The 72,089-nt window shown below is 43.2% G+C and overlaps 2 protein-coding genes across 2 annotated transcripts; both read right to left on the bottom strand.

Annotated features, from left to right (window-relative positions):
* Positions 1 to 16,348: 16,348 nt before the first annotated feature.
* Positions 16,349 to 20,039, bottom strand: MAGEB17 (MAGE family member B17). The gene is made up of 2 exons (XM_007092264.3): positions 19,869 to 20,039; positions 16,349 to 17,798 (listed from the first exon to the last, which is right to left on the bottom strand). The coding sequence occupies exon 2, from the start codon at positions 17,740 to 17,742 to the stop codon at positions 16,735 to 16,737; it is 1,008 nt and encodes a 335-aa protein (XP_007092326.2). The 5' UTR covers positions 17,743 to 17,798; positions 19,869 to 20,039; the 3' UTR covers positions 16,349 to 16,734.
* A 10,467-nt stretch (positions 20,040 to 30,506) lies between these two features.
* On the bottom strand, positions 30,507 to 65,115 carry GRPR (gastrin releasing peptide receptor). The gene is made up of 3 exons (XM_007092263.2): positions 64,331 to 65,115; positions 37,091 to 37,442; positions 30,507 to 35,486 (listed from the first exon to the last, which is right to left on the bottom strand). The coding sequence occupies exons 1-3, from the start codon at positions 64,741 to 64,743 to the stop codon at positions 35,097 to 35,099; spliced, it is 1,155 nt and encodes a 384-aa protein (XP_007092325.1). The 5' UTR covers positions 64,744 to 65,115; the 3' UTR covers positions 30,507 to 35,096.
* Positions 65,116 to 72,089: the final 6,974 nt, after the last annotated feature.

Here is a 72,089-nt window from a genome sequence, read left to right as displayed (position 1 = left end):
CTTAGGATTTTCTATATACAAGGTCATGTCATTTGCTAATAGAAATAGTTTTATTTCTTCCTTTGCAATGTGGATGCCTTTAATTTATTTTTCTTGCCTAACTTCCTTGGTGAGGACTTCTAGTACAAGGTTGACATTCCTTGTATTGACTCACTGATCTTAAGGAGAAACTGTTCAGTCTTTCACTATTAGGAATGATTTAACTTTCATTTTTTTGGTAAATGCCCTTCCTTAGCATGAAGAAATTTTCTTCTGCTCCTAATTTGTTGTTTTTATTATGAAAGTGTTGGATTTTGTCAAATGCTTTGTCTTCATCTATTGAGACGTTCATGTGGTGATTGTCTTTCATTCTATTAATATAATGCATTATATTGATTTTCACATGTTAAACCAAGTTTTAATTCCTATGATATATTACACTTTTTATGTTAGTGTTCTCTTTTATCTTGATCGTGAAGGGAAGGAAAAATTCTTCCTCTACCCTCTAGCTGGACTAGGAATTAAATTTACAGGGGCATCTGGGTAGCTCACTCAAGTCCCACTCTTGATTTCAGCTCAGGTCCTGATCTCAAGGTTGTGAGATGGGGCCCCCGCACTGGGCTCTGCACTGACAACATGGAGCCTGCTTGGGAGTCTGTCTCCCTCTCTCTCTGCCTGTGAGAGAGAAGTGAGATGATTCATTTTCAGAAATACCAAATAAAAGCTGTGCTGTCTAGTTACAACCAATAGGTTGCAAACCTATTGGAAATATGTATGAACCCCCCCAACCCCCCCCCCCCCCCACCACCATACACACACAGTGGAGTCCCAAGCCCTTAGACACTTCACTTCCCGGTTCTTCTTCCCCTCTCCATTTCTCGGGCTTATTTTTCATGGGCTTTGCAATGAGCATGTGCCAAAGAACAGAAGTCTCTGTGTCACCTCAAGGAATGTACATTTGTTCCAGTCAGACTACTTTTTTACTTTGCCTGGGTATAGGCGACTTCCAGGTAGGGTAATTTTAGACTTGAGAGAAAGAGACAATAAATCTGTGAGGAATTGACAGAACAAAGAAAACTTCACTTTGGGAGTTTCAGTTAGTAAGGAATTCTTTTTTCTTTTTAATGGCTATTTATTTTTGAGAGAGAGAGAGAACGAGTGGGGGGGGGCAGGGAAAGAAGGGAACAGTGGATTCAAAGTGGGCTCTGTGCTGACAGCCCTATGCAGGTCTCGAACTCACGAACCACCATGAGATCATGACCTGAGCCGGAGTTGGACGGTTAACTGACAGAGCACCCAGGCACCCCTAAGGAATTCTAAACAGAATTTGAGCTGTCAGAGTAAATTGGTAAAAAGTAACAAAGGTTATTTATATAGCCTTCTTGGCCTTGAATTTCCTATCTCTGGTGATAAGGAAATCTCTTTACCTCCTGGTACAAAGAGGGCAACTTTCACATGGGAGATTCATTTCCTGCTTTAACAGGGATGGAGGAAGGTCTGAGTGTCTTTCCTGCACAGGCTGTCTTTTAAGTAACTTTTATTTAAAATAACCAATATACCAAAGTGGAGTACTTTGGGACAGCCTGCCCTTAGCCTCTACCATCAGTATAGCTAAAGGCTTGTCAATTTTGTTGATATTTTAAAGATTCCACATTTGGTTTCATGAATTTTATTGTTTTTCTATTCCACGTTTTATTTATTCCTGCTCTAATCTTCCTTATTTCCTTCTTTCTGCTTGCTTTGTATTTAGTTTGTTCTTCTTTTGCTAGTTTCTTAAGATGGAAGATTAGGTTATTAATTTGAGATCTTTCTTCTTTCCCACCCTCTGAGTACTGCTTTAGCTGCATCTCACAAGTTTTGGTATGTTGTATTTTCATTTATTTTCTAATTTCCATTATGATTAGTTCTTTGACCTATTGGCTATTTAGAAATGTGTTCTTTAATGTCCACATATTTGTGAATTTCCTAAATTTCCTTGTTTTTTATTTCTAAGTTTTTCCATTGTAATTTGAGAATACACTTTGCATTATGTCAATTTAAAAAAAGTTTTTTTAATGTTTATTTTATTTTTGAGAGAGAGAGCTAGAGCATGAGTGGGGCAGGGGCAGAGAGAGAGGGAGACAGAGGATCTGAAGCAGGCTGCAGGCTCTGAGCTGCCAGCACAGAGCCTGACGCGGGGCTTGAACTCACAAATCTCAAGGTTATGACCTGAGCTGAAGTCGGACACTTAACTGACTGAGCCACCCAGGTGCCCCTGTATTACTTCTGTTTTTAAAAATTTATTGAGATATGTTTTTGTGACCCAATGTATGGTCTATCCTAGAGAATGCTCTATGTGCACTTGATATGACTATGTCTGCTCTTGTTGGGTAGAGTGTTAGATGGATGTATGTTAGGTCTAGTTGGTTTATAGCATTGTTTATGTTTTTTAAGAGTGAATTTTCAGAGGTCCTTATGCTACTACTCTGGAAGTGATTTTCCACTACAGTTAATTGAACAGAAAATAGCTTTAGGATGATGCTTCCAAAGTACAAGGATTTTCCTTAGGCTGACAACATCAGTATTGATAAGATAACTTACTTGTACTTGTCAGTTCACTGCCTGGTGAAGCTGTAACCTTGTCTGTCGTTCTGTGAAGTGGTGTGGTTTTACGATACCAGTGAAAAGTTTTTCTTGGGCAGGCTCTCAAACTGTACTTAGTAGTTGAAGATGTAAAATAGCTTTCCTAGAAGTATCTAATGTGAAAGGTTATGGTCGAATCTTTGCAAAAACCATACAGATAAAAAAAAATAATAGGAAGACCTAAGAGACCGAATTTAATTGAGATTTTGCCATCTAGAGGACATTTGACACTGTATTGAGACATTTTTGGTTTTCTTCACTGGAGATTGTTACACGTGTCTAGTTGGCAGAGGCCAGGAATGCTGCTAAACTTTCTAAAATGCATAAGACAGTCCCCATGACAAAGAAGAACATCTGGTCCAGAATGTCCAAGTGCAAGATGGAAAACCCTTGCTCATAGTTGAAATCTAATCTGTTGAGATCAGAAGAAGAAATATTTAAGTTTTACTAGTATAAACATCATGCATATTTTAAATGCCTTGATTTTTTTTTTTTTATTATTGACTGTATTCCCATGACTTACTTAATAAGTGCCCTAATTTTGTTTCATTGAGGAAAGGAACTCAGAAGTACAAGGTAGAAGTGCATTTTTAAAGTTAATGGATGACAAACTTGAAATTCAGGATGTATTGCTGACATCAAAATAAGAGATTAGCATAAGATAAATAGTACTAATGGAAAGAGGCCTTTGATAGGAAGTAATTAATGATTTCACACAGAGATTAATCATGAAGAGGTGGTATTTTCTTGAGGACTGATAGGAATTTGAAAATTCCTGATCTGATTTGAAAATCAGATACCTTTTTTTCTACCAAAAAAAGCATTTTATCCATGAATAATGATAACTTTATCTCCTCTTTTCCAAGTTGTATGCCTTTTTATTTCTCTAGTCTAATTGTTTTGGATAATTTTTTTTAATTAAATAATAATGGTAATAAAAACTATCCTTGTACTGTCCACTTTTAATGGAAGTGCTTCTAGCATTTTCCCATAAATCATAATACTGACTTTGGTTATATTCTATCATGAAAAGGGAGTAAATTAATCAATTTGTTTTATCAACAGTTTATTTAAAATCATGAATAGGGTGCCTGGGTGGCTTAGTCAGTTAAGCGTCCAACTCTTGATTTTGGCTCAGGTCATGATCTCAGTTCATGAGATCGAGCCCCGTGTTGGGCTCTGCACTACCTGCTGTCTCTCCTTTCTGTCTGCCCCTCCTCCTGCCCCCCACAGGTGCCCTCTCTCTCTCTCAAAATAAATAAATAAATAGTAAAAAACTAAAAAATAAAATTACGAGTAGATATTGAATATATCAAATGCCTTCTCTGATTCTATAGAAAGTATCATAAGTCCTTTTCTTTTGATTTGTTAACCTTCCAATCTTCGGCTTACTTAATCTTTCAAACAAGTTTTTTATAGTCCCACGTTTATCAGGTAGAATCATAGTGTCTAAGAAATTAACTTTCAGTCCTCACCGTTGCCCGGTTCTAATTGTAATTTTAGCTGTCAGCTTAAACATGATGCCCATGGTCTGTTCCACAGTTCACATCCTCTTGGATAGAGGGTTACCTGAGAAAGATTCCCTGTGTCATTTTAATTTTTCATTCTCTGGAATTCTGTTCTCTGACATCCACATTCCCAACGCTACTGCCAATCTCTCATATTATCATCCACTAATTTCATGGTGGGAAATGCTTATCCATGAGTATTAGCTCTTCCTTTGGAAAGCAGGGTATTTGTGATGCCTTTTTTATTGTGTTTCCTTCCCGTGGTTTCTTTCCCTGTATGCTTCCAGTTTGGGGGTGGCCAAAAGGAAAATTTGCATGAGATTTAGAAGTTTAGAAGTTAAGCAGCATCGGGGCGCATGGGTGGCTCAGTCGATTAAGTGTCTGTCTTCGGCTCAGGTCATGATCTCACAGTTTGTGGGTTCGAGTCCAGCATTGGGCTCTGTGCTGACAGCTCAGAGCCTGGAGCCCGCTTCAGATTCTGTATCTCCCTCTCTCTTCCCCTCCCCCACTCGCACTCTGTCTCTGTCTCAAAAATAAATAAACATTAAAAAAATTAAAAAAAGAAAGGAGTTAAGCAGCAGCTATGTTTAGCAGCTACGTGTAACAATCCACTGTGTAGTGCCAGGCAAGTTGTCACTGATGAGCCGGCTGACCTTGTCAGCAGGGGGCAGTACCTGGACACATAGCTCATCCAGCTTCTTGTAGATTCCCTCTTTAGAGTTCTCTGGGACAGGTGCACGTGCAGTGCTAGGGCAAAAGTGGCTCCTCCTGAAGGTTACCGTGGCATTGAGCTGGAGGTAGCAAGAGACGGATGAAGGTTCCGGTTTGTCTTTGCTTTCATCTAGACCCAGCTCAACTCCAATTGCTGGCCTGGCTGCACTATAGTGCCTTCTGGCTCAACACTAGGCGCAGAGAAAACACTCTTACACAAAATATTCCCTACAATAAACCCTATGATAAATCCCTTACTCTGCATGAATTACTCTACATACATTGTGTTTCTGCTTCTCCGTTGAACCCTGATTGATTCAGATTTTCTCCTAGAAATTATTTCACCCCCCCTTCTCATTAGTGACTTTAGGAAGTCTTTGGGTACAAGATTATTTCATACAGAATCATTGAAATTTTATATATTTTGCATCATCAGTTAAACATCAATATTAAAATGTCATTGAATCATCTTGAGGAAAATGTCCTGATTTCTCAAGTGCTAGTGAATTATTTTTTTCTAAGGGGAGGTGGTCTCCTGAATGGAAGCCACTGAAATTGTTGGTAATGTATGTTGATTCTCCAACTCTAATAGTCATATTTCAGTTAAAATATTACGTGGCTATCCTGGGAGACCATTGGTCAGATTCCCTCTTGTGGAAGTTGAAATTGTTCTGAATTGCCCCGATTCATCATAACACTCAATATACAATTAGTGAGTCCACTCTTGTTGGAAACAAATGGGACTAGAAATTGGAACTTTTTCCCCTTGTACTTAACTAAGTCACTCTGTGTGCGTGTCCCCAAAGACAGCTTATATGTACTGCAATGAATGAAACATGGGCTGCTTAAATATTTCTGTGAAAGTTTTCACTCAGCGCAGAGATGGCGCCAGCTTACTATAATGATGCCATTTTTACATTAGAGAGGAGCCTAATAATTAGACCTTCCTTTTGTGAGGCCATAGAATTGCATTTGGCTGATAATGTAGTTTACATTTTTTGCCATTGGCACTTTCTGAGGAATTGATCCTCTCATGGGCAAGCCCTTCTGGGTTCATCATTTCCCAGCATATCTCAGCCATAGCACTATAGCATTTGGGGCCAGATAATTCTTTGTTTTGGAGGACTGTGTAGTGGCATCCTAAGCCTCTACCTGCTACGTCCCAGTAGCACCCCCACAAGGAGTTGTGACAACCAAAACGGTTTCCTGACATTGCCAAGTATGTCCTGGGGGACAAAATCACCCTAGGTTGAGAATCACGGAGCATTTTGATTCAGACACACTTGGACACGGGTTGGAGGGCAAAGAAATCTCACAAAGCGAGGGCTTAAGTCATGGTGAGCACAGTCTGAATACGGCTTAATATTGTTTGGGGATGAGAATAAAGAGGCAGTAGGAATATGCCAAGTCAATGCTGTGATCTTCATTACTGCTATATGAGATGAGCCAGTATGGAACATGATGCCGTCTTTTCTTAACTACTAGAATGCATCTGATTCTCTCCATTTCTCTGCATCAGCTTGCCCAGGGACATAAATACGTTTGCACCTGAGGGTTGCTAATTATATTCATTGACTACATGATAGGTGTTATAATAGAAAAGTAACCAGTAACAAAGTAATTATATAAAAAATATTGCCTTTGGACTTCAGTTTCCAGTAATAGGACGGGCAGTTTCCGGATTGACCCTCCTGCTGAAAACATCTAAAATACTAGATGTTAAAAATCAGTTAAAAAGCTGATATTTGGGAAGAAAGAAAGGAACATGTAGTTAATAGATGGAATCAAGATGGAAACCCAGAGAGGTAAATAGTGAACTGAAGGAGTCTTTGACACTGAAAGTACCGGCCAAACTGATGTGAACTTGCACTTCAGTGTCACATTGTTGTGTGGCATGGATTCAGAGAAAACAACCAAGGGCTTGCCTAAGAGGAAGAGTCTACAAAGGCTCCAGCCAGAACACTTTGAGTCCAAAGGGCTATAGTGTCAGGGGGCTGCAATGAACATTGCTCTCTGAATCTCTGTAGTGAGAAGACAGGGAAGAGATGCCCTCGGGAAGATGTAATCATAAACTGCCTCTTAAGAGCCCAGGCAGCCCAAATTCATATTTCTTGAGTGTTCAACAAAGCTGCAACCAATAATCTAATGGTTTTAGACAGATTTGCTAAGTGCCCACAGCTGGCAGACAAAAACAAAAGCCAGTTCTCTCTATACTAGGAACTTCATTCCAATCTCCAAGGATTCCAGCAAATAAAATTTTTAAGGAATACAAGCAAGAAGCAAAAGAAATTTTAAACAATGCAAGAAAATATGGCACCATGAGGGAGAATTAGCAGACAAAAACAAGAGCAAGGAGAAACAGACTTACAAAGATTTCACATATTAGTCACAGAATGTAAAATAGCTAATGATTACTAACTATACTTAAGGAAAAAAAAACGGATAATTTTTACAATACATGCAGGGGACAAGAAATTGTGGGAAACGGCCACATAGATTTGGAATAGAGCCTTTAGAACTTAAAAATTAACTAACTAGGGGTGCCTGGGTGGCTCAGTCGGTTGAGTGTCCGACTTCGGCTCAGGTCCTGATCACGTTCGTGAATTCGAGCCCCACGTCGGGCTCTGTGCTGACAGCTCAGAGCCTAGAGCCTGCTTCGGATTCTGTGTCTCCCTCTTTCTCTGCCCCTTGCCCGCTCACACTCTGTCTCTCTCTCTCTCTCTCTCTCTCTCTCAAAAATAAACATTTAAAAAAAATAGGTAACGGGGCACCTGAGTGGCTCAGTCGGTTGAGTGCCCAACTTTGGCTCAGGTCATGATCTCACAGCTTGTGAGTTCGAGCCCCACGTCAGGCTCTGTGCTGACAGCCCAGAGCCTGGAGCCTGCTTCAGATTCTGTCTCCCTCTCTCTCTGCCCCTCCCCCACTCATGCTCTGTCTCTGTCTCAGAAATAAACATTAAAAAAAAAAAAGAATTCAGCATAAAAATTATGAAAAATAAGTACAGGGGCGCCTGGGTGGCTTGGTGGGTTAAGCATCTGACTTCGGCTCAGGTCATGATCTCATGGTTTGTGGGCTCAAGCCCCACATCGGGTTCTGTGCTGACAGCTCAGAGCCTGGAGCCTGCTTCAGATTCTGTCTCCCTCTCTCTCTGCCCCTCCCCTGCTCATGTTCTGGCTCTCTCTCTCTCTCTCAAAAATAAACATTAAAAAAATTAAAAAAAAAAAAAAGAAAAATAAGTACAGAATTTAAATAGACATCTCAGAAGATGCCCGAACATATGGAGAGGCCATCAACCTCATTAGTAACAGGGAAATGTAAAGTAAACACCCAGTGAGACGTTGCTATACATCAAATGGACAAAAATTTAAAAGTGGAAAAATACAGATACTGGTGAAAGATATAGATCAACATATTCTCTTCTGCGGTGGTGAAAATTAGTATCACCACTTTGGAAAGAGTTAGGCAGTCACCTAGTAAACTTGAACATGTGCATGCCCTATGACCCAGTAATTCCAGTACTAGATATGAAACTTAGAAAGCCTTTTGCACAAGTGAACCAGGAGAAGCTATAAAAGTTTTCATGGTAGCATTAAACAACTCAAATATTAGCCAAAGAAAAGTGTATAAATATATTGTGGTATATTTATGCCTTGGAATGTATAGTGTAAGTCCTGACAGTTGGCTTTTCTTTTTGTAATGCAAGTGCCTGATTGAAGTTTTGATTGCCCAGGATCTACTTCAAAGAGGGCTATCTTGAATAAACACATTGCCCGGCCACACTAGACTAGATAAAAAGCCAAGCCACTCCCTAACCCCTAGGCTTCTTTGTTTTAAAAATTTTGGTTGATATCCATAAATGACCATTTGGGCAGCTATTTTTTTTCTCTTCCTGTGTTTTGAATTCCTGCCCTTATGTTTTCAATTTACAGATAAAGAGTGAACTTGCGGAAATCCTAGGCCCCATCCTTGACCCCAATAAAAGCAGAACACCAGGCCCTTAAGCTGGTATTCTCTCTCTCTCTCTCTCTACCTGCAACCTCATTGTGTAGCCCCAGGTGTGCTGTGTAATTTCCAGGTCCCGTAAGTAATAAACCTTCATTTTTTCCCAAGTTCCCTGGTGGTTATTGGTTATTGCTGAAGAGCACCTTACAATCATAGTAAGAACCACAAGGCCCATCCAGCCGTAACACTACTTATCGATAGGCTGGGACTGGCACAAAACAAATCTTACAGCAGCAATGAATACGAGCGAACGAGGACTGTGTGCTTCAACGTGGGTGAATACCGCACATAATAGCAAAGAAAGCAAGTCTCAGGTGATTGCCTACAGTGTAGGTCCATTTATATAAAGTTCAAAGGCAGGTAAAACTGGACAAAGGATTAGATTGTTTAAAGATGTATTCAAAGTCGGGGGAAAAGAAAACAAATAACAAAATTCAGAATAGCGATTACCTCTGGGGTAGTGTCTTAGCTCCAGCTGCTACAACAAATTACCATAGACTGGGTCACTTAAACAGCAGACATTTGTTTCTCACAGTTCTGGAGGCTGAGAGGTCCAAGATCAAGGTGCCACAGCTTCAGGTCTTGGTGAGGGCCCTCTTCCTGGCTTGTTGAGGGATGTTTTCTTGTTATGTCCTCTCAAGGGGTGGGTGAAAGGCTAGCTCTCCTCTTCTAAGGACACTAATGCCATCATGGGGTTTCTATGCTCATGACCTAATTCCCTTTCCAAAGGCCCCACTTCCAAATAGCATGCCCTTGGGGTTTCAGCATATGGAAGGGGAGGACCCAATCATTCAGTCCATAGCAGGTAGGAAGTTGTATATCACTAAGGAAGGACACTGGGGATTACTGAGTTACCGACAGTGTTCTATGTCTTAATTTTCACGTGAGCACATAAGTGTTCACGTAATTATTCTTTGAACTCTACACACATATTTTACAGGCTTTTCTGTGTGCAATATAGATTTCAGAGTTACAAAATAAAAGGGAGGAGTTGTATCACAATCCCTCTGGATGACTAGACTAGATAAAAAGCCAAGGCCGAATGCATTGATGTCCTGAAATTTCTGACTCATTGTAAAAGAATGAATATTAACTTTAACCCAGAAAAGAAAGGCACTCCTGATTTTGTCAAGCTCTTGTTTTTTCCTGCTAGCTTGTGACTGAGGGTTCTCACACTTCGGAGAATCTAAACGTCAAAGCATACTAAGAGCTTTTATCCCTAGTCTGTTGGCCCACGAGAAAGGGGGACTGTCTTGTTCACCTGTCCATTGTCTGTGCACAAAGCCAAGGCTAGCTCTCCTCTTGGGCAGCCTGGAACCCCCTGGCTCCCCAATAATTGCACCGAGAATTGAATAAAGGGTTCGGTGGGGATGTGTGGCGAGAGACTCCTTGTACCCTAGAGGTCCTTCTCAGTCCTCCCCACCTCCAGACTGCACATCTGCCCATCCTTCAAGTGCTTGCTCAGAGCCTCACCGTTCTATGAGTTCTTCTCAGAGCTTAGTTTGAGGCCAACACTTCCTGCCCTGTTCTCCTCACATTCTTGTTTCTCAGTTTTCATTTTGCCCATTCTTGACTATTTGCGGGGATGTTGACCAAGCCCACTTACCTTTGCCACTTTTTTGTGGGCATATTTGATTGATTTAAGGAGTGGTACGATGGGTATCTCATTGGAAAAGAAAAGCCATTTCATACTGTGTTTGGTTTTCCTGGTCCCATATAGCTGACTTAGGGGACTCCTCTCTAGTGAACAATGATACAAATATATTGGGGTGCCTGGGTGGCCCGGTCGGTTAAGCGTCCGACTTTGGCTCAGGTCATGATCTCACAGCTTGTGAGTTCAAGCCCCGCATTGGGCTCTGTGCTGACAGCACAGAGCCTGGAGCCTGCTTTGAGTTCTGTGTTTCCCTCTTTCTCTGCCCCTCCCCTGCTCAAGCTCTGTCTGTCTCTCAAAAATAAATTATATATATATATATTTTTTTTTTCAATTCACATTAGGGGCACCTGGGTGGCTCAGTCGGTTAAGCATCCGACTCTTGATTTCGGCTCAGGTCATGATCTCACAGTCGTGAGATGGAGCCCTGTGTTGGGCTCTGCACTGACAGCAGGAGCCTGCTTGGGATTCTCTCTCTCTTCCTCTCCCTCTGCCCCTCCCCCATGTAAACATTAAAAAAAATTTACATTTTCCTGGCAGGAACTCGTGCTTTCCTCAGTTTTGCTCTTAGCACCTTCATAAGATTCTGTGCGTAAAACAGCCACAGAAATCAGTGGTGGGTTGGAGCTCTGTGAGGCTCATGGAGAATGTTATCTGACCTGACGTTGCCCTTCTCCCCGGGGAATGTGCCCACAAGAGGGAGAGGACACGGACTGTCCTTCCACTGTCGTAGTAGCGTGAGCACCCCTGAGACTCTGGGACTCATCTCAGGCCTGGTGGCTTTTCCCATGGGCATAGCACTTATTCTTGTGACCTCGAGATATGGTGACTGTGGCTAAGAACAGCAGAAAGGAGTGTGTCGGGAGGGCGCATTGCGTGGCTCCTGGAGAAGGGCGAGAGGCTGTGAGCCCCTTCACCAGGGCACTGCCGTCAGACCTGACAGTCTTCCTGGTTCTCCTGCTCAGCCTGTCCCTCGAGGTTCCCTGGGGAAATTAGAACTTGTTGCAGCCACACGACTCCTGAAACAGAATGCTACGGGCACCAGTGACAGTCGCAACAAAGTTTATTACAATGAGAGGCAAGGCCGACCGATCTGGACCAACACTCCTGATAAGAGTGTGGCTCCGAACAGCCGGGGTACAGAGTTTTAAAAGCCGATCACATCGTTTTATCATTATCTGGGAACAGACCAGAGAAACAGTTCCCAGAGGAGTTAGAAACAGTTGCCAGATGAGTCAGAAACAGTTATCGAATGAGGTGATTATTTTAGACTTTCTGCCGCTAAGTTGCAACCAGTGGATCTCCTTGACCTTGTCTCTGATGTTCTTTTTTTGAGCTTTTGTTTCCTTCATTGGTAAAGCCTGATTCACAAGAGTATGAAGTATGATTTACAAGAGTAAAAGCAAGGCTGTTATCTTTTGACCTTCAGTGTCAAAACAAAGTTGTTATTTTTCAAGCTAAGCGTTAGCCCTACACTACAATATAACCCTTACAAACTCACCTTAGGCCACAGCCTGCCGGCCTTGCCTGGGGTGACAGCAGGGGCTGGTAGTGAGGATCCTCTCAGTGTACAGTCAGCACCATCATATCAACTGTTGGCAGGGCCTGAGCCCCTCCCTTCTGCTCTGCTGAAGTTGACGCCTAAAACCTGGGCCTCCCCTCCCTGGGATCCCTAGGAGGAGGTGAAGGGACACCTCAGCCACCATCCCTGCCAGGGGGCAGCTGGGGCTGACAGCTCAGCGAGAGCCTTCTCTGGCCTGGGCTCACTGGAAGTCTCTCTGCTGACATGAGCCCACCAGCCTCTGAACAAAGCCCTTACCCCTTGCCACCCTAGAGGGAGAGTTCAGGGCGGCCACTGAACCACCCCTGCCTGGGGCTCCCAGGACTCCCAGGGGAGCTCTGGGTGGCCTCCCTGTTGTGAGAGAGGTCCTCTGGTTGGTAGCTGGGTTCCTCACCTGGATTCCAGTTAGGACCCAGTCTCAGTCTCCTGTCTCAGCAGAATTGGGACCATCTCATTAGACCAGGGCCCTTCCTTTCCTGAGACCTTCCAGGCAGAAGTCAGCCCACAGCTCTGTCCACCCTCCCAGTACGGAGAGAGCGCTGGGGGGGGAGGGGAGGGACGGGCAGCGTGGATCACTGGCTAGCCCCCTTGGTTATGGACAGAATGTGTTTTCAGGGACCCTGCCTGGAAACCTGACAAGGTCCTGGAAGTTCATCCTCTGCTTTTCTGAGTCTGTGCCCCTCAGACCAATACCCTCACCTTCTGGATTCCCTGAGGAGAAAGTCAGGGTGAGCTGCATCTGGCCAGAGCTGTACGGCACCTCTGAGGGCTGACAGCAGCTAAAGGGCTGTTTGGGACCCCAGTGACATTCATCACAGCCTGGGACTCCTGCACCTACTGATCTGGGTCTATCGGCCTCACACGCAAGTCCTCACCTCCTTGAGTGCCTAGGACATGGGGCTAAAGTCTGCTTACCCCTGCGTCCGGCCTCCCAATGCCAAGAGCAGGGCTGGGGCTCTGGGAAGCCCCATGGTTTGGGGAGGGTTCTTCTCATTACTACTCAGGGTTCTCACCTGGACACCAATTAGAGCCAAAACTCCTACCTCTGTGACACTGGAGCCACCCGTTACACCGAGGTCCTCCCGTCCCTGTGACTCCCAGGCAAAACTGAAGGGCTCTGCACTGTGCACCCCAAGATAAGAACATGTGGGAACCTCTGTGCTGAGGAGAGTCCCCTCATATCACTGAGTCCTAACCTTGATTCATTAGTTCTTGAGTCTCCCATCTCTGCAGAACTGGGGCCACCCCCACTAGACTCTTCTCTTCCTGCTACCATGCAGGCAGAAAAGGCGGCGGGGGGTGCTGTTCCCCAATCTAACAAGTCTCCTCTAGGCCTCCCAGGGTTACCAGCTCGGGCAGGAGCAGGGGAGATTTGGGGGGCCTCTTATGTTCTCAGGTGGGTGTTGCCCTCACCCCTCCACTGCCCTCACCTTGACACCAAGCACTGTGGTGTCTGGCCCGTTCTTGGGATGCCACCGTCAGCTGACCTGGGCTGCTCCCCTCAGATCTCACCTTCCTGGCACTACTGAGTTGGAAGTCAGGGTGAGCCAAATCCAGCCACAACTGTTCTGGGCCCCCAAGAGCTGACAGCTGGGGCACACTTCACGTGATCCCACTGTTCTGGTTGAGTCCTTTCCTCATTCTTCCTTCTAGGTCCCCACCCTCCACCCTTGATGTCTATTAGCGGTTCACACTACTCCCTCTACTGACCTGAGGTCACCCTCCGTAGACCAAGTCTCTAATGTTTCTGACAAGCCTATAGGTCTGAGGGCAGCCACAGGTTAGTCTGTGTGAGACCACCTATATCCTGGGGTGTTGATCTCCCATTCTCCTACAGAGCGTTCCACATCTTGGCTCCTGTCCCTGGATTAAAGGCTTCCTAGGGACGCCTGGGTGGCTCAGTAGGTTAGGCATCTGACTTCAGCTCAGGGCATGATCTCTCGGTTCGTGAGCTCACAGCTCAGAGCCTGGAGCCCGCTTCGGATTCCGTGTCTCCCTCACTCTCTGCTCCTCCCCCGCTTACGCTCTGTCTCTCTCTCTCAAAAACAAATAAACTTAAAAAAAAAATTTAAAGCCTTCCTAGGAAATGCTACGCCCCTGCAAACTCGAGATGAAGCTTGTAGATGAAATCGGTGTGGCAGGGGCGGCGGGACACGGGGCAGCTGTAGGGCTGTCAGAAAAAAAGCCGGCTGATTTATTCCTTCTCTTCATCAACTGGACTTAGCCTCTTCTGTGACTTTGGTTCTAACACACTGACTTTCTATGAGGCAGGGATGGAGATGATTTTGTGAGCCCCTATCTTTTGAGGTCATCTGGCGTTGCCTATGTAGATGATCATATTGTCGCCAAATGTCTTTTTCTTTATTCGCACCACTTGATAGTTTATTGTTCTAGCTGTGTATTCCACACCAGTAGCTTGTGCACAGAGCCCTCTTTTTCTCGCCTGAGACATATCTCAGGGTAGTGAAAGGAAACGTGAATCATGACACACAATATCCGAGTCTGGCTGAGAGGCGCAGCATAGCATGGGCTCTAGATGAATTCAGGCCATGGATCCACACTGGCCCTGCAACCTAGCAGCAGCGTGACCTCACTCACGTTAGCGTACTCTCTGAACCCCGGGTTCTTTATCTGCGGAGCAAGTTTGAGAAGCCCCGCCTCCCAAGACTGATGGATGTACAGAACATATGTGGCAAATCCAGCTCAGAGCCTGACAAGTACTGAGAGTTTTTTGAAGAGCAATTGTTCCCATGATTATTTTGACCCAGACAATATCACATACCACGCTGGGATTTTATTTTTTTAATTGAGGAGGAAGTCAAAGAATATGCAATATTCTAGAAAAAAACTCAAAAAACCCAAATCAGCCAAATTCTACTTCCTAAGTAAAACTAATATTTCTCCATAAAATGCTTAGTCATTTGATGTGGGCACGTAGTGGACTTCCCAGTTGGATATGCCATGAAGCTACTACAGGTGTGCAAACGGCAGGGACTTGCTACCCTCTCAACTGTGCTTGCGTTTAATCCATCTCTATTTTTTTTATTTAGAGAGACAGAGAGGGAGGGTGAGCAGGGGAAGGACAGAGGGAGAGAAAGAGAATCCTAAGTAGGTGCCACGGAGGGACTCAATCCCACAACCCTGGAATCATGACCTGAGTCGAAATCAAGGTTCGGGCCCTTGAGCGACTGAGCTGCCCAAGTGCCCTGATCCATCTCTGTTTTTACTCATTTCACCACCACCAAAAATCTAGACCTCATTTGGAATATTCCATATTACACAGAAGAATGCCTAATTTAGGTTTCTTTTTAATGGAGTGATTGACGCCCACCCCCTCCCCCCACCCCAGCCAGGGCAAAGTGGCTGACAATCACCCTTATTCTTTTTTTTTTTTTTTAATTTTTAAGAAATGTTTATTCATTTTTGAGAGAGAGAGCTGGGGAGGGGCAGAGAGAGAGGGAAACACAGAAACTGAAGCAGGCTCCAGGCTCTGAGCCATCAGCACAGATCCCAATGTGGGCCTCGAACCCACGAACTGTGAGATCACGACCTGAGCCGAACTTGGATGCTTAACTGACTGAGCCACCCAGATGCCCCCCACAATCACCCTTATTCTAAGAAACTCTCTGGACACTGAGTGCACAAAACACCTGGTTAGTGCACCTGCTCAGGAACAGCACAGCAGTCCTTCCACCCGTCCCAGGTGGGCGGGCACTTGTCTCTAGTTCCCCACATCCCTCAGGAACTGTTAGGAGCCATTTTCCATGGCCGACCTAGTCTGCCCGTTGAGAGACCCACCATCTGGGGTTCTGGTCCCCGCTCACCATTTCAACAGCTTCAGCTAACCCTCCATGCAGCCAAACTTAACATTCCCTCCCACAAAGGGACCGGCAGCTTCCCAGGCTCCCAACCTGCCTTGGCTCAGGGTATGTATCCCGGACTGCTTCCACGTAGAATCTCCTCCCTTGTTCTCCCTTCTGTTCACTGCCCTTCAGGATTAGGGATGTATCTCACCATGTTCCTTATGTGATAGCTTCTCTTCGACTCTGAAATGTCATTGGCAGGGTTTGGTCCTGGCGCACACATCCTAGAACTCACAGGAAGCCTTCCAAAGAGCAGGTGCTCCATTCATGCTTGGTGAACAAAAGGGATAGTGAGCAAGAATTCTAATTTACGACAGTTTGATTTCTCCCACATTCTTGAAAAGCTAAGCAAATCCAGGTATATACCTTTTAATTTTACCAAAAGAGTGAAAGAAATAAGAAAAACCAAGAATTAACCACTTTTTATTTATTTCACTATCTTGTTGCCTCAACTGTTTCACTGTGGGGTTCTCTTCCATTTTACTGAAACTCCCTATTCCAGTGCTATGTGTTTCTTGTACTGGATCAAAATAGAAGATGCAAGGGTTTTCAATTTGTCTTACAAAATACAAAACCGTTACTCTCAAACGTGGTGACCAGCAATACATATGCGAGCCACGTCATTCATAAACACACATTCTGAACTTACATCAACTTTTTAAAAAACAACACACTGGAAAGCTAAGAAACAAGGAGGTAAATCTGTATGCTATTTCTAAACAACAGGAACACAAAGAAGAACTATACTCTGCTGTCTCCAGCTCCACCTGACTCCCCATTGCTTTAAGGTTGACAGCACTTCCCGACTACAAAGTGAAGGCCCTGTCTTGGACTTCACTAGGGCTGAGAAGTGCTGCTGGACGAGGCCCCGGCGGCAGCTGTGGCCGCAGCTCTGGCCTGGGCTCTCTCTTCCTCATCTCGCAGAGCCTCCTCATAATGGGCCTGGAAGGCACTGGGGACAGTATCGCTGGCTTTGGCCAAAAACTCTAGGACCTTCATCTTGCTGGTTTCAGCGTGGGCCCTCGGACCCCACAGGAACTCATAGCGAGGAGGATCACTGTCGGGCACCTGGCGGTACTCTAGGTACTTTTCCTGCACCAGATCTCTGGTGATGAGCTTCCTGGGCTCCCCAAAGAGCGGGTGCCTCCTCCCAGCATAGACCCCCAACGCATTCAGGAATTCCCACATCTCCTCCTCGGTGGCACGGTTGTCATTCATGAAGATCACACTCAGGAGGGGCATCAGGAGCCCATTCTTGGGAAAGCCCACGCCATCGCTCAGACGCCCTTCGACGGGAAGATCCCCTTTCCTAACAAAGGCATAAGACTGACCGCTGGGGTCAGCCTCCTTCAGGTCAAGGCCAAAGACCAGCTCCATGCGCTCAGTGGTCTTCCGGAGGATCTCGGGGAATTGCTCCTGGTGCTCTTCGCTGATTATCTGCAGCATTTCTGCCTTTGTAATGGGTTCTCTCACTTTATACTTGTGCAGCAGAAATTGCACCAACAGGCCTGCCTCTTTGCTCAGATGATCTCTGAGAGCGCTTTCAGAGGAAGGCGGGGCGTGGGACAAACCTGGGCTTTCCTCCCCTTGGCTCTTGGCACCTTCATCAGAACTGGAGCCCGAAATGGCTGCAGCAGGGCCGCTGGCGGACCGGGTCCTGGGAGACTTCTGGGGAGAACCTGCTGCAGGGGGGCGCGGGGGAGCACCCTCAGAAACAGGCAAGGGGGAGGAGGGAGACTCTACCACTGCTGCAGTGGCCTGAGCTCCCGCGAGACCCTGGCTCTCACTTTGGGCCTTTTGGCGTTTCTCACGGGCACGGAGCTTACTCTTCTGACCTCGAGGCATGACCGTGCCTAGGAATGGCGGGCCGAGTGTCACTGGAAGGCCCGTGCTGTGGGCACCTGGAGGACGAGGATAAAAGGGTGTGAGTCCCTTCAGCAGGGAGGTGTCATTGTGGCTTTAAGAATGCCCCCCCCCCCCCACCATTGGTGTCCTTGACGGCGCTGCTGTAGGACTCCGCAGGGCTTCTGTTCTCTCAGTCTGTCCCCTGAGGACCTGCTGGAGGAAGTCAGAACTGCCGTAGGCCACAGCCTGCTAGTCCTGCCTGCATCCAAGACCCTCGCTTCTCTGCTCCTGTCTGATACAGCTCCCTGCCACCTAAGAAATGAGTCATCCCCCCCGACAGCGCTGCACACAGCCGTCCAGGCTGACACCACAGGGAAGACTTCACGCAGCCTCCTCTGTTCTGAAGTGGTTTTCCCCCAGTGCTCACACGGGATTTTTACCTTCACTCCCTGTAGGGCTTGGGACTCCTCTCTCTGCTGGACTGGGGCAGCCAGTCCTTAAACCAAGGCCCTCATTTACTGAAATCCTGCAAGCTGAAGTCAGGGGCCATCTGAATCTGTCAGCTCTGCCCTGGGCCTCCTAGGGGTTAGGCTTGGTGCAACCGTCACCACTGGGAGTTAACTGCTCCCCATTTCCTCACTCAGTATCCTCACCTTGCCACCTGACCGGTCCTGGGCCTCCACCTTCAGTGGGCCTGAGTCCACACCTTTTACACCAAGGTCTTTGCTTAAATGGGACCCCAGCGTTAGAAGCCAGGGTGAGCCACATCCTACCGAGGCTGCTGGGGGCCTACAAAGCCTGAGAACAAGGAGGGGACCCTATGGGATCCCACAGTTCTCCACTGGGTCATTAGCTCAGTCCTCACCCAGGGTTCTGATTTTGGCTCAGAGTAGGACTTCTGACTCCTCATTCTAATGAACTGAGTCAACCAGACCCAGATCAAGGTCCTCACTTCTCTTGTAGTAGGGTCCCCTCCCTAAGGAGAGAAAAACAAACCAAAACAAAACAAACCAAAACAAAAACCTCAAGGCAACTTGGCTATACGGGTACGGGTACGTGACAACATCCCTCACGACCTTGTAACATGAGACCACTTAATCACTGCATGTTTGTGTGCTCCCATATATGGGAGACAAAGAAGTAGAAAATATATAAAAAAACTATGCCATGTGGCGTTCGGGGCTCATTTCTTTGGGACGAACCCAACTGAGCGGTGCCTGCACGAATAAAGTTGCTTCCTGGAAAGAAAAGCCTCGGTGTCACGACTCTGTGCGAGAATCCTGCTACACTCTGAGTTGCTGGAGGGGAAGCCGGGACAAACCACATGGGGGGCACCTACCTAGAGCCTCCTGGAACCGAGAGCATGGGTATAGTTTTGGTCTGCCCCCTCTTTTGGGCTGAAGTCGTCTCCTTAGCACTCAGGGTTCTCACTCTGGACTCCCGTTAGGGCTTTGGTCTCCTCTTGCTGCAGAATTGGGGCCACTCCCCTAGACAACACCCTCCTCTCCCTGGAACATTTCAAGCAGGTCTGCTGGAACCTCCCAGAACTGATAGTTGTGTCAGTCCATATTCAGGATCTCCATCCTCCACTTAAATTCACGCCCTTTGGGCCAAGGTCCTCACTTTCCAAGTTCCACAAGGCTGAAGTCAGGGGACCCTCGGTACATCTGAGGCTGTATGGGGCCTTCGGGAGCTAAGAGTGGGGGAAGGGCTGTTTGGGACCCCACTGACATGCAACAAAACCTGGGACTCCTCCCTCTACTGATCGGGGTCCATCAGCCTCACGGCCAAGTCCTCACCTCCTTCGGTCGCTAGACAGGAAACTCAGGCCCACGGCATTTGGCCATCCCTGCCTGCTTCTCCTAGATCCGGTCGGACCCTCACCCCCTTTCAGGGGAAGGTCCCCTCATAAGCACTCAAGGTCTCACCGGGACTCCAGTTAGGGCCCAGGCTTCTTCCTGTGGCAAAACCGTGGCTTCCCCACTTAGGCCTAGGCCCTCCGCTCCATGGTGCCGACCACACCCAAGTGTGCCGGGGCTCCCGGTGCCGACGCTAGGGCAGCACTCTGTGGGGCTTCCTTGGTGCTGGGTGTGGTGGTGGCCTCAGTCCACATTCAGAGTCCTTACCTTGAAACCTGAGCAGGCCTGGAATTTCGCCCTCCACTAATCCGAGGCCCTGTCCCTCCGACGAACTCCCTCGCTTCCCAAACTTCCAAGGCGGAAGTCAGAGTGAGCCACAAACGGCCAACGCTGTTAGGGGGTTCTGAGGGCTGTCAGCAGGGGAGGATCTACGGCAACCCAAAGATCTCAATCCGAGCCGGTGACTCCTCCCTCTATCCACTTGAGTCCGCCAATCTCAGATGCTCCCTGAGTCCCTAGGAGGGGGGAGTCGGAGTGCTCCACGTCGAACTACCCCTGCCACGGGCTGCCAGGCCGGGCAGCAGGGGCGGGGGCTCTGGGCACCTCCTCTTTTGGGGAGGGGTCCTCGCTAGGATTCCGGGTCCTCACCTGAGCTCCAGTTAGGACCCGAACCCCTTCCTCTGTAATTGGCACTGCTCCCTTTCTCCCAGGGCCTCCCGAAAGAGAGACCCGGACAGAAGTGAGGAGCTCCTGAGCTGAGCGGTTGGCTTCCCACGATTAAGAACAGGGCGCTGGGAATGTGTGACCCTCTCTGCTGGCCGGGATTCTCTCTTATCCTAGGTCCTCACCTTGGCTCCTGCTAGTTCCCGGGTCTCCTCGCTCTGTAGGATTGGGACCCAATCCCGCTAGATCAAGGTCTTCCTCTTTCCAGGACCCTGCAGGCAGGAATGAGGGGGCTCCTCAGCCTGACAACTCTGCCTCAGTCTGGGCCTCCCAGGTTGCGGGAGTCGGGGGGTGGGGTGGGGTGGGGAAGGGGGGTCTGTGGTGTCTCCTCCGTTAGAGTGTGGGTAATTCCCTGATTCCTCCCTAAATGTCATCACTTTGACCCCTGGCTAATCCTGGGACTGCCCCCCTCAGATCGAGGCCCTTTTCTCCTGGGACTACAGAATCAGAAGTCAAGGGGAGCCAGCTCCCCACCTCCAACGACTGACAGGTCAGGACTCGACGGGACCCCACTGTTCTGACTGGGTCCTCCCCTTGAAGCCTGTTAGAGGCTCACATTCCTCCCTCTATTACCTGAGGTCGCCCTTCTTAGACTAAGGCTCTCATGTTCCTGACAGCCCTGAAGGGTAACTGGGATACTTCACCTCACAGGCCTGCCTCCAACCCTATAGGTGTTTGAGGAGCCATAAGCCAGTCTCTGGGGGTTGTCTATATTCTGGAATGTTGATCTCCCCAGTCCTCCTATATAGGGATCCTCGTTTCAGCTCCTGTCTCCTTGATTACAGGCTTCCTGGGAAATGCCACATCCCTTCAAACTCTTGAGCAGTTTCCCGACTATAAGTTTTACAGAAAACGGTTCTTTGCCCCATAGTTATGGAGACAAGGAAGCTGTAACTCGAGATGAAAGGCGTAGGACAGGTGGTGTGCAGTCACCAGACTTAGTCTCTTAGGTGACTTCAGTTCTGTTAACTTTCTACAGGGAAGGGGCAGAGACTCAGGATTTTGAGCCCCTGTTCTTCGGAGGTGATGTGACACTGCATTTGTAAATGAGCATGGGATTGCCAAATATTATCTCTTTGCTTTCTTTATTCATACTCTTCATTTATTTTATTATTCTTATTGCTCTGGCAGTGTATTCCAATCCGGGAGTTTGTACACAGCCTTTCTTCTTACTGCCGGAGATACAGTTTGGAGTAGGGAGAAGACCGTGAATTAGGAGATAACAGGCTGGGATGAGTGGGAGACCGTGGGGATGGTTTTCTTTTTAACGAGCCAGACTTGGGGACTGTGCATGAGAAAGTTGTTTTGTCTCTATGTGCCTTTAACCCACATATTTCGTAATGAAAATGAGCCCCTATGCCGTGGACTGAATGTTTGCGTCTCGCCCGCCCCCAATGCATATGCTGTAATCTTAGCCCTCCAGGGTGATGGTATTAAGGAGGAGGGGCCTTGGGGAGGTGATTAGGTCATGAGGGTGGAGTCCTCCTGAGTAGGATTAGTCCTCTCGGAAAAGCACCCCAGGAAAGCTCTCTTGCCTATTCCACCGTGTGAGACACAGCAAGAAGGCACCATCTCTGAAGCAGGAAGTGCGCTCTCAACAAACACCGAATCTGCTGGCACCTGGATCTTGGACTTCTGAGCTTTTAGAACTGGGAGGAATAGATTTTTTTTTTTTAACATTTATATTTTTTATTTATTTATTTGCTTATTTATTTATTTATTTATTTATTTATTGGAGGAATAGATTTTTGTTGTTTGTAAGCTACCCAGTCAACAGTATTTTTGTTACAGTAGCCCGAATGGACTAAGACACCTTGAAACAAATTTGACCGCCCACCGTGACGTACATGAAGGGCCACTTGAAGGCTCACCTTTCTGTGGTTACAGGCCAAGGAGCCCTGGTACCTTTCACTAATGTCTGGAGCGGGCATAGTTTTGCAGTAATGGTGAATTATGTCAACTTTGGTTGGTGATGCTAATCAGCGTCGTACAGCGTGGGTTTGCAAATTTAGAGAGCTGCCTCTTACAGACACTGGCCTCTGCTCCGATGCTTGCACCTCATTCACCTTCTCAAGGTGCTCCCCAGCCTACGGCAGGGTAGAAGGGGATCGGTGCAGCTGGAGAGTTAGTCCCTGCATAGGAATGCGTGGTCACCGTTCATGAGTGACTCTGTGCCGCAAATGGAGACTGTTGACAGTTCTGCTGGGAATGATAAGTAAGGTAAAATGTTCATGTCTTTGCCTAAAAGTTAGGATTGACAAATTCTGACTCTTCCCGCTTCACTTTGCTTTACCCATGCCCTATGCTTGGTTGTGAGAGTCTGACTGCATTGACCCTCACAAAGGGAGTTTTGTGGGTTTCTGTCACTGATTCAAGCACTGGGATAGACACTGGGGCTGGAGAGAGAGGGGGACAGAGAGAGGGAAAGAAATAGAGAAAGAGAGAGAGAGAGAGACTGAAAGATCCTTGCCCCTGGGGCACCTGGTGGCTCAGTCGGTTGAGTGTCCAACCTTTGATTTTAGCTCAGATCATGATCCCGGGGTCGTGGGATGGAGCCCTGTGCTGGGCTCTGCACTGAGTGTGGAGCCTGCTTAAGATTCTCTCTCTCTCTCTCTCTCTCTCTCTCTCTCTTAAAAAAAAAAAAATCTTTGCCCCTAAAGTGCTCTATTAGTCTCATGCTGGGACATCAGCAACTCCAGCTCTCAGGCCAAATCTAGCCCACCGTCAGGTTCTGCAAATGCAGATTTGTTAAAACACAGCCACGTTTATTCACTTACGTGTTATCTGTGGCTGCTTTTATGCTACAACAACAGTTGGGTAGTCTTGACACAGACTGTCTGTCCCACAATGCCTAAAATACTTACTACCTGGCCCTTTACAGAAAGTGTTTGTCAATCCCTGATCTAGTGGGAGAGTCTAGTACTCACACAATTAATATATTTCAAGGCAGTTTATGAGAAAAGCTAGGACCCGTGCAGAAAGTGCTGCTTGAGCACAGGAGAGCAGGACGGCTTCAGGGAGAGAGGACACTGGAGCTGAACTGTGAGGGTTGGGTAGGGTTCAGGCCAGCCGATGTACAAGAGGACATTTCAGGTGAGGTGGCCTTCAACCTCGTCGGCTCATTGCAGTCACTTGGAGAGCTTCGGATAGGGATGCCCGGTTCTCCCCTCTCAGAGATTCTGACTCGGTTGTTCTGTGGCCGGGCCTGGCCATCAGGAGTTTTTAAAGCTCCCCAGGTGTTTCTAAGGACAGCTCAGGGTAAGAAGCACTGAGCCCAAAAGGTGTCGGGGAAACTTAGGAGCAAGGTGTGAATGGACAATCTGTCTAGGTGCAGGGGGAAGGGGCAGTCAGTGGGACATAAGCTTAGGAAGTAGGGAGTTGACATCCAGGCTGGGAAAATTGGGTTTTGTCATAGGAAAAAAAAACCAGTAAGAGAATGTGGGCATGAGAGCAACACGCTCAGACGGGTACACAGGGAAGCATAATCTAAAGGAAATGTGAGGAATAACTAAAAATAAGAGCCTGTTAGGGACTATTTGTAGGAGTTTAGCAACACAAGGAGCATGTCTCATCTAGGGCAGTGACGCGTGGCTCGGCAGATGCAGCGGTGACGACGGAAATGGTAACAACTTGGGCAGGACGTGGGTGGCAACCGTCAGAATGGGGTCCGCTATCTGGCCCAGGAGGCCTCTGCTCTGGAGGCTTAACGCTTTAGTTTCTGGATCATGGAGAATTACGGGGCCCTGGAGGAGAAGCTGAGGCTGCAGGGCGACACTTGGGTCCTCAGGCCCGCCGCTGATTTCCTGTGGGGGAGAAAGTCGTGTTTCACTGGGCAAACATTGCCTTTGGGAGATGGATTCTCATACCTGAAACATTTTACTTTATTTTAAAGTTTATTTATTTATTTATTTATTTCGAGAGAGAGAATCTCAAGAAGGCTCTGAGGTCATGACCTGAGCCTGACTTCACCACGACCCGTGAGATCATGACCTGCGCAGAAATCAAGAATCGGATGCTTAACCGACTGAGCCCAGCAGGGCGCCCGTACCTGAAACATTTTCGAGGGACACTTGCAGACGCTGAGGTCCAGCTGGATGTGGGTGATGCTGAAAGGATGGAGCCAGAGGTGATGGTAAGGTTTTGAGTTTAGACAAATGGGAGAATTTTGACCACCCTTCGAAGGCAAAGGGGACACACAAAGAGGTGAAACATATTGGGAGAGAGCAATTTTGGTTTTGAAGATAAAGAACCAGTTAGCATCTAAGTGGGTCTGGCTTTTATTATTGGGCACCTGCACAATTTGGAATGACCTCTTTTCTATGTTCTCTTAAAATGCGCAACAAAGCAGAAATTTCAAGACCCCGTGGGAGCTAGAGACCAGGGGGGGAGTTGATGCCCCTTTGCTCTCTTCACAGAATTCAGGTAGGACCTAAGAGGTTTTCACCCTTGGCTTGTGAGATGTTTTCCTTTGTTTGTTTGTTTGTTTTAAGTTTACTTATTTATTTTGAGAAAGAGAGAGAGAGAGAAAGGAAGAGAGAGAGAATCCCAAGCAGGTTCCCCACTGTCAGCACAGAGCCCAGTGCAGGGCTTGAACCCACAAACCGTGAGATCATGACCTGAGCCAAAGTCGGACGCTTAACCGACTGAGCCTCCCGGGCGCCCCAGCCTTTTTCATTAATCTAAGCAAAGCACACCTTCCGGCTTTAAATCGAGCAAAGAAGTTTTTGCCTGAAGTCTGGATTCTGCTTCTGAGAGGGTAGGTACACTCTTCTGACTTACAAAAAATTGGAACATCTAATCAGAAACCCAGTACCTTCTTTGAGGTGGGTTAATGGGCATATAGTTTTCGGGTTTTTTTTAAAAAAATCACTAAGTGACAAGCAGACAGCATTTTTTTTTTTTTTTTTTTTTTTGGCAGAAGTTTAAGAAAGTTTTGTCCAACAGTTTGGACAAAAAAAACCAAAAGGTTTTTTTGGACAAATTCATAGGAATTTGGGGAGCATGGTGTGTCCCATTAATTACTGTCAGGTAAAATTAGTCTTTCTGGGCAAGGCACGATGTAAGTACAACAGATAACAGCCACTGTTGGTTGAGCTCACGAGTGTGCCACAAGAAAGGAAAAATAATCAACTGTGTGGTGAGTTCTACGATGATTCTAGGCCCACAAGACTGATGTCATGAACTCATCTACTCCCAGTCCCTGGAGAGCAGAGACGGGACACTGGGGTATCTGGCCACTCTGTATAGACAGAATTTAGGTCCCAGTGACCAAGGTGGTAAACATAGGCCACATGAGAAAAGAGATTCCAAGACTCTCAAGCAAGAAGGTCGGGGGAAATGTGTATCAGGCCCACTATGGATTTCTTCACAGTAAATGGTGTCCTCTGTCAGTGGTCACAAATTTAGTATCATAGGATTCCCTTGGGGATCTGTTAAGATTCTAATGCAGAAGGTCTAAGGCAGGGCCCAAGACCCTGCACTTTTGACCAGGTGATGTCAACATTGCTGGTCCACAGACCATACTTTAAGTAGTAATATCCTGGAAAGCTCCCCAAGAGTGAACCCACGAACATAGGCTGTTCTAGCAAATAGCACTTTGGTGAGTCAGAGCTAGTCCGGTCCCTCTGAGAGGCATTGAGGAGCTGGGCTCCTCGTAGGAGGTGGGAAGGGACCCTGAGAAACACACTGAGTATGCGTCAAAGTTGACAAGTGACCTGGAGCAAAATGCTTGACTTCACTGATCTCAGTTCTGGGAAGTAGGGGGAGGTGTGCCTTTAAAATTCACTTTTATAATATTGAACACAGTCCAGTCCATATTCAAGAGATGCCTGCTTTTGTGTCATCTTCTTGGTAAGATGTTACCCATTGTCTCTTGTATCAGAAGCCAATGTTTATCAGTGTTGCACCCGGTGAACAGGAAGGTTCTCTGCCTGATGTGTTACAAGATGTCCCTGCACAGATTTACCTGCCCTCTAGCAAAAGGCTCTGCTGAACCTCTCCTCATCCACATCATCTCCAAGCCAATTGTTTTCATTTTCTAATGTCTCACGACCATGTGGAAACCCAAATCACAACACTTTCCTTTAACTTCCTCATTTGTGAGATGTGGGGTTGTGTCTGGGCATTCTCTGGGGTATCTTTCAACTTCAATAATCCAAGACTCAAAGGAGATTATTAAGTTCTCAATATTACAATCTACGTATCAACGAAACTTCTTTTTCTGATGTGGTAGGCAGCATGCTTGCAAAGAGTTTAGAGTTTGTTTTTTTTTACATTTTTTTTTTTTTTACATTTTATTTATTTTTGAGAAACAGAGTGAGACAAAGTGTGAGTGGGGGAGGGGTAGAGAGAGAAGGAGACAGAATCTGAAGCAGGCTCCAGGCTCTGAGCAAGCAGTCAGCATAGAGCCTGATGCGGGCTTAAACCCACAAACTGTGAGATCATGACCTGAGCCAAAGTCGGACGATCAACCGACTGAGCCACCCAGGCACCCCAGAGTTTAGAGTTTCTGATAGGCAAATTCACCCGGGCTTTGGGTAGAGCTCTCAGCAATTAACACAGACCAACCTTACATGTCAATTGGATTTTTATACCCTGGGTGTCTCAGAGATTTTAGTCTGCTCATCTTCCCATCTAATCCAGGAGAACTAGAGATGCACAATTAGGAATCACCACTTTTAGCTATTTAAAGCATTGACACTTTGAGAGAGCATTTGCAGTCTAATGGTGGGCTCTACATGCCATACATCACAGGGCTGGGGTGCATGGCAGGGGACGTGGTGAGATATACTGAGACCAGAGAACCTTCTCCCAAGGTAACCCCATGGTAGTGCTCATATACAACTCCACACTCTGGGGCCTCCTTGGCATGGCTGTCTGTGTGCCTCTCAAAGAATTTGTTCACTGTATCTGAAAGGCATGCTTGGTTGCCTCTTCTCACCTGGAGTGTGGGGAGCTTAGACGGCTCCTGTTTGTGACCAAATGTGTTATTTCTTCGGTGCTTTCCTGGTCTCTGATGGCTAGGGTTACCCCAGAAAGCAGAAACTCTCAAACTTTGGTATTTAAGCCCTAAAGAGAACAACTGGCAATAGCTGTCAAATTATAAAAGTATATGGTCTGCAATTCCACATTTAAGATGTTTTCCAACAGCAACACTTGCTCATGTATGAGATTATATATGTTATTCATTGCAACATGATTCATAATAGCAAAACACTGGAAACCACCTAAATGTTCATCAGTGGGGGACTGAATAAACAAAGGACTATGCAGGTGTAAGAAAGAGTGAAGAAGAATTTTTTATAATGATATGGACAGATCTTCCAAGATATAGTGTATAGTGAAGCAAGCAAGGGGCAAAACAATGCATATAATATGCTACCATATCTCTAAAATGCTGGTGGACTGCAGGAAAACACACATTTGTATTTATTTGCCAGTGCATAAGAAATGTCCAGAAGCATGTACATGTAAGAATCTAATAGCGATGGTCACTCACTGGAGGGAGTGGTGATGGATGCTGAGAACTCTGAGGTAGTATAGTGACTTTTCTCTGAATGCCTTTTTTTTTTTTTTAAAGTTTATTTATTTTAAGAGAGAGAGCGAGAGTGAGCACATGCACATGATCAGGGCCGGTCCAGAGAGAGAGGGAGAGAATCCTAAGCAGGCTCCACGCTGTCAGCACAGAGATGGACGCCGGGCTTGATCCCACGAACTGTGGGATCATGACCTGAGCCGAAATCAAGAATCAAGAATGGGTAGCTTAACCGACTGAGCCACCCAGGCGCCCCTGAATGCCTTTCTTATGCTTTCGATTTTGACTCATGGGAAAAGCTTCCTTATTCAAAAGTTAAATACATCTTTTAAAAGTTTAATGAAACGAAACCCCTGTGTTCTGAGGAATCACGTGGGGAGCTTGTTTTAAAATGCAGATTTTTAGGCCAAATCCCCAGATGTTCTGAGTCAATTGGAAATTGGAGAACCTGCATTTTGCAACAAGCAGCCTGGGTGATTCTGACATAGATGGTTCCAGAATCGAAGAACTGTGGGGCATATGGCCATAGACTACATCCATGCAACAGCTTTCTTTTTACTAAACATTGACTACATGCATGTGTCCATTTCATAAATTATGCTTTATTGTATTAAGAAATAAAACACATTTCTTACATTCTATGACTTAAATATTCAGCTTACTATACTGGCTTTGAGTTAATGTCACGCAGACCATGTACAATGTAATAGAAGCATTGGAAACATTTCTTGAAAAATAAGAATACAATCAATGAGCACACTTCACAGAATTTTACATGGTCACACAGTTTGCACATTTAAAAGGACCTGAATCATTCATATTAATATTGTGAATTTCTTATAAATAATTCATTAGTCTAAGGAGTCTAGGCAAAACCAAGCCATGACATTATTTATACTAAGTACCACACCTGGAATTTGTTCTGACTTCTTTAACACAGAGCACATTTTTGATGCAATAAATATTTACAGTTAATAGTAACAAGTACAATTATAATTTACAAAATATAAGTCTAATATTTAAAACAAAACAGAAAATGACATAAAGAAGTTTGTGCCATGTATTTTTACAACTCACCGAATCAACCCTTTCAACAAATTTTATTACCCCAAACTCTGCCAACTTGGATGCAAGAAAGGTTATGTTTGAATCAGTCAAGGCCAGATTACAGAGGGGAAAAAATTGTTTTTAAATCAATTTTACTTTCCTAATGTTATTCATTATCAATATCAATATGTCAATAGCACTAGCTAAAACTGAAGCAAATTGATGAAAAATTTGGATTCAAAACAGTCCCAAATTATATGTGTACCTTGCACACTGAAATCTCGAGTCATACCAAAATTTTCAAACTCGTCTGGGAATTAATGAGGTGTTGAATGTGTGAAGTTTTACTGTCCCATTAAAATGATCCTTTTGAAAGACCATAAAATTATGTGAGTCCTTCCATGTCATTCTATGGCTCTGGGAATGAATTTTAAATTTAGGGAACAAAAGAGAAATAATCTTATCTTCCAGAATGTGAGCTCTGAATGGGCAGACAGTGGTTTCTGGGTTGGTTTGTAACAGGGCACTAAGTCCATACCTGAACTCGGATTTTAGTCCAGGAGACATTTTTCTGTTAAAGGCTAGTCACGTAGCCTGGGTCTCCAGGCTCAGGGAAATCATCTGCTATCATGTCTTACTGGGTTTTTTGGGGGAGGGGGGAAGGCGGGGTGATGGGGGAGGGGTTCCACCCCTTCCTGATACCTGTTCTCCAACTAATCCCACTTCAAAGAAAGGTGCCTGGATTGACTGTTCTCACTTGGATCCTCTGTATATGGCCCTTCGCCAAGGGTTGTCTCTACTGGGTCACAGAACTAGGTGGGAAATTCTTCCCGGGGCTTCCATTTGCCACCGAATTTTGTCTCTGGGGGCAAGTGAACTAAGGGACTTCCTTGTCCACCTACTCTGTGCTACATTTCAGCCTCTGCCTGCAGTGAGTCCCTAACTTAGGTGCTTAGCAACATCTTCCATGCCCTTGGTGTACAGTCCTCGACTTCATCAGTGGTTCAGGCCTTTGGACAAAAGCTAGAGTAGGGAATGGGATTATCTATCAGTCACTGTGAACTTAATTTCTCACATGGAGCTGGATTTGGGAAGCAATGCTGAGCAGTGGAATGGGATACATCGAGCTGGAATTCATGCTTGGCCCCTACCTAAAGAAAGGGTGTCTTCGAAGGCCAAAGTTGTGGTAAGAGATTGCTGGGTATTAAAGTTGTTGTGTTTGTGTTGGGGGTGGAGGGCTGCCGGAGGATTGTCTTAAGAGGGATCCAGGTCCACATTAATACTCTGCCATTCAACTGCGGCGTGTGACCTTGGGATGGTGAAGTGATCTCCCTGAGCTTCAGCTTCATCATCCGAACACTTGTCAAGGTGCTTGTGAGGAAGAATAGAAATGTGCGCAGCACTGCATTTGGCACACCATTGCTGCTTGGTGGAATCGAGCACCTTCCTTTCCAGCACTTCTAATAACATTTTTTTAAGTTTATTTTGAGGGGGAAGGGCAGAGAGATTGGGAGAGACAGAACCCCAAGTAGGTGCCACACCGTCAGCGCAGGGCCCGACACGGGGTTCAAACTCACAAACCATGAGATCATGACCTGAGCTGAAATCAAAAGTCGGACGCTTAACTGACTGAGCGACCCAGGTGCCCCCTTCCAGCACTTCTACAGTCATAGAACTCCACTAAGGTTTCACACAAATGTGTGATCTATGACTTGTGGTTTTGCTCCCCATGATCCCGTCCCTTCTTAGGCTTCCACTTCCGTGTGACATGGAATGCTGTTCTGGCTAATATGCCTCCCTGGTGCAACCAACAATGGCATCATCCCCTGCCTCGGGCCAAGTTAAACAGACTCACTTTGCAGGCATAGACTATCCCGTAAACTGGGAACGTCCAGGAGTATAAATGAAATCAGAGTTCACTGAACCATATGAAATCACCTTTTTGTAGGTCAAGTATGGTCCAATAGCTGTAGTTTCATGCTTCAGCTTCATAGTTCCATGGGTCTTTTAATTTAATCGCACATAGTCACCAATAAATGTCATTTACTAATTTCCATAGTAAAGGAGGCTAAGCAGCTCTTTGGCCAGCAGGGGTGGCTCAGATTAGACGAGGCAGTGAGTATAAAAATGCTTTATAGACCACGAACACTAGGTAAATGCAAATTATTTTTTTAAATTAATCGTGGACACATAATATTTGAACCCAGAGGCTGTTAAACTTTTTAAAAAGTTAGATAAATTCCACTGAGTGCATTTCTAACGTCTCACAAAAGAAAAGTCTGTTCTCAGTCTGTGATTTGTTGATTGCTCTGGATATATTGAGCTGGAGTTCACGCTTGGCCCCTACCTAAAGGAAGGGTGTCTTTGAAGGCCAAAATTATGGTAAGAGGTTGCTGGATATTAAAGTTGTTGTGTTTGTGTTGGGGGTGGAGGGCTGCCGGAGGTTTGTCAAGGTGGGTGCTGAGAGGAATGACCATCACATACAGAATAAACTAGGGCTTGGTTTCTTTGAATAGCTCACACAAAGCCTGGACCCAGGAGAGTGAATAGAATAATGTCTTGTTTTCAGCTGTTCATCTATCTTATGAAAACACAGCCAAACATTAGACAAATGTGCAAAATGTGCCCCATTCCTCCCAGCAAGCCAGGGTTAGCGATGGCACTCTCTAACAACAGCTGCTTCGGGGCCTGGATGTGAAGGGCGGAAATGTCCAGAAAGTCGGCCTCTCTCGCATCTCACCTCCACAGAAGTGTGTACTATTCACTCACTTCTCACGTGGTCAGGTTTCCAGGGCGATCATTCCTATCTAGCTTTCAGGAAAGTGACTTAGCCACCTTTCAGTCCACAGGTTGAGGATGTCATTCAACTCATAGTTCCCAAGCAAAGCTCATCTCTCTTACCAGAAGACATTTGGTACATGCATTGACTCTGAAACCAACAACCAACTGCTACTTTTGGCATAAACAAAGACTTTACAACTTCAATGTGCACGTGTCCTTTGGACAAGTTCATTTATTTCTGTTCAGTGAGGCTTTTCATAACAAGCCGAGCTCGGGTTCATCTGAAGCAGCCTCTAAACTGTGTATTTACCATCCTTCCCCACTTCTCCATTCTTCAAGATGAAACCAAATTGTTTGTGTGGCAAAGAGGGAAACAAGAGGGCTTGTTAATGAGGCAGAAGGCCAGGGTCAGTGGAGGGGGAGGTGGTGAGGGCAGCCAGAAGAAGGGGTTTAGCCATCCACATTTATGGGGAATCATCACCGACAGGGAGGGCCTCGCCTGCGCCAAGCAGGGAGGATCATCTTGCTGTGGAATATCGCTCCTAACAGCAGCTGCGCCCTCCCTGCCAGCGGCGGCCGATGGTGGGCAGGCTGCCTTGTTTATTGCTTAATCTATCACTGTTGAGCTGCCTGCCTCAGGGAGGCTCAATTTAAGATAGATTGAAAGGTAGTGTCTGTCAATTGAATAAACACAGATGGTTTTCCACAGAAAAAATTGATTTTTTCCCCCCTCACCAAAGACATAAGCGCTAAACGTGATTATCTTTGGAAGCCAGGCGTGAAATGTCTTAGCTCCAGCCCCTGCCACACTCTGCCCTAGCAGAGAGGTGATACCACATGGGGGCTTGGGTCTCTCTCACCGGAATTTTAGGGTCTTGAGGTGGAAGAAGAAGTTGGCTTCCCTGGAGAAGGGCCCGGGTAAGTCCGTCCCAATAAGCAGGTTTGCGTCCGTCCATCCGTTGATTCCCAGTTTTACCAGTCCTGGGCCGTTGGCTGGCACACGCCTTCCACAGCCCTTCTGTTTAGAAGTCTCAAAGAGGTGACAAGATTTGCCTCAGGACACACAGCTGGACCTAGATTTCAGTCTCCTGAAATCCATGCCATAATGTTACCTGAAGGAGACATTAAGATGAGTCCTACTCCCAAAATGTCTTTGAAGGCAGGTAGTTCAGAGATGCTTGAACAGGTCACACCCAGAATGCTACACAATGTAGCCCCTAGCGAGGTACGAAGTCACTTACACTCAAGAGTTTTGAAGAAACCCAAGGGTAAAGTTGTGGAGCAGTAGTTGGAGATAACAGGTGCATGGAGGTCAGAGGTGAGTAGGGAAAGTACCCTTCGTATAATGAGGAGATTGAGCAATATGTTTTCTTATGTGTTTTTCAGCTTTAATCCCACAGCATAACAAGCTAATGGGACACCATTCATACGAATTATTCCGGGGAGCCCCTGAAAGCAATAGACTAGTCTGTCTCCTTCCATTCCACTAACATGAACATGAGTGTAGGATGTTGGTTGAAGGACTTCCCCAGACGAGTTGTTACAAAGGTAACAGAAGTGGGGCGCCTGTGAGCAGGCTGGCTGTACAAATGCTTTAGAAACCAAACTGGAAGCAATGACAGGACTCAGAGGATTTCAGCAAGAGAGGGATCTTAGCACTGTCCTCTCATTCTAGAGATGAGAAAATGAGTCTAGAGAAGGGTTGATAGCCAAGCTTACATAGCTAGAGACTAAGCTGGGATGACCGGCTAAAAATCTTCGTTCTTTCTGCTACACTTGCTCTTCAAACTGTCCAGTGTCATTATGGGCTCCCAGGAGAGCAGGTGGGAACAGTACAGAAGGGCATGCGGCTCACGGAAGGAAGTGAAGAGGTCTCACTCCAGCTAATACAACTGTAAACACAGACGTTCACAACTGTCTGGGTCCTAACTTCTCAAGCTCTGCAGACGGTGAGCACTTCCTTGTAACAAGAGATGAAAATCTTTCAGTACATGCCGTGTGGGAAAGAGAGCCAACGGTTCTTTCTCGCTTGGACAGAGAAAACCGGAATGAAGATCGTCTTCAGATGTAAGGGATACATATTACGGCACATTTGCGGAATTTGGATTTATCTGAAAGTGAGTTAACATGTTTGCAGTCCAGCAGAATTGGCCTATCATAGAGTCAAGAAAAACTTGATTCAGGGCTTCTAAAGTAGGATAGTCAAGTCTCTTTACTCAGGAAAATAAAAATATTTCAGTTCTTTTCTGCACGTGGGCTGTTTCATAAATACTCCTCTTACATAGAAAGTTAATGAACCTGTGGCTGTTTTATAATCCATTCTTAACGCTAAGCCCCCTGCAAATTATTTATGCATATTCAAACAAATATATATTACTGAAATTTTATTCATTTCCTCTCACAGACTTTAGGTAAGCATATGTTAAATGTAAACATGTTTCTCTTTCCACTCAGGTGTGATCTTTTTTTTTTTTTTTTTCTTTCATATGAACTAACTGCTTCACTGGAGCAAAGAGCCAAATCTAAGTAAATATGTTTGGCTGAAAACCTGTATACCAAAAATAAATACTATACGTTATGCACTTATAAATGACGAATTGCGAGCAAGATCAGTTTTCCCCCAAAAGGATTTCTCTTCTATGGTAGAGGCTGTGAATTGGTATCTCGTGCTCTGAATTCTAACTCAATGGAGATACCAATTCACAGCCTCACGTGGATCTTTGTATACGTGTCTATGTGTCTGGCTGTGTTTTCGCCTTAAAATGATGTGTCGAGTGTTTCTCCTGTGTCCCCAGTAACATCTTTTAAAAATAATCAACACTCAGGGATTCGTCCTAAACTGACTTCCAGTGTTATCAATTTGGGGATGGTCCATCATACATGGGAATTTTTCATAGGGTTGACTTTCAGGTTACAAGTGTAAAAAAACAGTTCCTTGGTTTGTGATCATAAACGTTCCTGAAAAATCACTCAAATCACATTTTTAAAGCACTAGTTTCTGCTTAAAGAAATGACAAGGTGAAGTCTTTCACAAAGTGGACATTTAACGTGTAATTTTTCTGCTGTATAAATCTATTTGTTCATGTAGTTTCTGTGACTTAATTGGCCGTAACTGTATATCAGGGCTTGATGCTTAAAATAATACTTTCTTATTTGTTCCCTTTTCTAAAATACGGAAAGTTTGCTCTACATCAGAAGAAGCATTCACAAGTTGAAATGGAAAATACAAGTCTTGACGGGCCTTTCAAACGTAAAAGCAATCCATCTGGGCCTCTCTGCAACCTGCCTATACCAGTCATGAGCCTTCCAAAGGGTCTTTGGAGGGTACAGAGACAACAACAGGTGTGAGGGTTCTTTCCTAGCCATAAAGCACAACTAGGGGCCCCTAGGAGGACAGGGTCAAGGTCAGCCTAAACATACCCTTCATGACAGATGTTTCCGTTGATGAGGCTGAAGGTGGCCACAGAGGGGTTGGTACTCTTGAAGGAGGTCATGCAGGTGGTACTTCTGCCGGTGCTGTGAGAGCGGGTCAACAGGCCAGGGCGGCAACAGAGGAGCTGGGTGTTGAATTGTTTCCTGAAACTCTTGCTCAGCAGGTAGAGGGCAAAAGGGTTCACACAGGAGTTGGTGAAGGCCAGGAGGCGGGCACAGATGCTGGTGATGAAGTGGAGCATGGAGGTGTCCACCTCTGAGTAGTGGTAGGAGCGGTACAGGTAGATGATGTGGTTGGGGAGCCAGCAGAAGGCAAAGAGGCCCACAAACACCAGCACTGTCTTGGCGAGGCGCTTCCGGGATTCGATCTAAGGAGAGAGTCACGCACAGAGCCAGAGGGACCAAGGGACAGTGTTGGATGGATGCAGAGCGACAAAGATTCAGACAGAGAAAAGAAAAAAACAGGGAAAAAGAATTGTGGGAGTAGATGAGCTCACAAAGCCACAGAAAAAGGGTTCAGTGGGAGAAAGGGGACAAGAGAGAATCCAATAAAATGGGAGAAAAGCAACAGAAACAGATGGAAAAAGGGTGTGTGTGGGGAGGGGGGAGTCAGAAACACAGACATGAAAAAGCCAGGAAGCAGAAATCCATGAGGTAGAATATAGTTAGAACGTGCCACTGAGAACAGATCTTTAAACAAAGTTGATTACATGCCTGAATGGATTGCTCAATGAAATTCTAGTAAGTGACCTCTTTTTCCTCCAGAGAGCTCTGGTGCCGTTTATCGGCCATATGACTTCATGTCTTTCTGGGCTCCACAGTTAATAATTTCTTATTCCCCCTGATGCTCAAAAGAGCAACCAGCTTTGTTCTTCCTCATTGGCCAAATCAAAATAACTTCCTACTATTATTATTTTTAGTCTCAACTTATTTCTGGGCTATACTAATATAGGGAGGTTCTTAGACAAAGTGGGCTGAGGATCGTTTGCCCCCAACACCCTCTGGTACCACTGCAAGGGGAAACGTCGTTCTCGTTAAAGAACTAGAGGTACAATGGATGTTCACTATTGAGAGGCCTTTCAAATATGGAGACAGTTTCACTGAGAACTGCCACTCTCTCCTCATAATTGAGGCAAACAACAACAACAACAACAACAACACTTTAAAGGGTGAAGCCACCGAGTCAGCGGTACATTTAAATGGACGGGGAGTCTTTCTGCTTTTGCATCATAAATGCCACAAGATCTACATTTGGACTAGAAAGCAAGAACTGACAAAGAGGATAAAGCCAGAGTCCCTGGTTTCTACTATTCATACCTCAAATCTGAAATTCTGTAGGATTATGGGGGACAGGGAAGGGAATCTAACACATGTGGAGGGCATTCTGCATTCTGGGCACTCTAGGTCATATATATGCTCTGTCTTTTAATCTTCCAGCCTTACAATATGTGGGTTATCACCCTGTATCATGGGTAAGGGAACTGAGGCTCAGAGAAAGTAAGTGAGTTAAGTCATGAAGTCTGGATAAGAACCCAAATCAATGTGAGCCTATCTTAGTCCAACGACTTCTTTTTCTTCAACCAGCTCCTTTTTCCCCGCTCCCTCTGCTTTGTCCCCATGTGGTGACACTCTTCCTATCCAAACAATGTGATTGGAATTTAAAGAAGTCACATCTCTATGGGCCTCAACACTTTATTTTGTTACCAACAACACTACTTCAGATATTCCTCAAAAGGAAACCCATACTTTAAATCTTCCAGATTCTCAATACCTCCCTAGCTTAGGTCTTTAATAAGAGAACAAGATTATAAAAAACACCTGAAAACCTGGGCTTCTGTGGCTAGGAGTTTCCATTTACCATCTGGCCGCAGATCACCCACCTCCTCTAATTGCAGAATCAGGTGTGCTTGTCAGTGGAGTCCAAAAGGGATCAGATCCCTAAGGAGGAAACGAATCAATCCTCAGCACCCACCTGCTTCTTGACATGTATATTCCCTTCCACAGGCAGATTGTAAGCGCTCTGGATCAGATTTTTAGCAATGAAGTAGTAGTAGACAGAGATAATCGACAGTGGGATGATGTAGAAGACCAGGAAGGAAGCCATGGAGTGAATTTTGGGGTGCAGCTCATTAGAATGTGGGTACGGAGCACAGCTAATGAAGGTCTGGTTGGTGCTTTCCTCATGAAAGGGATGTAGATCAGAAAACACAGCCTCCGGGATTGCCAAAAGCATGGAGATAACCCAGATCAATGCAGCTTTGAGGCAGATCTTCATCAGAGCATGAGAGGCCTGGATATCCATCGGCCGGACGATGGCTTTGTACCTGGGGCAGGAAAGATGGAATGTTCTGTGTAAGTTGGCTAATATTATTATGGATGCCCCAAGGATGGGGCAAGCCAGGCAACTGGGTGCAATATTTAAGGAAGCGCTCACGCTCAGGTTCATGCAAGTGCTGACTCTGAACTCATACTACCATGACAGTGAGGGCCTCCCTAAATGTTATACCCTGAGCACATTGCTTTCCTTATCCTAGTCCTGGCTCTGAAGGATGCGTTCTTGTTTCTTCACCCACAATCTCTCTTGATTTTAAGAACACTTCTCAGAAAAGCTGAAACTCCTTTCATTTTTCTTCTTAACTCACAGAAATTAATAGCAGGCATGTTTAAAGAAGGACACAGGGACAAGGAGTTTGAGTCCTTTTTTGGCAAAGCCTTCATTTTGAGTATTCGAGTGCAGTTCAGGGAACCTGAAGTCATTGAGTATTTACACATGCCTCTTCTCTTTTTCAAAGGGTGCAGAACAAATAGCCCACTGAAAATGTTATACCAGAAGCATCCCTGTAAGTGTCAAATTAATCTTTCCCCTGCCCTCTTGCAGTATTTAGGTTCCTCCTGGTTTCTGTGCTATATGTGCCCCGGACTTGGGCTGAATGCTCTGGGAAGCAGACATTGAGAGGAAACCAGAAGGATAAGAGGTTTAGTGGGGAGTCTTACCTGTGAAAGGCAAAAGGGAAGGAAGCAAGATTAGATGGAGGGTAGCTGTCAGACCCCAATGCAGACCTGACAAGGTCTACACCAGTGAAAGTGACCAACCATCCTAATTTGTCTGGAAATTTCCCAGCTTTAGCATTGAACATCCTACATCCTAGGAAATCTCTCAGTCCCAGCAAACCGTGACAGCTGGTCACCCTATGCCAGCCTAATGGTACCAAAGATTGTCCAGTGAAGTCCTGTCTTGGGTAGAAATTGCCAGGCCCTTGTATCACCACCTTGCCTAGTCATGGGCTGGGGCCACCCAAAAGGAGTGTGACCTCAGTTACTCTCTGGTATAGTCACTGGGTGGGAACTGTCCACGAAGAGCATGACCATAGCTTGAAAGCTGAAGTGGACCCTGAAGGGACTGGCAGCCACAGGCTAGCAGATAACTACTGTCCCTGCAGCTGAGTAGTGAATCTTTTGTTCAAGGGAGGTCTGAGCAGAGCAACCCAATATCTGCCACAACTCCCCATACAACACACCTAGCACATGAGCTGCTATAGTGTGGAAGTTGATGTGAATTGGGACCAACTAAATGTGAGGGTGTTCATTGCTGAAAATGCTGTGTTAAAACTGGTTCTACCACTGATACTCTATTATATGATAGACTTCGGTGATGGGGGAACACTTATTTCCACTTGCTTCCATGTTGATTAAGCTCCCGTTGGGTTACCACTCTTTGCTGCACCCTGATTCCTCATTCACTTTCTGCCTCCCTCCAGGGAAAGGGGAGTGAGTTATTAAGAGGTGAGTTTGAGAAAAAGAACCTGGCATGTACTCTGGGCTCAGAGAGGCCCATGGTTGTCTAATTGCCCCTGACTAGGGAAATGGCACATGTAATATAGGAGATCAGGTGTTTGCAAGTTCATTATTGCTGTGGACCTAAGTCACAATCTCCAAACAGCTTTATCCGGCATAGAAGCAATTATTTTTATCATTCTCTATTTCTTTATCTAGCTCTCTCTTCCCAGCTCAGGTAGAAAAGAGAGGGCTCTTACTTAATGGACATCCCCAGCATTCTAGAACAATACTATAGCCCCACTTTAGTGTACCTGGGTTTGCTTTTCCATCCATAAATTAGTTCATTGTAAACAACACACTACCATAAAAACTTCAAAGGAAGTTCAATTTTCTTCTGGCACTTTCTCTAGTTACTGTTCATCTCAAGCATTTTTATTCCTAGTATGTAGGTAAGGAATTTATATCTTTAAAGGTACATGAACATCTCTAGCCAAAGATATCTCTAATAAGTCAATTAGAGATAAAGTAGTAATCTAAGTTACTCCAAGTGAAGTGAAGTGAAGCTGATTCACTCCTGCATGAGGCAGAAAACAGAGTGAATGGCTTACCTCCTTCCCTCTTGAGAATCTTGTACTCCTAAGTACAAAATGCCATGGGAACTGTTGAGCTGCTATTTCAAATTCATAACTTTTAAACATAAAAGATAGTATAAAAGCATTACTTTTATAGTTTTGCCAGAAAAATAGTTTGAATCTAAATCTAAATAAGCTTCTAGATCTATGTACCAGTTTTCAGGAAATATGAAGATAAAAGAATCTGCTAAATGATGCCATGAAGATACAGTCCAATCCTGAATTGGAAAATTCTGTAGGAATGACTCCATTTTTTTTTTCAACAAATATATGGCATAAAAAAGGAGGGAGAAAAAAGTTTTTAAAAAAGGAGGGAAAATGGTTATAGACCTACTGAGATGTGTCATACATATCAATTCAGTGCAAAGTGTAGACTCCTTTTAGATTTTGATTCAAACCAAACAACCATAAAAAGATATTTTTGAGACTATTGAGGAAAATCAAATCAGAAAATCATTCAGATTTAGTACTGGTGATATTAAGGAGTTATTTTTAATATACTGGGTGCAATAATGGCATTGCAGTTCTGTGGTTTTAAAAAGACTGTATTTATTAAAAACATGCCTTAAAATATTTACCATGAGTATATTTGCAGTGAAATACTATAATGTCGAGGAATTGCTTTTAAATGTTCAGATACGTTCATATTTCGCTTGTACAATTAAAAAACAAGTAAAGGGACTTAACAGAAGACCATGGGGGAAGGGAAGGGGAAAAAATAGTTACAGAGAGGGAGGGAGGCAAACCATAAGAGACTCTTAAATACATAGAATAAACTGAGGGCTGATGGGGGGTGGGGGAGAGGGGAAAATGGGTGATGGGCATTGAGGAGGGCACTTGTTGCAATGAGCACTGGGTGTTATATGTAAGCGATGAATCACAGGAATCTACCCCCAAAACCAGGAGCACACTGTATATGCTGTATGTTAGCCAATTTGACAGTAAATTATATTAAAAAAAAAAAAAAAAAAAAGAAAGCTCCACACTGAGATATACTGTGGCAAATTTATAAACTTCAAGGTTATAAAAAGAGTTCTTGTATCCAGGTAGAAAAAATAAATCATTATCAGGGGGAAAAATAAGTAAAGGGGCGCCTGGGTGGCTTAGTTGGTTTCAGCTCAGGTCATGATCTCATGGTTTTGTGAGCTCAAGCCCTGCATAGGGCTCTGTGCGGGCAGCACGGAGCCTGGAGCCTGCTTGGGATTCTCGGTCTCCCTCTCTCTCTGCCCCTCTCTGATTCACACTGTCTCTGTCTCTCTCAAAATAAATAAATAAACCTAAAAATAATTTTTTTAAATAAGTAAAAATGCACCGCAAACAATTTTCCGTTTTAGAATATTCATAAATTATCACAGTAATTAAAGAAATCCCATTTACTAAGCTCTTGCTATGTGCCAAGCAGAGAATACCATCTACATTATCTCACTTATATTCCAGACAACAGATAGGTGCTATTATCCTCATTCTACAGGGGACAAACCGAAGTTCACTGTTAGAGGTGGTGGAATCAGCATTCAATTGAGGACCAACTCCTTTCAGGGTGTCACAGCTCTTTTAGAAGAAAGCTTTGGGTAAATCCTTCTTAGAAGCAGAGAAACAGCAGAGGTTTCCCTAATGCGTCTGGAACACACCAAATGTTCCCTGGAAGTCTAATGGTTTTCTAGAACATGGAACATATCAGTCTATTTCTTCTTCTGGTTTAGACAAGAAACACCAATGGGCGGGGGGTGGTTCTTGTTTAGGAGTGATGGCTGGTTGGACTGGGGTGGCTACTTAATCTAAAGGAGCCAGTGAACTGCCTGTCCAGCTACTAAAGAGCCTCTCTTTCTCTTGAGCATTTAAACTGAAAAAAAATGAGAGGATGTAGTCATGTAGTCAATAACAGATGCTGGAAATAAAAGATTTTGATGCCAGGGAAGGGATTGGGCATATTTTAACGAGTGCAAGATGAACGAGCAGCATAGGTAGACTGAGAGAAAGAGAAAGAAAGAGCCAGACATAAAAGCAGAAGCTGAGATGATGTGGCCCTAAGTCAAACAGAGGGTCCTTGGTTTCTGGCACATGAACTGCTTTGGAATGTAGGAGAGGTCTCCTGTTACAATCTTAAAATTCTCCCATTCCCTTTTCACCTGAGTTAGTCTGAGTGGCTTCTGTTCTTTGTCAACAAAAGAGCCTTATCTAGAACAGTTAGACATGACGGACATTTAAAGTTATCATCAGGGGCGCCTGGGTGGCTCAGTCGGTTGAGCGTCCCACTTAGGCTCAGGTCATGATCTCGCAGTTTGTGAGTTCGAGCCCTACGTCGGGCTCTGTGCTGACAGCTCAGAGCCTGGAGCCTGTTTCAGAATCTTTGTCCCCCTCTCTCTCCATCCCACCCCTGCTTGTGCTCTGTCTCTGTCTTTCAAAGATGAATAAACATAAACAAAAATTAAAAAAAAAAAGTTATCATCAGATTTATTTCCAGTATCGTTTCGCATACATCACCCCCTACTTGCTGCCCTCTGAGAGAATGAGCTGTCAACTTTAATTGTACCAAGAGATAGACTAGTCCATGGTCTGTTCCTAAAGTCTCCACTGCTTTCCTGACTTCCTCCTTTCTTTCTGCCCAATCCCAGATACATCTGAATCCTGTCCTTTCAAATTCTAGTTGATAAGTATCATCTTGATAAAGATTTTGCTGCCCAATCTAGGCTTCCATGATTCCTGTTCTTTCTCCTAACCTGTCTAATTTCATGACAGGATTATTGATTCCTTTCACATAAGGCTTGCTATGCACCATCTTGAATTGTTTGCTAGCTTTCCGTGGGTATGTCTTTTCTACCCGACTTTCTAATAAATGTCCTGAGGTTAGAACATCTTTTTCTCTTCTCTTCCTTCTGTGTCACTAAAAATGTTCCAGGTCCCTTGTTCTGCGTGCCACTTACTTCAAAGCAGAGGCTCAGTGCATACTTGCTAATTAATTGATAATAATATGTCTTGCAGGTGTGTCTCTTATTTCCAACTTCTCAAAAATGAGAGTAGATTCACCTTTACATACTTAGTAAAATTCATTCTTCCACAGACTGACAGATTCACTCCTGATACCATGGGCCTCAAGACAATTGCTTCCCACTCCTGAAAACATCTGTGCACCATTTTTCCTATGCAAACATTGGAAAGGTCAGAAACATTCTGTGGAATGAGATTAATGTCTCAAAGAGATTTTTGGCAAGTAGAAGTAGCCAGCTCCCACATCCAGGTTGGAAACCTTTGCCCACAGAAAAGTATGTCTTTTATTCAAATACGGGCACTTTGTTTATTTTTAGGGACCCAGCATTTCAGCCTTCATTTGTAATTACCTGTTGAGGTCTGGAGGAGTTGTTGAACAACACTATTTTCAACTCTCCTGATGCACACTACCTGTGGCAGACTGAGGTGAAGAGAAAACTAAAGTAATTAAACGGTCTCTAGGTAATTGGCACATCGTCAGCATTTAAATTAGAATCCTAACACCTAATCAGATTTGACAAGAGTATTAAACATTGGTTCTATTTTCTCCTGAGAATAACACCAGGGACTTTTCTGAAGAAATGTGAGGCAATTATTAGCTGACTTGTAAAATGACTATAATCCAGAGTCATGGAATCTTCTCTCTCTTTGAGCATTTGTGCAAATGGAGAACTTGCTGATCCTTGGTGCTCATCCAGCCATTATCTTTAAGTGTGTAACAGATTACAGTTATTCTTTCCTGTTCTTCTCTCCAGGCCAAATAACTCCAATGCTCTTTTCACTCCTTCTTAATATACTCCAGTCTTCTCTGGGCTCTAATGTGGACTTGGGAGCAGCGCTTCCTAATGGTGATTCTACCAACTAGATTTACGGTCTTGGACAAATCATGGGTTCTTTGCACTTCAATATTCTCATCCCTTAAAAGAAGATCATAACCACAACCTTCAATGATTCTGGCAAAAGTGATTAAACTGCTGAGGAAGAGGTTTTAGGGGAATAGGATGTTCACATAGTCTCAAAGAGTCTCCCTATAGACTACTATCTACCCGCAAAGAGGAAAATGTACCTTTATGTTGGGGAGCTCCAAAAGTCACCCCTTTAACCAAGTGGTCAAATCCAGAGTGAGCTTCTCTGATAGTCCAAGTAGGCACAAGGTCTAGGGCCCATGATACTTGTAGCAGTTTAGAAAAGTGTTTTAATTTCTTTTAAAAACCAGACGAAAAAAATGAATACAATGCATCTTGGATTATATTTATCTTTATGCTGAAATAATTATAAAATAGAATTCTTAATATTTTTTTTTTTGCGGAGAAAGGGTCCTATAAAGGTAAAAATACCAAGGGCCCATGAAATTCATAATTTGGCCCTGATTTAATTTAGCATCACCAATAATGGGACCATCTGAGATCATGTGCCTCCTGATATAATGCAATGGGATAAATACAACATTGCCAACGCAGTTGTCTTGCTCCAAATTTTTAATCTGAATCTATATATGAAGAAACAATCAGACAAATCCAATTCTGGCACATTCTACAAGATAACTGGCTTAGAGTCATCAAAACAGTCATCATTTTTTAGAAGAATATAGGGGAGTTATTGTTATACCTCAAAGGAGATTAAAGAGGTATAATAAGTAATCCTTTTCACAATATATACATACAGCAAATTATTATGTTATGCCTCTTAAAACTTATACAATGTTATGTGTCAATTATATCTCAACAACACCAGAAAAACAAAATATAACAACCCGATGCAATGTATATACCGTAATTTGATCCTGGATTTTTTTAAAAAAGGTAATAAATTACATTTTTTTGGAAAATGTGGGAAATATGATTACATATTAGATTCTATTAATGAATTATTGTTAATTTCAGTAGGTGTGATAATGGAATTGGGGTTGTGCAGAAGAGTGTCCGTGTTCTTAGGAAACACACCGAAATAGGAGTGAAAGGTCAGGATATTTGTACCTTACTTTCCAGAATCCAACAAAATAAAACAAAACAAACAAATATGTGTGTGTCTCACACTGGAGAGCAAGAACAATGTCTAGGGAATGCTAATTGTTGAATGTGGGTGGGTATTATACAGAAGTTCATAAACAAGGGAGAAAACATGCTAAAATACAGAATTTTAAAAAAGATAAAAGAGTAAAATAACAATTTTAAAACAATGTGTTATATATTTTATTGACTATAAACCCTTTTGTCATCAGAAAAACTTTATTATAATTATAATGTGACTGAATGTGTCATGTCTGATTAGTGCCTATACTAGGAATGAGGGAATTGTCTTTTTTGTTATATTCATATTGTTCTCTTGGGCTTGCAATTTTAGTATCATCTATAATCTGTGGGGTTTTGTTTTGCTCTGTTTTGTTCTGTAGGAATATTTTTAGGTCACTTGTCCATTTGGGGAGGTTAGTTTAATTAAGACTAGATCATACAAAAAAACAAAACAAAACAAAATACACAGCAATCTGCCAAACCTCTCCAAAACCTGAAAGTGCAGGGAAGAATAGGGTGCCATTGTTGAGCCTTCTATATGGTGGGACCTGTTCTCCTGCCACCCGAGCTGCGCGTGATAAGGGATCCTCTGATGTGGACTCGGGGAGAGAGTGAGCCTCAGTTTGGACACTACATATTACCAATATTTAGTTCATATTTTCTTTTAAATAAAAAATCAATATAAATATAAGTTTTGACGCTTTCCTCCTTACCTGTTAGATCAGGTTGCACCTCTCCTAGAGGGCATGAACCCCACTTTGTGGTCCGTTATCCAATAAGATACTTTCCAGAAAATTTAGCAAATGTTTCAGGGAGTTTTCTAAGAGTCAGCAGATGAGACTTCTCTCCTTGCCCGGGGAGGAAGCGAGCTTTAAACTCAGGTGAAGGCAGAGGGTCATGATCCATATTACAAAGTGCAGTCATACTTTTTCTTTTTCTCATTTTCTTCAGAGAAAGATCAAGACACAGATCGTGGATCCGCGCAGGTCCATCTCTGAGTAAAGTCCTGAAGTTTGTGAACTGCAATTCCCCCTCTATTGTGTTCTTTCCCTGTAGGCACATGTGGTTTCCCTGAGACCAAACCCTGCTTTGGGGAGGGGCGTGCATAGCAGTCATTCCCTCTGCAGTTTGGCTTGACGTCAATGCGATCACTTTCCCCGCATGGAAAGTCCGACCTCTGATTGTAGAAAGAAGGATCTCTTTTGTTTATTCCAATAAACAAGTTTTGTTTATTCCTCCAGCAGATGGAGGAGCCACTGGAGGGGCAAGGGCTGCAGGCAGCCACACTTCTATTTACTTCTTCAAAGGCTTACTTTGCAACTACCATGTGGGAAGTTCTTTCTTGCAACAGATTGAAGAGGAAGAGTATTGTGTACCTGGGTTTCAATTAGATTGATTCTGTTAACAACAACAGTAGCTAAAACTTGTGGGAGACTTACTATGGATCAGGTAACTATGTTATGAGCTTTGTTTAAATTATCACTGTTTTATCTTCATAACAATTCTCTATAGTAGGTACTAATATTATTGTTCTTTTACAGATGAAGAAACTGAGGCAAAGTAACTTTTCTAAGGCCATTAGTGCCAAGCATTGGAGACAAGATTTGAGCCCACGCAGGCTTCTTCCTATCATGATGATCCTGTGGTTGACCAGGCAGCCTGGGCTTTCTGGTGTAGAGGAGGAAAAACGATTTTCTCTCTGCTGTTCTAGGTTCTTGGCCGAGACCCACCCACTCCCCCATAACAAAAGACAATTTAATAGGAGAAAAACAAATAGAAGTTTAATATCCTATATACTTCCTGTACCCATGGGAGAGGCCCAGGAAAATGGAGTAACTCCCCCACATGACCCAAGCCTCCATCTTAAATACCATTTCCAGTTAAAGGCAAAAGAAGATGGGGGGACAGGTATGGGAGGTTAACCAGGAAAAGTATAGTAAACAAGAGTAAGATTGTCATGCAGATCTAAATCTTGGCCTTCTCCATAGGAGATAGGAGCTCCTAGAGATTTAGAGTCATCCTCTCCCTGGTACAAAGACAGAGACACCCTTACAGATGGAGATTTCCCTTATAAATGGAAATGTCTCTTACCAAAAGGATAACTTTGATTAGGGTTTTCAGAGCTTGTCCTGTGCCTGCTGTTTCTTAAATAATCTGCCTAAAATAATCCTCATGCCAAAGAGGCACATTTTTGGGTAGCAAATTCTTCTCCTTTTTGCTGGCATTGAAATTAAGGGAGAAAAGCAAAGAAATGATTAGAATGTCTGTTCCCTACCTACTCCGGCCATGGTGAAAGCACCGTGTTTCCAGGCAGGCACAAAAGTCCTTTCTTTCTTGAGTCTGTTACACTGAATCTCGGGACTCTTTCACTGCCGTATACACACCCTGACATTCCCTGTGGCCTGCGCCTAGAGTGAGGTCCGAGCTCTCTCATAAATTCAGAGACCTCAGGGCCTAAAGAGGCCATCCGAAGGAGACTTTGGAACCAAGCTGAAAACGGCATCAGGGAAGCTCTACAATCTGGGGACGAGGCGCTGTGGTGGGAAAGGTTCGGAAGGGCAGGTACTGTTGGCATATGGGGGATGGAGAAGCTGAAGTATAAAATGAAAGAGAGAAGCAGACAATTATTGGACTTCTCTGGCAGAAGCAGTTGGGCAACTATTGACCCTTGGGCCCAAAGCGGGTTTCAGCAGGATGACCAATTCCGAAGCTCAGGGCTAATCCTGTAAGGGAATCCGTCAGAAGGGGTGGAAGCAGGATGAAATCTTACAGTTGCCAGTGGATATGTTTAAACTGACCAAGGAGCAGTAACCCAGTTAGATTTCAGTAGGTGTGCAAACATCCTGGCACAAGTTGTTCGGAGGCCATTCCTCAAAAATGTTATGGATGGAAGAACATATATTTATAACTTGTTAGACTTTTTCGGCAATTTATGAGCCAAAAAGTTTGAAGAATGTTTATAAATCTCACTTGCAAGCTGCAGTTAGACATAACCTGCATTTACTCTACTGAGTAACACAAAAGAGAGCAGAGAGTGGGGAAAAATCACAAAGCCAGAGAAAAATCACCCATGCTCTAGGGTAGAAGGTAAAGTAGACTCGGGGTAATAAATTGTGTTCCTAAATTGTCATTCACCCCCAAACAGACCCCGAGACTGGGATTTAGGCGCAAGTAGTTTGGGAGGGGATCCCAGGAAGCACAGGGAGGGAATAGGGAAGTAGGACAGGGAGGGAATAGGGAAGTGGGACAGGGAGGGAATAGGGAAGTGGGACAGGGAGGGAATGGAAGCCAATGAGTACCACTCCGGGCAACTGGAGCACAGGCCTGCTGGGGACCCCTTGAGAGACTGGTGAGCACATTCCAGAACTGTGCCACCAAGGCGTGAGGAAGCTGAGGTGTTTCCCATTGATTCCCATCCCTCTCTGGTTGAGGATGGTCTTCTAGTGTTAACTCTGGAGTGCTCCCCCTGCCCCAAACCTTCCCATGGCCAGATATCACTCTCACTCAGAGAGAAACAGCCAACCCAGCGGTGTGAGTGACCTCCAGGGAGTGCGAGGGATATGGGTACGCCACCAATAGTGACCGATATGTAAATTTTTCTCCCGGTCCTGACAGTTTCTCAAACACATATACAAAAAAATGAAATATCAGGGACATTATTAGTTTTTAAATATACTTCAAATTATTGGAGATAAAAATAGAATTTAAAAAATTTAAAAAAAATTTAATGAAAAAAATTTTGTATTAAGTTTATTTATTTTGAGAAAGAGAGAGAGAGCACAAGTGGGGAAGGAACAGAGAGAGGAAGAGAAGATCCCAAGCAGGCTCTGTGCTGTTAGCACAGAGCCTGATGTGGGGCTCAAATTCAGGAACTATGAGACCATGATCTGAGCCGAAATGAAGAGTCAGACACTCAACCACCCAAGCCACCCAGGCACCCCTCTTTTTTTTTTTAAATAAGAATTATTAAAGCTCAAAAATACCATCATGGCACATGAGTCATTGTGTCTAATTATAAAAACTTAACAGCACAATATTTAAATAACCTTTTGTGAGAGGCTTTGTACATGGTGAAATGTTGACTCAGCTTTGTAGCTTATTGGGTGCCCTGGCCCAGAAGGTTGATCCTGGCAGTGTTAGAGAGTTATACCCGTGTGGTGAAGGAGCCCACCACAGAGAGACAGAGGGACGGGATGGAGACTGGGAGCCCTGCATTCTACATCCACTTCGATAATTAGCTATTTTTGCATAGTGTGCTGTCTCAGTTTCCTTTTCTTTACTTTTATGTTATTTATTTTTATTTAAGAAAAACTTGTACAGCACTATGTTCGGGGTAAAGCTCTGAACACTTATCGCGGATTAACTTTCTGAATCTCTTATATCAGTGTAAGGAAGTAGGTACTACTGCTGTCATCCTCTACTTACAGGTGGAGAAACTGAGGCACAGAAAGTGAAGTAAGTCACCCGAGGCGACATAGCTACCAAGTGACAGAGCCAGGGTTTGAACAGAGGTCCTGAGTCCAGATCTTAAACTATGAGATTTTCAGATCTCTGTTTACTTCATCTGTGAAATGGAACTAATGATATCAACCTTGCTCGCTGTAAGGAGGGGCTAAATGAGGTGTTTGAAAAGCACTTTGAAAACCAGAAGCACTATCTAAATGAAAGGCTACTGCATTTCATGAAAAGAAAGGACTGTCCACTGATTATCAGCTGGTTGAGATTTCAACAACATCCTCTCAGCAACCTTATGAACTTTAAATAACAGTCATGCTAATTACATTCACTCTTTTGACTAGGAATTCTAACATTTCAAAAAGAAGTCAACACATTATTTCATTTCACCATTTCAAAAGTTACAATAGTCCTATATGATATCTTAAAAGTAAATACCCTTATCCCCATTTTACAGATCAGAAAACTGAGACCTATAGAGTGATTTGCCCAAAGTCACACAGTTGACAATTAGAAGAGCCAGGGCTCAAACTCAGACATCTTTCCAAATTTTTTTTTTAATGTTTATTTTATTTTGAGAGAGAGACAGAGTGTGAGTGGGGGAAGGGCAGAGAGAGAGGGAGACACAGAATCCAAATTAGACTCCAGGCTCTGAGCTGTCAGTGCAGAGTCCAATGCAGGGCTCGAACTCACAAACCGTGAGATCATGACCTGAGCTGAAGTCAGAAGCTTACTGACTGAGCCACCCAGGTGCCCCTCAGACATCTTTTCAAATTCAATGCTTTTGAATTTGTCTTCACTATGAATAGTGCTCCACTAAATGTGACCTTCAAAAATTAACAATAAAAGAAAGAGAAAAAAATACAATGAAAGAAAGAAGGAAGGGAGGGAGGGAGGGAGGGAGGACAGTTGCTGTTTAATAGGTAGGGAGTTCCAGATTGGGAAGATGAAACAAATTCTGGGGATGGATGGTGGTGAAGGTCACACTACCATGTGAATGTACTTAATGTCACAGAACTGTACACTTCAAAATGATCAAAGTAGTAAATTTTATGTTATGTATATTTTTCCACAACAAGCAGAAGGAAGGAAGGCAAAAGGAGGGGGGAGGGACGGAAGGAGGGAAGAAAAATTTGTAAGTTTGTCACCATGCAACTTTGGGGGCATCTTAAGAATCAACTGAAAAAGTTTGCTTTGAGTCAGCAAAGATATCATCAAGGAAGGTGGTCTAGACAGTTCATTTGAATGACTTTTTTCAGTTAAACATTTTAGTAGAAAAATGCTAACAGCCTTTTCCCAAGAGATCTCTTATGGCCCAAACACTTCCTATTTCTCTAACCATTTCAAGCCCAGAAGAGTTGCTGGAGGTACTGAGGAGATGATTCTCCCTGAGCACAATTCCCCTTTTGAATACTTTTAAAGGGACTTGCTTAACATGAAGTCACTTGCTTACATGAAAAGACCTTAGAGGAGGCAGCACCAGGCACGAGGGTGAAACATTCGGAGGAGGTAGGGAGAAGAGCAGAGCCTGGTCACATCTTTACTCCCCCGTGAGCAGCAGGAAGCCTCTGCCCCCATGCCCACTATCCATGTGAGCTGGAATCCAGCTCAGCCTTGATTTTAAACTCTCATTTTCTTCATTTACACAACTGTTAGTATCACAGAGGACCCAGGGCACACTGGAAAAGACAGTTATCTTAAAGATATGTGGTTGGTTTGACTCTCAATTTTTGATCTGAAAGCAAATGTGCATGATATGACAATGCCTCATACTTTAAAGCACCACACAGCTGTCTGATTCTTATTATATTGTCTTGATTAAGTCCCCTTGGAAATCTGTCCTGGCTGACTGGACAGGGGTCATGGATTCCCCTAGGTCCTACTTTGATATTGTAATAGTGACATAATGGGACAGAAGGTAGCTGTACTTGTGGTGAACACAGCATAGTGTATAGACTTGTCAAATCAGTAAGCTGTACACCTGAAACTAAGGTAACATTGTGTGCTAACTCTACTCAAGTAAAAAAAAATAGTAAACACCCACTGCTGAGTGACTGCCTCAGCAAACACCCACACACTTCTACGTCAGGGACAGCAAACTAAGGATCTACTGGCCACATCTGTCCCTCTGCTTGCTTGTTTTCATATGGTCCATGAGCTAAGCATACTTTTTACATTTTATTTATAAAGTTTATTTATTTATTTTGATAGAGCAAGAGAGCACGTGAGCAGGGGAGGAGCAGAGAGAGGGGGAGAGAGAGAGACAGAGAGACAGAGAGAGAGAGAGAGAGAGAGAGAGAACCCCAAGCAGGCTCTGCCCTGTCAGTGCAGAGCCCAGTGCAGGGCTTGATCTCATGAACTGTGAGATCCTGACCCGAGCCGAAACCAAGATTTGGACACTTAACTGACTGAGCCACCCAGGCGCCCTAGTTTTTATATTTTAAATGGTTGGGGTAAAAATCTAAAGAAAAATCAGGAGTGCCTGAGTAGCTCAGTTGGTTGAGCATCCCACTCTTGGTTTCGGCTCAGGTCAGGATCTCACAGTTGGTGATTTTGAGCCCCACATCTGTGCTACCTGTGTGGAGCCTGCTTGAGATTGTCTCTGCCCCTCTCTCTCTGCCCCTCCACCACCTGCTCTCTCTCTGTCTCTCTCTCTCTCTCTCAAAATAAAGAAATAAACTTGAAAAAGAAAGAAGAATCACATTTTGTGACATGTGAAAAGTACATGAAATTCAAATTTCAGTGTCAATAAATAGGTTTTTACTGGAACACAGCTATGCCCATTTACTTACATAATACCTATGGCTGCTTTCATGCTATAATGTCCGGTTGAGTGGTTCCAACAGAGACCTTATGGCCCACAAAGCTGAAAATGTTATCTGGCCCTTGACAAAAAATGTTTACCGGCACCTGGCCTATGTGCACTGAATGTGTGAACAACAACATTCTGTTGTTCTCTTGCCTGTTCATACCAAAATTGTTGGTTCCTTCTTTAAATGGAGGAGAGAGCCTGTCTTCCATTTCGCATGGCACTCTGCCTGTTAGGCTTATTAACTTGTGATAATGAAGACAATAGGCCACTGACCTTTGCTGTTGGTTTTCCAGTATCAAACACTCATTGTTTAGGATGCTTAGTGACCTTATCAGCAAGGTAAGTACGAATTTAGTATCTCAGGCTCTGCCTGACACTATGGATATAAAAGTCCGTGACCATTAAGGATTTAAAATTCTGGTTGGGGAAGCAGGCTATACCCAGGTAAAGCCCTCAAAGAACAATAGAATGATATTTACATATTACATTCCCCTTTGTGAGGCACTCTCAGAATAGACGATGCTGGGCCAGTCTATGAAGTGCTTTTATCATGGTCAGACATATGAGTACATGTTTAAGGACGAAGCTGTTTTCTGTATAATTATGGAATAGAAAACTTAGGAGTTATCAAGTCCCATTTCCTTCACATATGGAAGAGGAAACTAGTGCCCACAGAGGTCCCATGGTTGGTTAGCTGAGAACCAAGACTAGAACCTGGGTCTCTGGATCCCCAAGTTAGTTATACTTGACTATAGCACTTCAGAGTCTCAGGTCTTTTTAAAGCACCAGTAAAGGATGCTTAAAACTAAATATTTACTACACTTCTCTTCATCCCATATGACATGTTTTCCTCAAACCATCATTTTAACCTTTAATTTCACCTCTGCTGACAAGCTAGGAAAGAAAAGATGCCAAATTCTGATTTTTCTGTTCTCCTGTGGTGTTGCCAATCATTTAACGTGGAAAGGGAAAAGAAAATAATGAAATTCTTAAAAATCTGTTTTGACTGCTATTTCTTTAGAAAGAAATAAGTGTTTCCCATATGCTCTCATGGAGAAACAACTGTAATTTTGTTTTTACATCAATTTTGTATTGTTTTTTGTGTGTTTAACGTATTTCTCATAACAGAGGCCTGACCCTGGTATGAAACTGCCTGATAATCAAACAAAACAACACAAAACAAACAAAGAACAGCACCAATGGGAAAAAAAGAAATCGTGAAAAGCTTGAAGTTAACCTGTAGTTATTCTATTTATATGTACACAACATAAAGAAATAAGTGAGTCACATGGACATATTATTATTGTCACAATAAGTTCTTCTCACACTGGAAATAAATGTCTTTATGTGCTGCACTTCGCATTTTCTCCCTACTTCTTTCCTATTACCACTGACCAATTGGTCTGTGTACAATACCAAAAAAAAAAAAAAAAAAAAGAAGAAGAAAAGACGAAAAGAAAGAAAAAGAAAAAGTAATAAAGAAGTGAAGTTTAAAGAAATGTACCTAGGAACATTTTGGCTCTTGTCTTCCCACGAAATTTTAGCTGTTCTCAATCACTGCATAACTAAATGTTGGCTCTAGCTCCCGCATATTGGGGCTAAGAGTCCTGGCTTGGTTGAAAGATCCCAGAGGCTTTGATGTCCCTACAATATTTGGCAGGGCCCACTGCTGCAGGCCTCAGCTGAGACTCCTCACTTACTCACTTTGAAGTTAGCCAGAGCTCACTTCTCTGAATCTAAATTGCTGAGTTAATTTGAGGCTATGAATGCTGATCCTACAGGTCTGGCTAGGAAGTTCTGTACTCTTCTTTAGAGGAACTGGGATATGGAGAGTTTTGAGGGCAGCAGACCAGGTCTTTAAGAGAGGTGGTATGGGATTTTCCACCTCTGATAACAGCAGACTAGCTTGTTGCTGAGCAACTCTCCTAACATAAAAGTTAGAAAATCTCTTTGAAAACATCAGAGAAATACCAAAGCAGTAAGGATTCAAGGGGCCAAAATCCTGGAGAGGAGGGTAAAGGAATGAAGCTATTGTTCAGCATCATTTTCCCCTTAAAGCATTTGTTAAGTTTCAATCAGCAGCAGAGACATAAAGCTGAGTGGAGCTTCCAGCAGTTTTAGAAGGAAGGAGGTCAATAAATGGAGTACAAGGGCCACCAAGGAGAGGAGGCCAGGTAAACACCCCAGGCTTTCAGTTCAGATTCCCAAAGGGGTAGACCCCAGGAGGAGGGATGAACCAATTCTCACAAAGACCAAAGCTCAGCCTCCAATCTGCACGGTCCCCAGTTGGGTCAGGTATACTGCCACCTAACTGCCTGCAAGAAGCAAGAGCTAATCTTTTCTGGATGATAATAACATCCAGAGCCTCAAATTATTTACAATTCATTATATACAAAATCAGGTAGTCAAACAAAATTGCCTCATATACCAGGAGGCAAAACAAGATGGCCAAAACACAGGAGAAGAAAATCAATAATAGAAACAGGCTTATAGAGTTACCAGAGAGGGATTTCAAAATATACTGGGACTAATTCAAGAAATTAAAATGGAAATCCTAGAATTGCAATATACCCAAACTGAAGTTAATAATTAAGTGGAAGCTTCAGAAGCAGACTAGACACAGCTGAAGAGAGGATTTGTGAGCTGAAAATGGCCAGACTGAAGTACAGTGAGAAAAAAGGCTGGCAAATAAGGAAAAAGGAGAAGGAAATTTATGGGACATGGTGAGACGGTGAGACGAAAATGTGACTAAAATAGTTCCCAGTAACTGAGGCCTGACCCTGGTATGAAATTTTCTGCCTCAATAAAAGCAAAAACAACCAAAGGAGGAAGAAAACTTGAAAAGCTTGAAGTTAACCTACAGTATCCTATTTATATGAAGACAGCATAAAAAAGGAGAGGAAAAAGAGAATGAGACAGAAGCAATATTTGAAGTTGTAATGGTTGAGAACTTTACAAAACTGGCTAAAACTTCAAGCCACAGATTTAAGTAAAGCTATGAATCTCAAGCAGGAAAAATACAAAGAAAACCACTTAAGTGCATCACAGCAATGCTGCTGAAAACCAAAGGTACGGGAAAAAATCTTAAAATCGGTCAAAGAAAAATCAATAATTTTGAAAAGCAACAACAAAACTGATATCTGTCATCACAGTAGAAATCAGAATACAATAAATGGCAACTTCAAAGTGTGAAAGAGAACTGCCGGCTTAGAATTCTATGCCCAGTGAAAATATCCTCCCCAGATTACATCAAATAAAGGCATTTCCACACACAAAAATAGAAAATGTATCCCCATTAGACTTAACACTGAGTGAAACATTGAAAGGCATTCTTTGGACCGAAGTAAAATGATCTCAGATGAAGTCACAGAGATGCAGGAAGAAATAGCAACAGAAAAGGTAAATATAGGAATAAATTTAAATTTAAAGATAAATATGTGAGTAAATGTAAAAAAACTAACAAAAAGTATGTAAAACAGTAAACATAATGAGTTGTGGGTTTTAAAATACAAAGAGAATTAAAATATAAAATAGAAATAGTCCCTCCCCACCCCCCCAAAAAAGGCAGGAGGGAATTAAAATAAAGTGTCCCTGGGTTGCGATCCTTGAATTCTCCAGGAAGTGGGAAAGTACTAATTTATAGCAAATTCGAATAAGTCAAGGATACATGTTGTAAACTGTAGGGTAGCTCCTAAAAGAATGCTAAGAAGAGTTTATATAATTCAACTTATGGGGAGGGGTAGAATAATTAAAATATTTCATTAATTTAAAAGAAGGCAAGAAGGGAAAAAGGATAATGAAACAGGTGAGACCAATAAAAAACAAATAACATGGTAGATTTAAATCCTGATACATCAGCAAAGTCAAATTTATCAGAGTGTCTGTGTTCATAGAACAGAAACCTGTAGCCAAATTACAAAGAGCAAAGACATTTGTTTAAAGTCACGCATGTTATGCATACCCACAAAATACCAACATGGATGAAGAAAATTTAAAACATAATACAAAGGCATCCATGGCAAATAGGTTAATGGGGATCATCAATTAAATGAGTATGTAAGATTACTCAAGGCACAAAACTTTAAATACTGTGAAATTGTATGGCCCATATAGGAAAGAAATTTGATACTGGCTTTCTCAAATAGTTTTAAACATTTTATAATAATCTAAACATACATGACATAACCAGTAATGAGTTATGGAGCTGAAATAAACTTTTATCTTTTTTTAACGTTTGCTTATTTATTTTGAGAAAAGGGGTGAGGGGCAGAGAGAGAAGGAGAGCAAGAATCCCGAGCAGGCTCCACAGGGTCAGCGCAGAGCCCACTGTGGGGCTTAAACCCACAAACCATGAGATCATGACCTGAGCCAAAATCAAGAGTCAGATGCTCAACCGACTGAGCCACCGAGGCACCCAGAAACTTTTCTAACCTCTCATTAATAGTAAGTCAATTTTACAGGGCGCCTGGGTGGCTCAGTCAGTTGGGTGTCCAACTTCGGCTCAGGTCATGATCTCGCAGTTTGTGAGCTTGAGCCCCACGTCGGGCTCTGTGCTGACAGCTCAGAGCCTGGAGCCTGCTTCGGATTCTGTGTCTCCCTCTCTCTCTGCCCTTACACAGCTAGTGCTCTCTCTCTCAAAAATAAAATAAAAACATTACAAAAAATTTTTTTTAAAAAGTCAATTTTAATCAACCATGTGGCAAGTCTGACTTGTTTTTCTAATTTCTCTATAGAAAAGATTATCACTGGGGCGCCTGGGTGGATCAGTCAGTTAAGTGTCCAACTCGTTGGTTTCAGCTCAGGTGATGATCTCACGGTTCGTGGGATTGAGCCCCAACTGGAGCTCTGTGCTGACGACATGGGGCCTGCTTGGGATTCTCTCCCTCTCTCTCTGCCATTCCCCTGCTCATGCATGCATGCTCTCTCTCTCTCAAAATAGATAAATAGACTTAAAAAAAAAAAGGAAAGAATATCACCAAACCATTGTCATTTTAAAAGGAGACAAATGAGGGGGCACCTGGGTGGCTTGGTCGGTTAAGCATCTGACTTCAGCTCAGGTCATGATCTCACGGTCCGTGAGCTCGAGCCCCGAGTCAGGCTCTGTGCTGACAGCTCAGAGCCTGGAGCCTGTTTCAGATTCTGTGTCTCCCTCTCTCTCTGCCCCTCCCCCGTTCATGCTCTGTCTCTCTCTGTCTCAAAAATAAAATAAACGTTAAAAAAAAAAAATTAAAAAAAAAAACGAGACAAATGAGGATGAAGTCAAAATATCTGAGAAAAGAAGTGTGATGGACATGTATCAGGCAGTTAATTAAGAGATATTATGTTTTCTGGATTTGGTGATGTTTGTTGAGTTTATCAACTTATTTAAATTTGTAACACTGTGATTTCCAAATATAACATGTTTCTAAATATTTTCAAACATTCACTGCTCTACTTAACTTTTTGTTCATAATTTTACTTGTTTTTTTCTTAAAAACCGTCCTCCAAACAGTTCCCATAAAACCTGGATAAGGTCTTGTCATCTAGGGTTAGAATAACCATTCTACTGCAGCCATTTGTTAACCATCAAAGGGAATGAACATGATTCACAAACCATAATCCAGCATTTCTGGTTCTCTGAGTAAGACCTACCAGAATTCATTCATTTCTTTATTCCTTCCTTCATTTTCCATCCACTCAGGTATTCAACAAACACTTATCAAGCATCTACTACAGGTTAGGGACTGTTTTAGTATCAGAGAATATGCCAGTGAATGAGATAGCCTCCCATTTTGTGTGGGGGATTATATTTCTAGTGGTAGAAGATAGACAATAAACAAGTAAGCAAATAAATGAACAAAATAATTCTCAAGAAAATAATACTGGATGATATTTACCTAAGAGAAATGAAGACATACCTCAATTCATAATCACCCAAAACTGAAAACAATCCTAATGCCCGTTGACTGAACAAGGGATAAACAAACTGTGGTATATCCATGCAGTTTAATACTACCTCAGCAATAAAAAGGAATGGGGGTGCCTGGGTGGCCCAGTCTGTTGAGTGTCTCTTGGTTTCAGCTTAGGTCATGATCTCACAGTTCATGGGTTCAAGCCCCATGTCAGCCTCTACACTGACATCACAGAGCCTACTTGGGATTCTCTCTCTCTCTCTCTCTCACTCTCTCTCTCTCTCTCTCTCTCCCTCTCTCTTTCTCTCCTGCTCTCTCTCTCAAAATAAATAAATAAACTTAAAAAAAAAAAAAGGAATGAGCTACTGATACATGCAACAACATGAGTTGCAAGAAGCCAGACTTAAACAACTATACACTGTATAATATCATTTATATGATATTTTGGAAAAGATGAGTCATTTCCAGGAGCTGAGGGTGGAGGAAGGAAGGGGGTAGACCACACAGATACAGGAGAGTATCTGGGTGTGATGGAAATGTTCTACATCTAGACTGTAGTGCTGGTGGTGTGTAAGTTTGTCAAAATTCAGAGAAATGTACACCTAAAAGTTTACTGTTTGTGAGTTACACCTCAGTCAACCCCAAAAAAGAAACTGGATGATGGAATAGCATTGGTCATTCCTTTAGACTGAGTGACCAATGAAGACCTCCTATAGAAACTGATGTTTAATGTGTAAAATGAACCAGCAGCCTCTTAGAGGTTCCTAGGCAAATCAGATCTTTTCAAGTAGCAGCAAATATCAGATACTAATCAGCAGAATTTCAAAGCTGACTGTAGTAAACAAAATCCCTTGTTCCATTATGGGGAGGTAGAAAGAGAGGAATGGAGAAATTTTTTTCTTTTATTCTGCAAAACGTGTGTTTTAATTAAGAGAGAATTTATGCAAACCCTACATACCAGGAGGATTTACAAGTGCAAAAATGCTAATTTAGTCTATTTTCAAAGGATGTTATTGACAAGTACAGTTCAAAAAACCTCACCAGGAAGCCCTTTCAGGCTATGCAGTATGTTTCATGATCAAGTTTGTGCTTTTTTTTTTTTTTTTTTTTTTTTTTTTTTGCCTCCATTCATATTAAGTTGCCAGAAATAATACTTAATTAATCACATAAAAGTCTAACACTTTAAAAGATAACATGTAAGAGACAAGGTCAAAATTCTTTTTTGCCCTTCTATCCGCAGCACTCCAGTTGAAAGAGCCTTGCATCTGCCCTCTGGGCACTCCAGAGTCTGCCAGGAGCCGCCACAGATCTGTCACTGTGGGAACACACAAGTTGAGTCTCCTTTCCAGAGAGGCAGTGTATGCTTCAGAAAAGTCATACTGTGGAGAAGTTATGGACTGCTGGCTCATGTAAACCCCTCCAACAGAGGGACTTTCTGGAAAAGATGCTTTGCAAGAAATTAAATTTTCTTCTCTTGTGCAAAAAAAGGCCAATCTCCCTGGAATCCGTGAGGCTGGGCCTCTAGAACATTAGTGGAGCATTTGGATCCCCTTAGAAGGGCACCACCGTGGAGTCACTCAGGTTATCTTCCCTCAGAATAGTAGGGTTTGAGATCAGTAGCTCCCGCTGTCCAGGGAAGGGAAATGGAATCAGACTCTGTGTTTTGATGGTTTCTGAAGAAAAGGTTCCATTTTCCCCGAAGGAACTGGGACTTAGAACGAGGAAAGCCAGGATTATAGTCTGACTGTACTCTGAACCTGTTGTGACAAGGCCAAATTCCATCTTTCGGTCTCTGTCAAACAAGGGTTTGAACTTCAAGATGACTTCTACTTGTTGCTGCTCAAACATCACCCAAGCTGTGGCTAGTGTCCTCTTACTAGAGGAGCTAGTAAGCTAGCTAGGAGGCATTTGATAATTGCCCATCTGAGGAATCCCTGATACTCTCAATGAGAGAGATCAGCTAGCATGGATCTTGGAAAGGAGATTTGGACCCCAAGACATAGAGCAAACTCTCTTCTTTCCAAGAGAACTTTCTGCAGTGATGGAAATGTTCTGTATCTGCACTGTCCAGTAGAGTCACATGTGGCTACTGGGCCTTTCACATGTGGCTGGTGTGACTAGGGAGCTGAATTTTTAGTTTGATTTAAATTAGATTTAAATTTAAATAACCACTGTGATTAGTGGCTAACATGTTCGACCATGTGACTTGAGATATCAGGAAAGGTTGAAAACTACATTATCTCATAAATTCCTTGCAATGAATGCGAAGAATCTGTACTTCAAGACGTTTGCATAAATGCAACACTTTCCTGTTTCTTCCCACATTCCAAATCACAAGGGAGGGGAAAACTTATGAACGGTCTTTTCCATGGAATCAAAGAAGGATCACAATTACACTGGAACTCCTGTATACATCTACTCTTAGGATTCATTCTGCCAGCTCCATTCTAGCAGAAATAGCACTGAAAAATAATACCGAAGCAGGCACAATATAACGTGGGCATTATATGCTGTCAACATTAAATATAGCTTTAAACTTTACATTTACTGGAAAAGAAAACACGAACTCTCCTCATCCTTCTCCTGTTGAGGGTCCAATTCAGGTCTTAAATTCCATGTACATAATACTGAAGTGCCTAGTACAGAAATGGGCATCTGATAGGAAAGAGCAGTATGCAGAAAAATACATCCATCCATCCAACCACTGTCCATCCATCTGCCCATCCACTCAGCCATTCACCTGTCTGTTCATCTGTCCATCCATCCACCCATCTCTTCATCCCCCAAATCTATTTATAGAATCAGAAAGAAAGGTTTTTCTCTCATTTACTCAAACAATGACAGCTTAGTAGAGAGGAAGAGGTAAGAAGCCGGTGACCGTGTTTTTAAACATTTTAAGGAGTATGCTTTCAGATGAATTCCAAAAGACAAGAATAATAAGAATGAGAAGAAAAGTGTGCATTAATTAACCATAATTTTAATTAACCAATAGTTACTGATCATACATTTGGTGCAAAGAACCATGTGAGGTACTGTGGAAGATATAAGGATGTGTAAGAAATCTCTGCCCTCAGCATCCTTAATAATCTACTTGAAAAGTTAAAGCAATGAATATATGAGGCTAAAAAAAGACAAATGAGTGAAATACTTCAAAAGAGGAAGATGAAAGAAGTCACAAGATAGTTCATGTCTCAGATAATGAACTTTGTGTTTAGAGTAGGGTCAGGAACTTCGGGCTAGAAAGGTCCCACTTAGGGCTTTAAGGGGGAAGCTTGCCAAATTCCAAATGATAGGCAAGATGACAGAATTGAAAAACTTTGGAGAGACCTTAGAAATAATCTGGCTCAACTCTATTACTTTACAGATGATTCAACTAAGGTCAGAGTGTTAGTGACTTGGTCCGACTCCCTGAAATGGGCAGTAATGGCAGCAAAAAGCCTAAAAGGCAGGACTGTTGACACCCATTCCCAGCCCATACATCACACGGGGAGTAGAATCTTCTATGTAGGAAAGGAGAAAGCATTCTGGAGAATGTGCACAAAAGCATAAGCAAGGAAGCAGAGCCAGGAACTCGTCAGTTTAACCACCAGGTGCATGTGTAAGGGGAAAAAACCATGAAAGGAGAGGTAGGGCAGGGACCAAAAGTAAAGGGGCCTGAATGCAAATCTGCAAATGGTCAGCTGTGTGAAACCCAGAATTCTGGTTTCTGGGACTGCCTTGAAGTCTCCCTTTGACACAGTGGCAGCAGTATCAACTTTTCCAGAAAACTGTTATTCCTTTCATATTAACAAAGATTCCAGTTTGCCTGGGGGAAGGGAGGACTGTAGAAGGGAGATTGGAACGAGTGCTGGCACTGCTGGTGAGCCTACAGGGGGTGGGAACGGATGATTATCACTATGCCCATTCACACCTCAGAAACCCTGATTCAGTAGATTTAGGGTAGCAGCCAAGAAGCTGTATGTTTTTTGAGCTCCCCAATGATTGGTGATGATCACCCAGTGTGGAGGGTCCTCCGGTTCATCCTTTTACCAACCTGTCAAATACAGACTAGCACTTTAGAAAACTCTTTGATGATATTTACTAAATATATGCCACCAGTGATCCAGTGACTCCATTCCCAGGCTGAGACCCAAGAGAAAGAAACACACATGTACCCCAAAAGGCATGAATAAGAATATCCAGAGTAGGCTATCAGCAGCCCCCAACTGGAAACAACCCAATGTCCATCAGTATTAGAATGGATACACAAACCGAGATATATTCATATGGTGGAATACCACACAAGAATTAAAAAGAACAAACCATTGCTATGTGCACCAACACAGATGACTCTCACAGACATGAGAAGCATAAGAAGTATGATTCTATTTATATGAGATTAACGAACTGGCAAAAATAATCTATGTTAACTGAACTCAGAATAGTGATTGCCTCTCTCTGGGGGTGGGTATTAACTGGAAAGAGACAGAAAAGAAACTCCTGGGGTGCCAGATATTCTATATCTCCAGCCGGGTGGTGGTTACGTTGCTATGAAGACAGTGCAAATACACTGATCTATACACTTGTTCACTTTACTGTATATAGATCATACCTTGTTGAGAAAAAATAGAGATTGTGTGTGTGTGTTTGCCCTGCCAACCTCATGACGTTATTATAAGACTCCAATAGCTTTTTAAAACGAGATAGACAAGTATAGTTTTATATTATTTAACTAGCTCAATACTTATTCTTGTTGAAATTGGTTAGATGCAGTACCTGTGATTCAGGTGAGCCATCAGCTTTCTCAAGCCTTTACCAAAGCACAAAAAGTTAGTTACACGGAAGCTTATAGTAATTTCTGAAGTTGGAAATTGGAAATTTCCGAACTTGGACACACAGTAACTATAAAGTTGCTGAGAGCACACTAGAGCTGCCAAAGGGTGCAAACCGGCTTTTGAAAGAGTCTTTTTGCCAATGGTCTGCTTCGAAAGCTCCCTGCAGCTGCATTTGTACATTCCACGCCCTCACTTTTCTCCCTGCCCACCCCCCCCAACACCTCCACACCCACCAACCCAGAATGCAAAATCTCCTCTTCCCGTCAAGAAAATGGCCCTCATCCCGAGGTGCCCCGGGCCATTGGTCATGAGCCACAGACAGACCTTCTGCCGGCTGGGGAGTTTGCCTGCCCCTGGATCAACGTGTGAAACTGCCTGTGGCCATTAGCACCTGGTGGGCAAACGCTCAGGTTAGAACAAGCTGGACGTGAGCTGCGGGAACGGAGAAACCCTGTCTGTCCAGTCCGATGTGCAAACCTTGTCTCTGGGCTGTTATTTTTCCACCTTTGAAAATGAACAGTGTACTTCAGGCAGCTAAGTCTAAACACATGTCTACAAATACTGATAACACTATCTTTATTTGTCCATTACTTGACAAAGCCAGATCACCTGGGGACTGTTTGTTCCTCTACAAAATGAGAATCCACTATCGTATGTATTAAAATGTAGGACATTCTCTTCAGAGTATAAACTTTCAAGAGCTGCTTCTCTGTCTTTCCTGGTACACTCTCAAATCCGTGTGTATCTTTAACACCATATCATCCCGTGGATTTTAAAATAAAAATGTATAAGCTCTGGCTCAATGTTCCGGTTTTTCTTCATTTGACCATATGCTCCATGATGTTTCTGGAGTCTATCCATCACTGGGTCCGATTTCTAGATCTCAGAGGTATGTAAGATATATGCAGCCACACGTGTGAACAACCTGCAGATATTTCCTGACTGGTTCATTCAAGCAAGAGTTGTTTACAGAATAGATGCTCGGTAAATGTTCAAAGACTGTTGATGAATCTTTAAGAATGAATACATGTGAATTTGAAAGCAACATGTGCACACAAGAAATGCAGTTCACAGATATGAATATTTCCCAGAATAAAACACTGGACTCCCTGCCCCCAATGAAAAAAAAAACCCAAAGTCACCGTATATGGAAGTACATCACTAAAGATATTAAAATTCAAAATCAGACTTGAATGGAGCTTTCTCAAGGAGAAAAAAAATCCACATCATGCTTATTTCACTAAAGAGATACTTAGAAAAACCAGCTCTCTGGTTACAAAGAGAGCCAAATACAAAATCAGCTGTGAGAAAAGTTAAATAGTCTGAGGAAAATAAATTTCAAGGAAATGCTGCTTATTTTCTCCTCTTGTTTATTTCTGAAAGCCTATTTTGAGGAAGAAATTCAGTGAGACTTTTCTGTTCTCTGATGACGTTGAATTGCTTCTAAGAAACATTTGCCTCGGGTGTAAACTCTATTAGGTGTGACTTTTTTTTTTCTTCTCACCACTCAATTAATTTTGCAAGGAGGGAGAAATTAGGAAAAAGCAACACTAAATCGATTTGTCTCCTGAAAATGAACGTCAATCTTATGCTCAGAATATTTTTTTTCTCATTTGTCCCCTTCTGTCCCACCACTCACTCACTTTTCTTTCTTAAACCAGTATGTCAAACTCAAGAAGTAATCTCCAGAAGAAAAACATTCCTGGGAGGGAATCGGAGTGTGAGTAGAACTTCCCTTTGTGCAAGCAGCTCTGTCTGCCCCAGGGTGGTGGCTCATTTACCAAGGCATCTATCACCCTCAGAGAGAATGTGACTTTCCTCCAGAACTTACCTGTCCGCCGAGAGAGCCGTGAGGGTGAAGACAGACACCCCCACCGAGGTGAGCTGTATAAAGGGGATCAGCTTGCAGCCAATCCTGCCAAACAGCCATCTGTCGGCCAGGTACCTGCTGGCATCCACGGGAGCACATGTTACCAAGAGGAGCAGATCTCCCAACGCCAGACTGGAGATGAACAGGTTCGGCACATTTCGCATGGCCTTCACAGTACAGAAGATCTTGATCAGCGTGATGTTGCCGATGAGGCCTATCAGAATGATGACCCCATAGATTGCAGGGATGACATACAGGATCCCCGGGTGGAACCAGTCGTCGTTCATGGGGACATCTGCACTGTGACTGGAGATGTTGCAGTGCAAGAAGTGGTCCACTTCCAAGTTCAAAAGCAGACAATCACTTAGAGCCATCCTCTAGATTCTTTCCCACCTGAAAAGTGCTCTTAGATGCTGTTGCTTAACTTTGATTTTGCAGTTGGGTGAAGATGAGGATAAAAATCTATGCTGGGCTCTTTATCTTCTTTAATAAAAATAGAGTACATATACACTATAGCATTCAGAACTGTCTGGCACTATTTTGACGCTGGTGCTGCCGTGGTCTTCACTTGACCAATGTACTACATGTCTCTATTCAGTAAGTTAACAACAAAACAACAACAAAAATTCGGCCAGAAAGGGCTCAGAATTAAACCCACTCTGTACCAACCCTTTCTACCTCCATTCTAGTCTGAGTCTCCCTGGCTGCAGTTTACAAAGAACTTTTGGCCGGCTATTTTCATACGGCATTTCCTATCTTTCCTGATATTTAGAACCTGAAGGTTTAAAGTGGGTAGAAAAAAAACTGCACAGAGAAAGCCTCAAATCCTATAGGCAGGATGCTGTGCACGTCACTGACTTAACCAGCAAACAGCAGCTCTGCTGAGCTGAGGCTCTGAAGAGGAACCAGGGCTAAGTACAGACAGAGAATGCCAGCCCCCTGCTGGACACTTCAATCACTGCCCAGTAGCCTGCGCTCCCCAGATGAGAATCCACCTGCAGACTTTAACGGACACCCTTGGCTTCTCATTTATGATACAGCACCTACGGCAGTTATTTAATAAGCATTGCTAGCCCTCTGCAGGGCCCCGCAAATCTTGCTGATACTATCCATGCCCGTGAATCTAGATAAAACTCACATCCCATTTTCTCATCTTTACCAATACATTAGAATGACATGTTAGGGTTGCTATAAAATGAGGTCGGTATCTGAATTAAATGCACACAGATGCACAGGATGTCCCCGTGTGAGCTGTCCCACCAGCCTTCCCAATGCCTCTTTGAATGGGGACTGCCACTGAGGAACAGTCGGCATAGGATTTGTGCCTTAAACCTTTAGTAACTGACATCTGGGAAAAGCAGAAGCAGAACACACACGCGCCCTTTCCCATAGCTTTCGCAAGCCGTTATTGTTCCCTTTACCAGGGGGAAATAAGATCAGGAGCCAGCTGCATTCTTAAATATCAGTAGCCTTTTCCAGAAAAACGGGATTTTTCTCATTGGATCTAAAAATTACATGAACTGGCATTTTGATGCAGTTATTTGAAGTTTTTTTATTTGAATGCTTGCCATGTTTAATAGCAACTTTCCTCTTAAGTCCTGAGTAGGAAATTAACAGAAAAGGACTTACAGATAGAGTACCAAGGAATTGGGGACTGGAAAGAAATAACTTAGACTTGGTGGGGGGCCAGAAAAGGCTTTACTGAGGAGGTACAACTAGATTTGAGTTTAGACCTTTAGCCAACAACTTACAAATCCATCACAAGGGTTTATCTTTAAGACTTAGGTGGAGCCTGCTCTCCAGGTACATTACAGGAAGCCAGTTACCAACAGGCACTGTCATTGAAGGTTTGGTTTTTTGGGATCCATAAGGAGTAAAGAAGCTTGCACTTAACACCAGGCCGGAGTGCACCAAGAAAGACTCCAAGCACGTTGTCATGGTGACTTCCAGGGGCAGGTGACAACATTGAGATGCCTGCCATGCTCCTCCACAATCCAAAGGGCTGGCGTTCCTCTCAGCCAGCAGTCGGAATCTGCTGCTGCGTGCCTGGAGTAGGAAGAGCTACTCGGTGGACATCAGTGTCACCAGTGATGAGTCAATGACCATGAGCCTAGTGGTGTTGATTTAAGTTGCTAGCAGTGTACCTTATGTAGTATATGGTTTCTGTGCTTCCATCTTGGCGCCCTCAGGTAATGCTTTAACAAGTTATGTAGGCAAGTTACTGGGTGTCTTAAACTTCAAGTTCCTAATCTGTAAAGTGGGGATAATTTGTGAAGTTAACTGAAATTATCCATGTTAAGATTCCATAGTATTTGGCACACAGTAAGTGCTCAATTAATACCAGCTGCTAGTACTATAACTGTTATTACTGTGGTGATTGAGAGAGATGACTGTTGTGGTTTTCCTTTGGAAAAGCCCAATAAAGTCAGAAGAGTGATCGACCTTGGATCAACTGGCAAAAGGTCCTATTCATACAGGTGAATCAGCAACCCTTCCATTTACTTGAAAGACATTGATCACACATCTGCCAGTTTTCAGGCATTGTGCAAGAGCCTGAGAAAAAGAATATGAAGATACATGTTATTACAAGATCCTTCACGATCCCAGGTACTCTAGCTCATAGTCAGAGCACCTGGTTTCAAAGAATAATGCAAGAAGGGTTTTCATATATATTCTGCAAATGCTTCTGTTTGTTTTATCCTGATTAATCATTTTTCTTCTTGGAATTCATCACCACTAAACCAGCCCTACAAGAGATCCAAAGGGGGACTCTGTGAGTGAAATGTTGCAAGGACCACAAAGTACCAGAGACACCACTACAAGCATGAAACCTACAGACATCACAATGACTCTAAACCCATATCTTTCAGTAATAACACTGGATGTAAATGGACTGAATGCGCCAATCAAAAGACATAGGGTATCAGAATGGATAAAAAAACAATACCTGTCTATTTGCTGTCAACAAGAGGCTCATTTTAGACCTGAGGACACCTTCAGATTGAAAGTGAGGGGATGGAGAACTATCTATCATGCTACTGGAAGTCAAAAGAAAGCTGGAGTGGCCATACTTATATTAGACAAACTAGACTTTAAATTAAAGGCTGTAACAAGAGATGATGAAGAGCATTATATAACAATTACAGGGTCTATCCGTCAGGAAGAGCTAACAATTATAAATGTCTATGCACTGAATTCAGGAGCACCCAAATATATAAAACAATTAATCACAAACATAAGCAATCTTATTGACAAGAATGTGGTAACTGCAGGGGACTTTAATACTCCACTTACAACAATGGACAGATCATCTAGACAGAGAATAAATAAAGAAACAAGGGCCCTGAACGATACATTGGACCAGATGGATTTGACAGATATGTTTAGAACTCTGCATCCCAAAGCAGCAGAATATACTTTCTTCTTGAGTGCACATGGAACATTCTCCAAGACAGATCACATACTGGGTCACAGAACAGCCCTTGATAAATATAAAAGAACTGAGATCATACCACGCACACTTTCAGATCACAATGCTATGAAGCTTGAAATCAACCACAGGAAAAAGTCTGGAAAACCTCCAAAAGCATGGAGGTTAAAGAACATCCTACTAAAAAATGAATGGGTCAACCAGGCAATTAGAGAAGAAATTTAAAAATATATGGAAACAAATGAAAATGAAAATACAATAATCCAAACCCTTTGGGATGCAGCAAAGGCAGTCCTGAGAGGAAACTATATTGTAATCCAGGCCTATATTAAGAAACAAGAAACATCCCAAGTACAAAATCTAACAGCATACCTAAAGGAACTAGAAGCAGAACAGCAAAGACACCCCAAACCCAGCACAAGAAGAGAAATAATAAAGATCAGAGCAGAAATAAACAATATAGAATAAAAAAACCCAGTAGAACAGATCAATGAAACCAAAAGTAGCATTTTTGAAAAAATAAACAAAATTGATAAACCTCTAGCCAGGCTTCTTAAAAAGAAAAGAGAGAGGACCCAAATAGATAAAAAAATGAATGAAAATGGATTTATTACAACCAATCTCTCAGAAATACAAGCAATTATCAGGGAATACTATGAAAAATTGTATGCCAACAAACTGGAAGAAATGGACAAATTCCTAACCACCCACACACTACCAAAACTCAAATGGGAAGAAATAGAAAATTTGAGCAGACCCATAACTAGTGAAGAAATTGAATCAGTTATCAAAAATCTCCCAACAAATTAGAGTCCAGGACCAGATGGCTTCCCTGGGGAATTCTACCAGACATTTAAAGCGGAGTTAATATCTATCCTTCTCAAGCTGTTCCAAAAAATAGAAATGGAAGGAAAACTTTCGGACTCATTCTATGAAGCCAGCATTACTTTGATTTCCAAACCAGACAGACACCCAGCAAAAAAAAAAGAGAACTATAGGCCAATAACCCTGATGAATATGGATGCAAAAATCCTCAATAAGATACTAGCAAATCGAATTCAACAGCATATAAAAATTATTCACCGCGATCAAGTGGGATTCATTCCTGGGCTTCAGGGCAGGTTCAACATTCACAAATCAATCAATGTGATACATCACATTAATAAAAGAAAAGATAAGAACCATATGATCCTGTCAATCGATGCAGAAAAAGCATTTCGCAAAATTCAGCATCCTTTCTTAATAAAAACCCTCGAGAAAGTCGGGATAGAAGGAACATACTTAAACATCATAAAAGCCATTTATGAAAAGCCCACAGCTAATATCATCCTCAATGGGGAAAAACTGAGAGCTTTCTCCCTGAGATCAGGAACATGACAGAGATGTTCACTCTCACCGCTGTTGTTCAACATAGTGTTGGAAGTCCCAGCATCAGCAATAAGACAGCAAAATGAAATAAAAGGCATCAAAATTGGTAAAGATGAAGTCAAACTTTCACTTTTCACAGACAACATTATACTCTACATGGATGACCCGACAGACTCCACCAAAAGTCTGCTAGAACTGATACATGAATTCAACAAAGTTGCAGTACAAAATCAATGTACACAAATCGGTTGTATTTTTATACACCAATAATGAAGTGACAGAAAGAGAAATAAACTGATCCTATTCACAATTGCACCAAGAATCATAAAATACCTAGGAATAAACCTAACCAAAGATGTCAAAGATCTGTATGCTGAAAAACTATAGAAAGCTTATGAAGGAAATTGAAGAAGACACAAAGAAATGGAAAAACATTCCATGCTCATGGATTGGAAGAATATTGTTAAAATGTCAATATTACCCAAAGCAATCTACACATTCAATGCAATCCTAATCAGAATTGCACCAGCATTCTTCTTGAAGCTAGAATAAGCAACCCTAAAATTTGTATGGAACCACAAAAGGCCCTGAATAGCCAAAGTAATTTTGAAGAAGAAGACCAAAGCAGGAGGCATCACAATCCCAGACTTTAGCCTCTACTACAAAGCTGTCATCATCAAGACAGCATGGTATTGGCACAAAAACAGACACATAGACCAATGGAATAGAATAGAAACCCCAGAATTAAACCCACAAAAGTATGGTCAACTAATCTTTGACAAAGCATGAAAGAATATCCAATGGAAGAAAGACAGTCTCTTTAACAAATGGTGCTGGGAGAACTGGACAGCAACATGCAGAAGATTGAAACTAGACCGCTTTCTTACACCATTTACAAAAACAAACTCAAAATGGATAAAGGACTTGAATGTGAGACAGGAAACCATCAAAACCCTAGAGGACAAAGCAGGAAAAAACCTCTCTGACCTCAGCCGCAGCAATTTCTTACTCAACACATCTCCAAAGGCAAGGGAATTAAAAGCAAGAATGAACTATTGGGATCTCATCAAGATAAAAAGCTTCTGCACTGCAAAGGAAACAATCAACAAAACTAAAAGGCAACCGACGGAATGGGAAAAGATATTTGCAAATGACACATCGGACAAAGGGCTAGTATCCAAAATCTATAAAGAGCTCACCAAACTCCACACCCAAAAAACAAATAATCCAGTGAAGAAATGGGCAGAAGACACGAATAGACACTTTTCCAAAGAAGACATCCAGATGGCCAACTGACACATGAAAAGATGCTCAATGTCACTCATCATCAGGGAAATACAAACCAAAATCACAATGAGATACCGCCTCACACCTGTCAGAATGGCTAAAATTAACAACTCAGACAACAACAGATGTTGGCAAAGATGCAGAGAAAGGGGAACTCTTTTGCATTGTTGGTGGGAATGCAAACTGCTGCAGCCACCTTGGAAAATAGTATGGAGGTTCCTCAAAAAATGAAAATAGAACTACCCTATGACCCAGCAATAGCACTGCTAGGAATTTACCCAAGGGATACAGGAGTGCTAATGCATAGGGGCACTTGTACCCCAATGTTTAGATCAGCACTTTCAACAATAGCCAAATTACGGGAAGAGTCTAAATGCCCATCAACTGATAAATGGATAAAGAAAATGTGGTTTATATATACAATGGAATACTACTTGGCAATCAGAGAGAATGAAACCTGGCCATTTGCAGCAATGTGGATAGAACTAGAGGCTATTATGCTAAATGAAATAAGTCAGGCAGAGAAAGATACCATATGTTTTCACTCATATGTGGATCTTGAGAAACTTAACAGAAGACCATGGGGGAGGGGAAGGGGGAAAATAAGTTACAGAGAGGGAGGGAGGCAAACCATAAGAGACTTTTGGGTACTGAGAACAAACTGAGGGTTGATGGGGGATGGGGAAGATGAGGAAATGGGGGATGGGCATTGAGGAGGGCACCTGTTGGGATGAGCACTGGGTGTTTTATGGAAGCCAATTTGACAATAAATTATACTATAAAAGATAACTTTTCTTCTTGAAATTGCTATGGTGGGTTTCTTTTCTCATCCTTTACCTTTCTTTCTCTCAATGCCAATGATTACTTTTGGCATTGGTTTTGGTCATCATTACTGGAGGGATAGCCTTGTATGAACTATGCCAAAATTCAGAGGAATTCACCACTTTTTGACTGGGAGAATTAGTCAGACCTTAGTGCTCAGAGTTGTCCTGAAGATTTCTAAACAGGCAGCAACAGTCAGTGCCTGACTATAATATTATACTAAACCTTATCTTTGGGGCCTTTTACCTTCTGAAAATTGCTTGAGTATTGTTTAAATAGAAATAAACTCTGGCTTCTTAAAAAAAAAAAAAGTCACATCCATTTAGACCCCATTCCCTCCCTAGAATGAAGCAACTACCTTTCCTCCGGAGGTGACATCTGATCTTAAAGGTGGAGTGAGTGTGTGGCAGGGTCTTTTGAACAAAGAAATTACAATGTGCCTAGAATAAAGGTATAAAAGAAGGAGCACGGCAATGAGCAGGAGACAGCTTTAGGTCCAGAAATGTCTCCTGGATCAGAAGAGAGGGGCTGGGGAATGAGCTAGAGGCAAGTTTGGGTGGCAACATGATAAATTGTATATTCTTGATAAGTTTGGTACAGAGAACATATTTTTGGTTCACAAGGAGGACTCCTGGGTGTTGTTTCTCTTTCTTTCTTTAGACACCCCTGGGTGCCGAGTTAGCCTCACTTCTTAATTCCAACTGAGCTGTTAGTGTTTCTTCCCATATAAATTAAGCTGATGTTGATAGATACAATTTCGCATGGCTGATGGTAGTCTTATGTGTTCCATGGCACTACAGGCTGTTCTAATGA

Source organism: Panthera tigris, chromosome X, assembly GCF_018350195.1.
Source record: "Panthera tigris isolate Pti1 chromosome X, P.tigris_Pti1_mat1.1, whole genome shotgun sequence".
In the NCBI taxonomy this organism is placed as follows: Eukaryota; Metazoa; Chordata; class Mammalia; order Carnivora; family Felidae; genus Panthera; species Panthera tigris.
Note: the sequence above shows the minus strand (reverse complement) of the source record. Positions and strands in the feature narration are given on the sequence as shown.

Coding starts and splice junctions, on each gene's coding strand:
- MAGEB17 (XM_007092264.3), bottom strand. CDS start 17,742: ATGCCTCGAGGTCAGAAGAGTAAGCTCCGTGCCCGTGAGAAACGCCAA.
- GRPR (XM_007092263.2), bottom strand. CDS start 64,743: ATGGCTCTAAGTGATTGTCTGCTTTTGAACTTGGAAGTGGACCACTTC. Junction 37,443..64,330: donor ACGGCTCTCTCGGCGGACAG/GTAAGTTCTGGA, acceptor TTCCTGCCCCAG/GTACAAAGCCATCGTCCGGC. Junction 35,487..37,090: donor ATATACATGTCAAGAAGCAG/GTGGGTGCTGAG, acceptor CTCTCTCCTTAG/ATCGAATCCCGGAAGCGCCT.